We start from the raw sequence: 72,089 nt of genomic DNA, 5'->3' as shown, positions 1-72,089 counted from the left end.
CCATCTCCCAACCTTCTTTGACTAGGCTGAGGGGCCCGCGCACAGGGTGTCCATACAAGAGTTCGAACGGGCTGAAGCCGAGGGATTTCTGGGGGACTTCTCGATATGCGAAGAGGAGGCACGGCAGTAGCACATCCCACTGGCGACGGAGGGGCTCTTCCAACCCCCCAATCATCCCTTTGAGCGTGCGGTTGAACCGCTCGACTAGTCCGTTTCCTTGAGGGTGATAGGGGGTCGTGAATCGGTAGGTGACCCCGCACTGTTGCCAGAGGGACTTCATATATTTGGAAATAAAGTTCGTGCCTCTGTCGCTGACGACTTCTCGGGGGAAGCCCACCCAGGAGAAGATCCCCATTAAGGCCCGGCCAACCACCGGGGCTGTTACAGTTCGCAGGGGAATGGCCTCGGGGTAGCGGGTGGCGTGGTCCACCAGTACCAGGATGAACCGATGTCCTTGTGCTGTACGGGGGTCCAGGGGCCCCACAATGTCTATTCCCACCCTCTCGAACGGGGTGGTGACAACTGGGAAGGGTTGTAGAGGTGCTTTAAGTTTGCGGCCGCTCTTCCCGCTGGCCTGGCACGTGGGGCAGGACCGGCAGTGGTTGAGGACGTCGTTTCTCAACTTGGGCCAGAAGAAGTGGGTCACCAGGCAACTGTAGGTTTTGTCCTGACCCAGGTGTCCAGCCAGGGGGACATCGTGGGCCAAATTTAACAAGAAGTCTCTAAAACGGAGGGGCACCACCAACACTCGACTGGCCCCTAACTCCGCGATTCTCTGTTCACTGTGCAACAGGTCGTTGTCCCAGTAGATCCAATGGGCTCCGGTGGTGTCCCCTGCGCTCTGGGCGAGGGCTTGCTGGTGGAGTCCCTCGAGGGAGGGACAGGTCCTCTGCTCTTGACGGAACTGTTCCTGAGTGGGCCCCCCTTCTTGACGCCACTGAGCCAGGCCGGGAAGGTCCTGGGGCTGAGCGAGCCCTTCGGGAGTTTGCTCTGGGGGTTAGTATGGTCGGTGTCTTCTACTGGAGTGATCGGTGGAGGAGGTGCTGGCCATTCGGGTTCCTCTGGTCGGGGGATGGTACGGGCGGCCATGGACCGGGTGGTTACGCATGCCCAGTCCGGGAGGCCCAACATCCCCAGGTGCTCTCTTCTTTCCACGGCGGCCCACGGGGAGCTCTCAAGATCATTCCCCAGGAGACAGTCCACGGGGGCATCATCTCAGACCGTCACCTTCAACATGCCGGAGACCCCTCCCCATTCGAAGGGGACGCAGGCCATCCGACATAGGCTCTCCGAATTGTCGGCTGAACGGACGGGGCAGAGAATGTTCGGCAGGATCTGTTCCGGGGTCACCAGGTGACAGCGGACGGCCGTCACACTGGCCCCGGTGTCACGTAGGGCTTCGGCCCGGTGCCCATTAATGTTCACCCACTGACTATATTTTCTGGTGTTGGCGGGTAGGGGAGCCCGCGGGACCATGTCTCTTCCCCCTAAGCACGCTAGAACCATGGCGGCCGGTTCCCATTCTTGTGGCTCCTGTACGCCTTCTTCCTGTTCTTCGGAGATTTGTTCTCCCCCCAGGGCGGCGGCAGCTACCTGGCGGGGTCTCGGAGTTTGGTTCTGGGGACAGTTCGGGTCATTGGCGTAGTGGCCTACTCACTGGCATCTGTGACACGTGACATTGGCTCGGAACCCCGGGCGTACCGGGGGGTTGCCTCGGTTGGCCGGGGGCGGGGTGCTGGCAGCGGGAGCGGCCGGGACGGTGTCTCTTCCTCGCCCCTGGCCTCCTCCTCCTCCTCGGGGACGGTGCTGACCTTGGTTGTTCCGGTTCTGTTCGTGCGGCCCACTCCGGCCCACTCGGGTGCTTTCCCACCGGTCAGCCTCGGCGGCGAGCTGCCGTGGGTCAGTCAATTTACTGTCGAGGAGGTGCTGCCTGAGCTCGACGAAGCAGTTGTTAGAGAGATGCTCCCACACCATGAGATTAAAAAGTTGCTCGTAGGTCGTCACATGGCTGCCCTTGATCCAACCCTCGAAGGCTCGGCTGAAATAGTTTACATATTCCACCCAAGTGGTACCCGGGATCCGGGTGCAGTCTCGGAACCTCTGGCGGTACATTTCGGGTGTGAGCCCATACCGGGTGAGGAGGGCAGCCTTCATGTGGTCATAGGAGGTCATCAGATGGTCTGGGAGCTGTAGCAGGGCATCACGGCCTTCATTGACGAACCTCCCCCATAGACCGGCTCCCCAGTCACTTCGATCGATCCGGTGGGAGGTCATGGCGATCTCGTAGGCCTTGAACCACTGTTGTATGTCGTTATCTCGGAAATACTCTCGAACGACATCCTTGGGGATGTGTACTTTCTTTTCTGTCGCTCCTGGGGTGCGCGGTTGCTCAGGCACCCCCAGTTCTTTGTTCTGCTTCCGTAGGTCTATTTCTGCTAGTTTGCGCTCGTGTTCGTACGCCAATCTTTTTTCTTCGAGCTCTCTCTGCCTCTGTTTTTCTTCCCGTTCTTCTCGGAGCCGCAGATGTTCTAGGCTCAGTTTTTGTTCGGCTAATTTGAGTTCACCGTCCATTTTGAGCCGGGCCATTTCCAACTCATGTAGTCTGCTTTTTTCTCTCTCTCGGATCTCTTCCTGCGAGAGACCCATCCTTTGCTCCTCGGGAGCCGTGGTGTTCCTCTCTGATGCTGCAATGTTTTGGTCCGGGGGTCTGACGGCCCCGGTTTCCGCCCACGACTCAATGGCGTGCTTGAAATCGTCTTTAGTACTCAGACCGGTGGTAGCAATGCCTAGTTCCATGCAGAATTGTTTCAATTCACGATGGTTGTACTCTTCCAATTTCTCCATCTGGAATTTCTCGGTGGATCCGCTCTCTTTGGTTGTCATTGTGGTTTTGTCGTGGGGTGAGCTACTCTCTGTACGATTACGCGTTGATTCGGATCGCGCCGCTGGCCACCAATGTTAGACGGACCGGGAGGGTCGGCCGAGGACAAGAGGAGAGGTCTCCGGGGAGAGCTGTCTCCAGCGATCGTACAGACGAGTAACTTGCCCCCCACAGACGGACACCACACAAAGATAAGGTTTACGTTCTTTATAAGCAAACTTAAGGTACGGTAGAATGGTACAAGGAGGTCTGGACTCAGGGGTCCCCTCGATTCTAGTCTCTCGGATGGGAAGGGGGTAGCGGGACAGTCTTGTTACCAATCTGGCAGAGGTGATGATATGATGGATAGCTCACAATCCTCGAGCTCGGCGTTCTAGATGGACGGGCCGCGGCAGCACCGGCAGGTCCCGAGATGATCGTAGGTAGCGACGGTCCGCGGCGGCGCCAGCAGGTCCCGGTGAAGATGGTAGTTACAACGGCCCGCGGAAGCGCCAGCTGGTCCCGACGAGGATGAAGGATTCAGAAGGTTGCGGCAGCGCCGGCAGGCAAGACGATAGTTCTCAAGGCAGGGCTACGGCAGCGCCAGTAGTCCGTCAAGGATGAGTTCTTCACGGTGTCTCTCGACTACAGGATACAACTGCCTTCCTGCTCTGGAGCTGCCCCAGTTATAGGTTTGGCGCCCTTTGATGTCCGGACCCTCGCACTTGGAGGTCGGGAGGTCTGGGATGAGGGAGTCCAGACACCCAGCAGGGGGGTGGAGCCAGCGCCCGGGGGAGCTGGGGGGCGATCGGCACCTGGCGGGGGAGAGCCATCGACACTTCTTTCTCCCATCAACCTGCCAAGTGGTCCGTTCACCTCCTGGGTGGATGGTGGTGCCGGGATGTCGGGGCCTCGCCAGGCCCAGGGTTAGGGTCGAGCTGAGGCCACGCGGCCTCGTGGTGCAGTGTCCAAGATGGCGGCTGGGCCGGGCGAGGGAGCCGGTAGGGGTTCGGCCCCATGATACAGAGATGTCCGGGGGCAGGAGTCCCGTATGAGACGGGGTGCGGATTGCTTCTGTGGGTAATACCTGGTGGGCCGGGGCTCGGGCCCTGTCATGCGGGGAGGGAGCAAGCCCTTCATGTGGCCTGTCCAACAGAAATATTCTGTCTAGTCTTTGCACACAGTGATAAGATAGGTAGTGCTGACTTTTGTCCCCATTTTAACCCGTCATGCCTGTCTTCTCCCCACTGATTGGTAGCCTGTTTAGCCCGGACCGCTTATTAGAGATGAACCATCCGGCTCCACTGGAAGGCACCCCTAATAAGGACATGTTCACAAAGCATGGATTGATCGCTATAGCTTATAGCAAGCTGTGGCATAAATATACGAAAAAGGATCGAGAAAGTCAGTGGCCACTGATAGGATCCTTCGATGATGATAAAATAAGCGCGCTAGAAACAGCCTTAGGTAAAAACAAGACAACGCCCACTAGGCTTGATAGTTTCGGCATGTGGCGCAAAGAAACCGAACAGCGTAAGAAGAGAAATGAGAGTAGGTTGGGAAAAGAGCTGCGAAAAGCAGCCCACCTAGCTGCTCAGAAACTAGAAGAAGAGATAAAGGAAAGAGAGGAAGCCAAACAGAAACTAGAAATGGAAACATCAAACCAGTGCCCGGTTAGAACGCCCTCCACGCTCTATCCTAAATTGTCCTTGAAACAACGAGCTAACGATGATCTTTTGTTAGGACCTCCGGTCATCTATATGCCCCCTCCATACGCCCCTTCCCAACCCTTAGCACAGCACCCACCACCCCCAGGTACAAACGAGAGTAGCGCCACAGCTTTGGCCCCCATGGCCCCTGTGCCGGCCGAACTCCTTGTATTAGATACTACACAAACGACAACGTTAGGTGACCCTGAGACCCGAAGGGCCGGTTCCGCTAGAACAAACAGGTTAAGCAAGGATGAGCGAGCAGGGATTGACAAGATAGCAAGGACACTGGTAGAAAGAAAGATGAAGAGTATATCACGGATATGTTTAACTCGTATACAGGGAGTCACAGACGACATTTTACCGTACGACTGTGTTACCATGTCTTGAACGCATACGAGGACCGATATCGAGACAAAGGTCCCGAGAGCCTAACGACTCTGTACCGGAAGGTCGATATCGGGGATGAGGGCGAGTGTGATATGACGGACCTCCTCATGCGTACGCTTGAGGTTTTCCGCCACCTCACTGAACAAGAATCGGGAGCTAAAACCATGACATCCGTAGCGACCGAACCACGAACTGAGCAATTTAACGCTATGATGCCGATACGAGAGGCTGCCCCTTACTGGGTTCCTCCACGAGGTGAAGGGACTAACGATGATGCAAACCACAAAGATGCAAAAGGAAGGGTAGTGTACAACTGGGTCTACCAGCCATGGGACCGGCAAGAGATTCTGACATTCCGGAAATCTCTGCCTGACCTACATAAAAACCCCACTGCCTTCTATACTGAATTAGGTACAGCCCTAGGTTCAACGATTATGACCCTGGCTGACATCGACTTGTTTTTCGGGTTATGTCTACCAGCTGATGTGTGGAAGCAAATCCGGAAGGTCGACCACCTTGAGCTGTTTGGACATACCTGGTCACAACTCGATGGCATAGATAAACAACGAGAACCTGGACAAAAGCCTTTGAAATCCATTTTAGACCTCCCAGATAAAATCGTACAGAAATTAAAAACCCTGATTCCAGAAAAGAAAGTGGACTGGTCGATAGTAACGGCCTGTCGCCAGAAACCCCAGTAGGATGTATCGGACTACTTCTCCCGGTTTGAAACGGTGTTCTCCGATTACAGCGGCCAGGACATGACCACTGCAACCGGACACCATCTGTTTGTCCAGAATTATGTTAAGGGTTTGACACCAGAGGTCTCCCAGAAACTGCAGGCCAGCGAGAGTAGTTGGGCAGCCTCCAAACCCACGGCCATCCTCCAGATGGCCCAATATTATGAACATCAGAAAAATGAAAACGATAGAGCAACAGAGAAAAAGAAGAAAGACTTGAAAGAGAGGGTGATGATTGCACAACTGCAAGGGGTGACTATAGGACGAGACCAATACAGGGGAAACTATCAGACGAACGTCCCTAAGACTGCACCTCCCAAGGACCGTACTTTGACTCCCCACATTGGACGTACAGACATTAGAGAGGACCAGTGTACTTTCTGTAAAGGAACTGGCCATTGGAAATCCCAGTGCCCGGTTCTTTTGGAAATAATCAGAAACAAAGACCCCAAGGACAAAGCAAGTGGACCGAGAAATAAGGGACAGCAGCGAGGGCCCCCAAATGACACGACTAACGACAGATCAGGCAGACCAAATACATTTGATCGACCCAGACAGAACCAATGCCAGCAATCTGACTACGATGACGCCCACGACTTTGCATAGGACTGCCAAGGGCAAGGGAGGGATCCAGTCGAGCTCTATGTTGACCAGCAAGGCCCTTACGTCACTGCTAAGGTCTTGGGTACAAAGTCTCCATTTCTGGTAGACACTGGCGCAACACATAGTGCGTTATCTAAACGACTGATTCCAAGGGCACCCTTGTCTGGCTCACTTATAACATCGACAGGTTTCGATGGACCGCCCTCCACTAACCCTTTGTCCGCTCCGATCCTCTTCGACTTAGAAAACAACACCACTGACACCACGTTTTTGCTTTCCTCCAATAGCCCTGACGCCATTATGGGACTTGACTTATTGAAACACTTCCGAGCGACAATTAGATGTTCTCAAGACGGAGTTCGAGTTTTCCTTTACGACAACCCCGTTCTGCTTAGACATTGCCCTCCCCGACGCATGTTTTCTATCACCGACGCTGACACATCCCTGCTTGACACTCTGCCTCCGTATCTGTGGGCCAAGACGGATTCGGACGTAGGGCGCATGATGATTGACCCAGTGCACATTACTGTCCGACCAGACGCAACACTCCCAAACTTCCACAATATCGGATATCGCCCGAGGGCGAGAAGGCATTGGTAAAGATCATTCAGTCACTGATAGACGCAGGAGTGGTAGAGGAAGTGGTTAGCAACGTTTGCAACAGCCCTATCTTGCCCATCATCAAGAAACAAGGAGAGGGAGATGAGAAAGCATACCGCTTTATCATTGACCTTCGAGAGATCAACAAAGTGGTTGTACCCCAGTACCCCGTGGTCTCAGACATCACCACCATCCTGACTTTGATTCCTTCTACTGCCACCACCTTCACTGTCATTGACCTCAAAAACGCATTCTTTTCCATCCCCATCCACCCAGACAGCCGATATCTCTTCGGCTTCACCCTAAAAGCCCGCTCATATAGGTTCTGCCGAGCACCCCAGGGCTACACAGAAAGCCCTAGCATCTACAGCCAGGCCCTCAAGAGACAACTGGATCAAGTCCAGTTACCCGATGGAGTGGTGTTAGTGCAATATGTCGATGACATCCTTTTGGCAGCCGACACCACTCCATTAGCAGTTACAGCCACCATTCAACTCCTGCACTTCCTTGCGGAAAATGGCCACAAGGTCTCCAAGAAGAAGTTGCAATTCTGCCAACCCCAGGTCACTTACTTAGGCCACCTTTTGTCCAAAGACGGAAGGAAACTCACTCCCGACCGGATCCAAACCATTCTCGAAACTCCTGTCCCTAATACTCAGAAACAGGTTCGCTCCCTACTAGGCCTCACCTCCTTCTGCCGACAGTGGTTACCAAACTTTAGCCTCATTGTGAAACCGCTGCTTTCTCTGCTAGCTAAAGACGTCCCCTTCCCGCTCCCTTGGACCCCTGAATGCCAAACCTCCTTCACGGAACTACGAGATGCCCTTTGTTCGGCCCCTGTCCTAGGTACCCCCGATTACACAAAGCCCTTCTCCCTTTACACTCACGAAAGGGAGGGGTGCGCTTTATCTGTCCTGACCCAGTCCATTGGCCCAAAGCAACGACCGTGCGCTTACTTCTCTGCCACTCTTGACCCTGTAGCCAGAGCCTTGCCTGCCTGCCTTCGAGCTGTAGCTGCCGCTGCTATCTCTATCCGACAGAGTGAGGGGATCGTACTCTCGAATTCCCTCACGGTACTAGTACCCCATGCAGTTGACACCCTCCTGAACATAAACCAAGACGCAACACCTGACGAGTGCACGACTGACTGGATACGAGCTGACTTTGCTTGCACCCCATATCACCCTGTAAAGATGCACCACACTGAACCCAGCAACTCTGTTACCCTTACCAGAGAACGATCCCGATGTGCCCCCTGTACATGACTGTGTGACTCTTATGGACGAACAGACTAGAAGTAGGGTTGACCTCAGAGACACGGCTTTTCCTGACCCTGATGGAGAGCTGTGGGTGGACGGTTCTTGCATCAAACTCCCCGATGGCACCACTTCAGCTGCCTATGCAGTCACCACGGCTTGAACTGTGGTCGAGACAGCCCGCATCACGCAACGATCTGCCCAGGCAGCGGAACTGATTGCCCTGACACGAGCCTGCATTCTAGCAGCAGGAACCACAGCGAACATTTACACCGACAGCCAGTACGCCTTCGGGGTGGTTCACCATTTTGGGCTCCTTTGGAGGGAAAGGGGATTCTTGACCTCACACGGCACCCCCATTTTGCACGGAGACCTAGTCTCCGCCCTGATCGAAGCTGTCCTTCTCCCCAAAAAGCTCGCGGTCATCAAATGCCAGGCACACAGAAAGGTGACAGACATTATTGGACAAGGAAATGCGCTAGCCGACATCACTGCTCGAACGACAGCTGAAAATAGGACGACAACACGTATGTACGTGACCAGGTCACAGGCAGAAAAATGGACTGACGCTAGGGACACTATTTGAGACATTCAAATGGCTAGCACACAACACGAATTGACTGAATGGACACGGGTGGGATTAAAGGACGATGAAGGCTGCTGGCGGACAAAAGACACAAACAAATGGTTGCTACCTGACTCATACTTGATTCCCATACTGACTATGGCACATTCCCCTGCCCACATAGGATCAGCCCCCATGATTGAACTTGTCTCCAGAGTTTGGCACAATGATAAAATCACAGACTCCGCCAAACGTCTGGTCCAACAATGCTTGATATGCCTGCAACACAACCCCGGGAAAGGAACTGTAGTACCCCGGGGAGGGTTTGGGGTCCCAAACCACCCGTTTGAAGTCCTGCAGATGGACTACATCCAGCTAGACAGATGCCAAGGCCTGAAATATGTACTTGTTGTGGTATGCGCATTTAGCAAATGGGTGGAAGCATACCCAACCAGTGACAACACTGCTATGGCCACTGCGAAAGTACTGTTAAAATAATTTTTCCCCCGTTACGGCCTTTGTCGAATTTTGTGGAGTGACAATGGCCCCCACTTCATAGCCGAAGTCATCCAGCTCATCTTAAAGGGGCTGGGCATCAAGCAGAAGTTCCACGCAGTCTTCCACCCCCAGTCTGCTGGACTTGTTGAGCGACACAATGCCAGACTAAAGCTCAAACTGGCCAAGATAGTGGCTACCACGGGTCTGAAATGGCCAGACGCCCTCCCACTGGCATTGCTATCGATGCGTTCCACCCCCACCAAACATCACTTGACACCTTATGAAGTTGTTTTCGGTCGACCCATGAGCGTCTGGTCTGCACCGAAACCAACTTCCATTCATGACGTCCCGGACGTCCTAATGTCTGATAACCTGTATAAATTGACTGAAACTCTGTCTGCCATTCATCAGCAGGTGCAGCAGGCCATCCCCGATGCTTCCAGGGGTCCGGGTCACGCCATCCAACCTGGGGACTTCGTGCTGATCCGGAATTTTCAGCGGTCGAAGCGTCTGGAACCCCGGTGGACGGGCCCCTGGCAAGTGTTAATCACCACCCGGACGGCTCTTCGTGTGGAGGGGAAGCGGCACTGGCTGCACGCACACCACTGTAAGAAGGTCTCCTCGACCCTGGCCACGACAGAAAACATCGACAACCAAGAAGAGCTCCTGAACAAGGACTGACCGTCACTAACCTGCTATCCTGATACCGAAGCACTTGAACTTTCAAAATTCTCTGATCCCACTGTGCCATCCAGAGAAGGGTATTTCCTGCGTCGAAAGGAGGGAGCTTCGGCTAAGTAGACCACGGACTAAGTTAAATCTCAGAACGGTGACCCAAACACCACAAAGGGTCACCCGGAGAGAAGCTAAACGAAGTCTGTGGTTCTGCCTGCTACCGAGCACCTTGAAGATGATGGAAGCGCCAGATAAGAAGATGACGGAAGCACCAAATAAGAAGATGATGGAAGCAACAGGAAATACCCACTACAGAAACCCAAGAACGGACAGACTCCACAGCACAAAGACAATTGCACTCTTCATCACAATCCTTTTCTGCTTTCTCCTCATGACCACGCTCTGGATTGTGGAAGAAAATGCACCTGCTCACGAAACATTCCTGACCACTGCTCAGCCTACCACCATGAAGGAACATTATCTGATTTCGCTCTCTCCTCAACTCAGAGAGAGGCGAAAGGAGTTTTGGAATAACTCCTTTGTACAGTTGCTGCACCAGCACAATCTTGCCACCAACGCCACCAACTGTTGGATCTGTGGGTTGCTACCCCACGCCACTGGACATTCAATTCCTTTCATCCCTTCACCCTTCTCAGTTCATGGCTCCTGCCTTGCTTGGCTGATCCTCCTGCAAGAAAGCTATAAAGACAATGCCACCTCCAGCAAAACCATGACGCACTTCTATCATGGGGTCTGGCGAAACAAAACGAAGACACACTTCTGCCCGCAGACCTCCAACGACTCAATCCACATGGACATCCCTGCTAAAGAACGAATTGAAATGCAGGTGTTCAACAATCCAACCAGACCCACCTTCTCCTACCTGCGGAAACGAAAGGCTGCCACTCTGACTGTGGCCCTGTCAGTCATCAACGTCACAGGCCACATGTGCATAGAAGGGCTTGGGACACAGCTGGTAGGCCGCAGCGCCTGCCGTTTCACCAGAACTTTGGACTCCACCGATCCGCCTTCCTTTGTATCCTCTCCGAATATGTATTTCGTTTGTGGCACGAAGGCTTACACCTGGCTCCCCAAAGGCTGGGGGGGCACTTGTTTCATCTCCTTCATCCTTCCTCCGACTTATGTGGCTCCAGCGAATCATCATAGACAAAAACGAGCCAAGGACATTGAACAAGCCGACTCGACAGGAGCACAGTTCCTCAATGCGATGAAGGGACTCTTTCCACTCTGGGGCCCGATGGCAAACAGCCGTGCCATCCGACATCTGACTCAGGCAGTTGAGACAACAATGAACATCACAGCTGGTATCCTTGCTAACAACACCGCCGAGCTTCAAGCGGTCCGCTTGGTGACACTCCAGAACCGCCTTGTCCTAGATGTGGTTCTTGCGGACCGTGGTGGAGCATGCCACATTATTGGGTCCAGCTGCTGTACATACATACCGGACAATTCACCCTCAGTGTACAAAGCCATCGAACATCTTCACAGACTCTCTTCAGAAGTCCACCAGGAACAGGAAGAATGGTCGCTTGGTGGTTGGTTCTGGAACACCGTTAAGAACTGGGGCTGGAGACTGTTCACCATTATCCTGATTCCTGTAGTTGTAATATGCGGTCTATGCTTAGGAATTCAATGTCTGCCACCTCTGTGTTCATTATGTACAAATTGTATTTGCCCTAAGACTGTGGACTTTGGAAACAAACGCATGAGAGCATTATATGATGCCGAGGTTAGGAATTTGATGAAGATTGACATTGAGTAGGCAAGTTGGCTAGATATGTTGAAAAGGGAGGACTATTAAAAGTTAGGCCGCAAACGTCAACATTATCGGCGCTATCTTGCCCTTTTTGAGCCCATTTGTGCGCGTAAGCGGCAGCCATTTTGAGCACCATGGCCTCCCTGCCCCTCGCTGATAGCCAGCGCGTCTCTCTCTCTCTCTCTTAACCTCGCAAGCATCCCCCGCACGCTGACAACCCCCGCTCTCACATGCCTTTGGTCATAAACCCCTCTTCAGCGCAGCTCTGCCTCGGAATCCCATCCTGTTCCCAGCGCGACACCTCCCTTCATTCCTTTCCTGGTCCCGGGTCCTCTGATACAACCCCCCCTTTTCCTGTGTGCCCATTTGTCTTCCTCGTTCCCAGGCCGCCACCTGGCCCTGCGGATACTGTTTATTGCCTCCCGTACAGTAGGAAGCTTCCCCCATCAAAGGACCCTCGAGTTGATCAAAGCCCCCACCCTATGAGATCCGATCAACCCCACACATTCCGTGAATCGGTGGAATGTCCAGCTGCGCGATAATCATCACCTGTTGTGACCGGGGTGGGGACTTCAACTGTAAATGTGTGTGGGAACGGGCCTGAAGGGGAGATTCCGAGGATGTCCTTTCATACTTCAAAGCATTGCAAGAATGTGTTACATGCAATAAAGATCATAAACCTGTGTATAAGAGGCCAGGCCTCAGAGATGCGAGAGAGCACCTCGAGAGGATACCCTGTTGTCTGATATGATGTGTTCTGCTCCGTCGGAATAAAACTTCTGTTTCCTGCCTTCCAGTCTCCAGCGCCTGCCTCTTTGTTTGGTAACTTGAATGGGTATAGAGGCGGTTAACGCCGGGCAACTCTGAAAAAGGTCATCTACCCGTACCTTTTTCTACAGGTGTGTAGACAAACAGGCTCAGGGGACGGTTGTTTAGTAATAGATTGTCCCTCCCTTCGAGGTGTGCAGACACACTGGCTCAGGGGACGGTTGTTTAGTAAGAGATTGCCCCTGCTTCCGAGAAGTGCAGACACACTTGCTTAGGGGACGACTGTTTAGTAAGAGATTGTCCCTCCCTTCGAGTTGTGCAGACACACTGGCTCAGGGGGCGGTTGTTTAGTAGGAGATTGCCCCTGCCTCCGAGGTGTGCAGACACACTGGCTCAGGGGACGGTTGTTTAGTAAGAGATTGTCCGTGCCTCCGAGGTGTGCAGACACACTGGCTTAGGAGACGGTTGTTTAGTAATAGATTGTCCCTGCCTCTGAGGTGTGCAGTCACACTGGCTCAGGGGAAGGTTGTTTAGTAAGAGATTATCCCTGCCTCCAAGGTGTGCAGACACTCTGGCTAAGGGGACGGTTGTTTAGTAAGAGATTGCCCCTCCCTCCGAGGTGTGCATACACACTGGCTCAGGGGATCTTTGATTAGTAAGGACACCGTCCCTCCCTTCGAGTTGTGCAGACAAACTGGCTCAGGGGATGGTTGTTTAGTAAGAGATTTCCCCTGCCTCCGAGACGTGCAGACACACTGGCTCAGGGGACCGTTGTTTAGTAAGAGATTGTCCCTCCCTTCGAGGTGTGCAGACACACTGGCTCAGGGGACGGTTATTTAGTAAGAGATTGCCCCTGCCTCCGAGGTGTGCAGACACACTGGCTCAGGGGACGTTTGTTTGGTAAGAGAATGTCCCTCCCTCTGAGGTGTGCAGACACACTGGCTCAGGAGATGGTTGTTTAGTAAGAGATTGTCCCTCCCTTCAAGGTGTGCAGACACACCCGTCAGGGGACGGTTGTTTAGTAGGAGATTGCCCCTGCCTCTGAGGTGTGCAGACTGTCTCAGGGGATGGTTGTTTAGTAAGAGATTGTCCCTGCCTCCGAGGTGTGCAGACACACTGGCTCAGGGGACAGTTGTTTAGTAAGAGATTGCCCCTCCCTTCGAGGTGTGCAGGCACACTGGTTCAGGGGACGGTTGTTTAGTAAGAGATTGTCCCTGCCTCCGAGGTGTGCAGACGCACTGGCTCAGGGGACGGTTGTTTAGTAAGAGATTGCCCCTACCTTCGAGGTGTGCAGACACACTGGCTCAGGGGACGGTTGTTTAGTGCGAGACGCTCACTGCTTCCGAGGTGTGCAGACACACTGGCTCAGTTGATGGTTGGTTAGTGAGAGACACTCCCTGCTTCCGAGGTGTGCAGACACACTGGCTCACTTGATTGAGTGGAGAAGTGTGGCTCAATGGTTAGAGCGGCAGACCCTGATGCAGAGTTTTAGCCCGGGACCAGGGTTTAATTCCCCGCCTCGGCGGGTCTTGGGCTCAAAATTCCACGGACCTGATAATTCTTGCCTCGGTGCCTATTCTAATCATAGAATCCCACTCCGCAATCTGGGCAATAGCTTGCTTAATCTCCACAACGGCCCCCACAATGCTAAGGATGCCTGGTCCCCACCCTGGGGGTGCCCAGGAGTGGACGCCTCACAGGGAAAGCCAGGACGGGTTCCACAGCGGTATTCGTACAAGCGCCTTGAGACCCTTGCGGGTGAGTAGTGCGCTATACAAGTATCAATTTACATTGTTGTTTAGTGAGAGTCGCTCCCTGCTTCGAGGAGTGCAGACACACTGGCTCAGTAGAGGGTTGTTTAGTGAGAGTCGCTCCCTGCTTCCGAGGAATGCAGACACACTGGCTCAGGGGAGGGTTGTTTAGTGAGAGTCGCTCCCTGCTTCGAGGAGTGCAGACACACTGGCTCAGGAGAGGGTTGTTTAGTGGGAGTCGCTCCCTGCTTCCGAGGTGTGCAGACACACTGTCTCAGTAGAGGGTTGTTTAGTGAGAGTCGATCCCTGCTTCCGAGGTGTGCAGACACACAGGCTCGGGGGATGGTTGTTTACTGAGAGTCGCTCCCTGCTTCGAGGAGTGCAGACACACTGGCTCAAGAGAGGGTTGTTTAGTGAGAGTCGCTCCCTGCTTCCGAGGTTGCAGACACACTGGCTCAGTAGAGGGTTGTTTAGTGAGAGTCGATCCCTGCTTCCGAGGTGTGCAGACACACTGGCTCGGGGGATGGTTGTTTACTGAGAGTCGCTCCCTGCTTCGAGGAGTGCAGACACACTGGCTCAGGAGAGGGTTGTTTAGTGAGAGTCGCTCCCTGCTTCCGAGGTTGCAGACACACTGGCTCAGGAGAGGGTTGTTTAGTGAGAGTCGCTCCCTGCTTCTGAGGTGTGCAGACACACTGGCTCAGGAGCAGCCGCGGTGCATCCATTGGGGCGTAGGGGCGTAGCCCCACTAAGCCCTGGACATACCGTGGCACTGCAGCTAAGCTATATAAACATACCACTACCGGCACGAGTTCTTCAAATTAGCGCAGCACGAGAGGGACAGATCATGTCGATGCCTGGCTGTAATTGGTGCGGTCCGAGTGCGCAGCGGGTGGGGAAGGGGGGGGGGGGTCTGCTGGTCTGCTGCAGCTGCGCATGAGGACTCCGGGCTGAGACTTGCCCGCGCATGCGCCTTTGCGTGAAAAACACTTTCGCCATAGAGAAGGGGCCGGGGTGCGGCTTCAGCCGGGCCGGGTGTACAAGGCTGTCCAGGGCGATTGCACAGTGTGCCCCCCTAGCCAATCCTGGTGCTGCATGCAGCGCCAGGATTGGCTGGTCCACCGCGCATCCAATAATGGATGTTGCGCAGTGGACCAGCCAATCCTGGCGCGGCATGCAGCACCAGGATTGGCTAGGGGGACGCGGCATGGGTGGGGGCAGAGTGGCGCGACCCCGGGCAGGAGGAGAAGCAGACGGCGGCGAGAGCCCCTCATGTGCCATCGCCGGGACTTTTGACCATGTGCAGCGGGGTAATTCATGCAGGGACTATGTCGATGCTCCTGAGTATTCGATCCAACACCGGTCCAGCAGCGGTAACCTTCTGTGAATGTTACCTGACCTTCTAGTTCTAGGCGCTATATAGCGCTGACTTTGGAGCGGTAGCGTCCGATGCAGCACCGTTCTGGCAGACAGAAAGGAGTAGGTCACCTCTGGTGGAGGCATTGATGGCCCCGGCATGTAGCAGCACTCGGGCCACGACCCCCCCAGACTCCCCCACAGCCACCCCCCAGGAGCCACCATGAACGGCTGGCTGAACGTCACCCCAGAGGCGCTGACCCGCTTTCTCCTCGAGCACAATATGACCCTGCAGGAGTTCATCGCGGCGTACGGCATCAAGCCGCTGGTCTACATCCCCGAGCTGCCCCCTGGCGCCAAGGTGGTCTTTCTTGTTCTTTACATCTTCATCTTCACCCTGGCGCTCCTGGGCAACAGCCTGGTGCCGTCTTCATCATCGTGCGCAAGAAGGCCATGCGGACGGCTACCAACATGTTCATCTGCTCCCTGGCGGCCAGCGACCTGCTGGTCACCTTCTTCTGCATCCCCTTCACCCTGCTCCAGAACATCTCCTCCGAGTGGCTGGGAGGTGAGTGCGGGTTCGTCAAGCGCTGCGCGCTGGGCTTCGAGCTGTTTCTAAGCGCTCCTAACTCTGACAATAGAAAACGAGGGCATTGAGAGATTATGAGCCTGACTCCTCTAGCGCTTCGTGGGCTGTTTCTAAGTGGTCACTCACAACTCTAGCGGATACGAGAAGCTTCCCCAGAGTGATTAAGGAATTGGTTTATATAGTGCTTTCTGTTGGGCTTTGATCTGTTTCTAAGCGCTCGCAATTCTGACAGATGAGTGAAAGGAGCCACTGAGAGACTGAGGGACGGGTTTATAATTATATAGTGCGTCAGGCTGGGCTTGGGTCCGCATCTAAGCGCTCCGAATTCTTGCAGTAAAGGAATATGTCTTGGAGAGGTTATGGACCTAACTCTTAAAGCGCTTTATGAAGTGTTTCGGTCTGTTCTTAAGTGCCCAAAACTGGAACAGACAAGAGAACAGTGCCATAAAGAAAGTAAGGGTCTGGCTTATATAGTGCTTTATTTTGGGCTTTGCTCTGTTTCTAAGCTCTTGCAATTCTGACGGATGAGAAAAACGAGCTACTGAGAGATTATGGGTTTGGTTTATATAGTGCTTCATGCTGGGCTTCGGTCCGTTTCTAAGCGCTCCTAATTCTGGCAGTAAAAGAAGCATGGCATGGAGAGAGTATGGACCTAACTCTTCTAGCTCTTTATGAAGTGCTTCGGTCTGTTTTTAAGAGAACGTTAGGGTCTGGCTTTTATAGTGCTTTATGTTGGGCTTTGATCTGTTTCTAAGCGCTGGCAGGTAAGTGATACTAGCCACTGAGAGACTAAGGACTGGGTTTATATAATGCTTCACTAAGTGCTTCGACCTGTTTCTAAGCGCTGCTAACGCTGGCAATAAAATCATTATGACGTTGCGAGGTTATGGACCTGATCTTATAGCGCTTTTATGCTGTGTTTCCGCCTGTTCCTAAGTGCTCACAACTGTGACAGATAAGAGGACAGTGTCACAGAGAACTGAAGGATCTGGTTTATATAGTGTTTGTGCTGGGCTTTGATCTCTTTCTAAGTCCTCCCAACTCTGGCAGATAAGGGAAATCTGCTTCTTGGGAATTAGTTTCAATAGTGCTTTGTGCTGAATTTTCGTCTGTTTTTCTCGCTCCCAGCTCTGTCCGATAAGAAAACATTATGATAAGAGAAGAGTCACAGAGAGCTGAGGGGCCTGATCTATAGTAGGGTGGTAATAGAAACTTGCTCGGCAGGTTGTGTTTGCTCGGATGTCATCACTGCTGTCGGATGTCATCACTGCTGGCGATATTTGAAGCTACGAAAGCCAAGGTCTACCACTGAGCGGACATTCCGACACTCTAACTACTGGTCTTCACGAGGAAGAGGGGATGGGAGTGGGCATGGGGATGCCGTTGAGGTTGGCTGTGCTGTGCTGTGCCTAGGAGCTGGAATCTGTTACCCAAAATGTGAGCTGGGCCTAACAAGGATGGAACAGTGAACAGGAGGAAGAGTGGAGGGGAGTGGGCATGGGGATGCCGTTGAGGTTGGCTGTGGCTGTGGTTGTGCATGTAGTGTGAGTACATGACAAACGCCTGTAGGTAAACTATGTTTCCCAACTGCTGTGCAACTTCTTTTACTCTTAGAGCTGAGATTTCCATGAAAGTCTTATAGTCTGAATTCAGCACCTGAGCAAAATAGGACGGAATGTATGAAGCTCTGTGGTTATACTGAATAAGCAGCTACCTATGTTATGCCATCTATTAATTTAATACCTGCACTTTCACAATTGCTTTAATAACCTTCCTGCTTTCTCGAATTTGCTTGAAAATGCACGATTTTTCTTCTCTTTTTTCAAAATGTCTCGGGGGTTCGGCTCGCTCGCTGCGCTCGCTCGCCACAGTGCTGTATGCAAATCACTTTGCGCCACACCACTTTCAAATGTCACCCACCGCCCCTGCTCAGGAGAGGGTTGTTTAGTGAGAGTCGCTCCCTGCCTCCGAGGTGTGAAGACACACTGGCTCAGGGGATGGTTGTTTAGTAAGAGATTGCCCCTCCCTTCGAGGAGTGCAGACACACTGGCTCAGGAGTGGGTTTTTTAGTGAGAGTCGCTCCCTGCTTCAAAGAGTGCAGACACACTGGCTCAGGAGAGGGTTGTTTAGTGAGAGTCGCTCCCTGCTTCCGAGGTGTGCAGACACACTGGCTCAGGAGAGGGTTGTTTAGTGAGAGTCGCTTCCTGCTTCCAAGGTGTGCACACTTGCTCAGGAGAGGGTTGTTTAGTGAGAGTCGCTCCCTGCTTCCGAGGTGTGCAGACACACTGGCTCAGGGGACGGTTGTTTAGTGAGAGTCGCTCCCTGCTTCGAGGAGTGCAGACACACTGGCTCAGGAGAGGGTTGTTTAGTGAGAGTCGCTCCCTGCTTCGAGGAGTGCAGACACACTGGCTTAGGAGAGGGTTGTTTAGTTAGAGTCGCTCCCTGCTTCGAGGAGTGCAGACACACTGGCTCAGGAGAGGGTTGTTTAGTGAGAGTCGCTCCCTGCTTCCGAGGTGTGCGGACACACTGGCTCAAAAGAGCGTTGTATAGTGAGAGTCGCTCCCTGCTTCCGAGGTGTGCAGATACACTGGCTCAGGGGACGGTTGTTTAGTGAGAGTCGCTCCCTGCTTCAAGGAGTGCAGACACACTGGCTCAGGAGAGGGTTGTTTAATGAGAGTCGCTGCCTGCTTCCGAGGTGTGCAGACACACTGGCTCAGGAGAGGGTTTTTTAGTGAGAGTCGCTCCCTGCTTCGAGGAGTGCAGACACACTGGCTCAGGAGAGGGTTGTTTAGTGAGAGTCGCTCCCTGCTTCCGAGGTGTGCAGACACACTGGCTCAGGAGAGGGTTGTTTAGTGAGAGTCGCTCCCTGCTTCCGAGGTGTGCAGACACACTGGCTTAGGAGAGGGTTGTTTAGTGAGAGTCGCTTCCTGCTTCCGAGGTGTGCAGACACACTGGTTTAGGAGAGTGTTGTTTAGTGAGAGTCGCTACCTTCTTCCGAGGTGTGCAGACACACTGGCTCAAGAGAGGGTTGTTTAGTGAGAGTCGCTCCCTGCTTCCGAGGTGTGCACCCTGGCTCAGGAGAGGGTTGTTTAGTGAGAGTCGCTCCCTGCTTCCGAGGTGTGCACACTGGCTCAGGAGAGGGTTGTTTAGTGAGAGTCGCTCCCTGCTTCCGAGGTGTGCAGACACACTGGCTTAGGAGAGGGTTGTATGTAATATCCGTGAGCGGTCTAGTCTACTCATGCACACGCACCCCTACATCCACAGGCCAGGCGTGGCCTGCGGCGTACAATAAAAGAAGGGCGCGCGCTCAGGCACGTCACTTCCGACCAGGACACTGGTGTCATTGTTTGTCCTTGCCGCTGCGCTGCCAGCCCCCACGCAAGAGCGTGTGTCCTGCCAGGCCTCTGGCGATCCCCAACGCTGGACAGTACATTGGCGACGAGCGGAGGGGGCCCAACCCTCGCTCGCACACCTGCGCCATTTCGGGGCGTCCTGCTCCGCCCCGCGGTGCCTACCACGCATCTGCTGCTGGGTGCTCCTGCTTTTCTCTGGGGCCTGCATGCCTATCTGGGCCCCTGCCTTTGGGCCATACCACTCCCTGGAGCATTGCGGAGGGTCCGCCTGGGCCACGGAATCATCCTTGAGGCGGGGTGCAGCAAGCAGCGCAGACGGGCGTGAAGCCGGCCCGTCTTCTGCAACTCCCCGGCTATTCCTCACCCATCACGCGTGAGTCGTGGATCGACGCGGAACCCCGCATTGTCTCACGCATTGCGCGTGAGACGCTGGAAAAACGCCCAGAAAGACTTCCACAGTGCTTGGGTGCTGTGGGCTTCAGGGGAGGACTTGCAGACTGCGCCCCAGAGTGCTTTCTCACAGTGACCGGCAGCAGAGTGGACTCCAGCCGGCGCGCTACGTCCACATGCCGCCTGGGTCTGTCATTGCCCGGGAGGGAACACGTCCTGCAGCGTGCCTACCACGAGGCGCCCTGAGGCCTACGGATATCGCGACGGACCTGAGGTGAGCTACACAGCTGCCACGAGGCGTCGCGGAGCCTACGCAGGAAGGGGAAATAGTCAGGAGGGACCCACTGTTACCGCCCAGTTATACTACCGCCATGGCGGATGAAGACGCGCCGGCGCCAGTCATCAACATCCCATTCCAGCATACCGCTACAGGGGTGCTACCACCGTTCAGCGAAGCGGCAGACCCGTCTACGGCCTCCCCCAGATGGAAAATATGGCTGGAAAGGTTGGAGAATTATTTTGTCGTAACGAGGGAGACTGACAAAGCTGTGAAACGGTCACTTCTGCTACACTATGCGGGAAGATGAAATATTTAGACTGTTTAAACACCTGCCCAATACAGGAGACGATTATGACGCAGCGGTCGCTGCTTTGAACGGCCATTTTGACCCCCAACTGAACGTAGACTTTGAGGTCTTCAAACTGGGACAACCACGTCAAAGGGAAGGTGAGACGATGGACCAGTTCCATGCCCGTGTCAGGGAGCTGGCTAGCTCCACCGACGAAGACCAACAAACAGCCATAAGACAGCAGATCATCCAAGGATGCTGAGACAAAACGCTGAGAGGGGCGATCCTACGCAAACCGGGTATAACGCTGGAAGACATCTTAATTCTTGCAAGATCTCATGAACTATCGAGCGTCAGAGCCTCCGCCATGGAACAGGCACTACACCAGCCACATGTCAAGACAGAGACCATCAAAGTGGAGCGGGCGGATGCAGTACGACCCCAACCACGGGGACCACCGCAAAAAGAATATCGGAGGGATCCACCTCGAACGCGATGTGGGTATTGTGGGCATGAACCCCACGAGGCCAAGGACTACCCGGCCCAGGGGAAGACATGCGCAAACTGCGGAATACCAAATCATTTTGCTTCAGTGTGCCGCAAAAGAAACACGTCAAAACCATTCCGAAAGTCACAGACGCCCACGAAAGGCGTCCGCCAACTATCATTGAATGAGACAACACCAGCCAGAGCAGAGAAACACCTACCCACAGTATACGACGACTCAGAGTCGGAGGATGAGGAGGCATATATCGTCTCATTCGCACGAGAGCTTAAACAACGACAACGGCCACATCCCATGTGCATCGTGCAGATGGCGGGAAATGAGGTCCAGGCCATAATTGATACTGGCGCCACCGTAAATGTGATGGGCCTGCAACAGTTCAACAAACTACGCCCACGGCCCGAGATAGTGCCATCCAAGACCAGAATTTTTGCTTATGGAGCGGACACTCCCTTACCCCTAAAGGGTAAAATAACAATACCAATTCAGGCTGATGAGTCACAGGTAATGGCAACGATCCATATTATCAACCGAGAGGTCGATACATTGATCAGCAGTCACACAGCAGAAGATTTGAAACTTATAACCTTTGCTAATCGGATAAGAGTGCATCAGGTGGATGAACGGTTGGCACGATTCCCTGAACTGTTCAAGGGCCTGGGCTGCATCAAATGCGAGCCTGTCAAGCTGCACATTGATAAATCAGTCACTCCTATCGCCTTGCGAAACCGTCGGATACCTTTCCACCTACGCCCACTGGTGGAGAAGGAACTGGAAAAACTAGAAACCCTGGGTGTCATCGAAAAGGTCACGGGGCCCACCCCATGGGTATCACCCATGGTGATTGTAGAAAAACCCAAGCAACCAGGCGCTGTCCGCTTGTGTATCGACATGTGGCTACCAAACGCCGCGATCCGAAGAGAGAGACATCTAACTCCAACCATGGATGACATCGTCGCTGACGTAAATGGGTCGAAGTGGTTCTCGAAGATAGACCTAAACGCCGGATACCATCAATTGCCCCTAGCGGAGGAAAGTCGCTTCATTACCACCTTTAGCACCCACCTGGGGCTCCGAAGTTATAAATGGCTGAACTTCGGCATTTTGTCAGCAGCGGAGGTGTTCCAAAACATCATCCGTAAACTCCTCTCAGGACTACTGGGGGTCATCAATGTCAGCGATGACATTCTGATACACTCTGCCACTGCATCGGAACACTACAAGCACCTGAGGGATGTCCTAAAGAGACTAAGCACCCACGGAGCAACACTCCACAAAGAGAAATGCCAGTTCTTTCAACCCTAAATAGAATTCTTTGGTTATATGTTCAATCAGGAGGGCATTCAGATTGACCCGAAGAAATCCAAGGCCATCAAAGACGCTCTCGCGCCGAAGTCCCCGACGGAGGTGAGAAGCTTCCTCGGTATGGCCACTTACTGTGGCCGATTCATACCGGGCCTGGCCACTCGGAGTGAGCCACTATGAGCGCTAACCAAGACAGATGCCCAGTGGCAGTGGGGCCCGAGAGAAGACGAAGATTTCCGGGGGATCAAGGACGCGCTCCTGGAGAAGGCCACACTCTCCTACTTCGACCCCAAGAAGCGTACGGAGGTGATCGTGGATGCCAGCCCGGTGGGTCTCGGCGCTGTCCTGACCCAAGAACATGAGCCCGGCCAGTGGACGGCGCTAGCTTTTGCCAGCAAGGCCTTAACCCCGACGGAGACCAGGTATGCCCAAATCGAGAGGGAGGCTCTCGCTATCAAGTGGGCCTGAGGCCATTTCCACCTATACTTACAAGGCCACCCGTTTGTAATGGTCACGGACCACCAACCACTAGTATCCTTCTTCAAAGGAACTGTCCCCCATCCGCCACCTCGCATTGAACGTTGGGTGATACAACTACAATCGTATGAGATGGAAGTCACCTACCGCCCGGGGGCCAAAAATCCCGCGGACTATCTGTCACGCCACCCCTCGCCACAGGAACCTGAACCAACGGAGGACGACTGTGAGGAGTATGCTCAGTGGGTAGCCCTCACATCATGCCCGAACAGTATGACCATAGAAGACATAAAAGAAGCCGCGAACACCGATAACGTATACCGGAGAACGATTCAGGCAGTCCAAGATGGATCGTGGACTGAATATCTACGCCCGCCCACTTCCTGGGTCGCAGAAGACAAAGAATCACTCACCAAATTCTGGCGGATACGGCACGAGCTGAGTACCAAGGACGATGGAGTATTGCTGAGAGGGTCACGACTGGTCATACCACACTGCCTGAGACACCGGGCAATACAACTGGCCCATGGAGGGCATCAAGGGTCGACGAAAATGAAGGCGCGCATGAGAGAAAAGGTATGGTTTCCAGATCTGGAAACCAGGGTGGAAGAATATGTAAAAAGCTGCATGGCCTGTCAGCTGGCGAGCGACCTGGAGAGACCAGTGCCAATAATCACAGAAGATGCCTACACATCCCCCTGGACCAAGGTTAGCATAGATTTTGGAAGTTTCCCGGGAGAAGGACACACCTTGGTAGCCATTGACTCATACTCCAAGTATCCAGTAGTGGAGAGGGTCATCTCCACGGCGTTTGCTCATGTAGGACCAGCGCTGGAAAAGATCTTCTCTATGTTTGGGTACCCTTCGGAGATATGGAGCGACAATGGACCGCCCTTCCAAGGGGCGGAATTCGCCACGTTCCTTACGACCAGAGGGATTCAACATCGCCGCATTACACCTCAGTGGCCACAGGCAAACGGAGACGTGGAGAGGTTTATGCGGACCCTTAATAAAGTGTTCCGAATCGCCTTAGTGGAACAAGCTGATCCTGAGCAAAGGCTACATGAATTCCTGCGGGAGTACAGGGGCACACCCCACTGCGCAACGCAAAGGAGCCCATGGACCCTTATGTTCCAAGGACAACGGAGAGACCTCCTCCCAACTGCCCGGGGGTGGACACCACCCCCGGCCGACACTGAAGAAGTTCAGTCACGGAGACGACAAGGGAACCAACGTGTCAGCATGCACAGGAGGGCCCATCCTAGGAGCCTAAGCCCGGGGACCCGAGTGATTATCCGGAACAGACGTCCCGGAGGGAAGTTCCAAACCCGCTATGAACCAGACAAGTGGACAGTCACATCCACAAAAGGCACCATGGTCACGGCCAAAAGAGGAGAAGAGGAAGTATCGCGAAACACTTTGTGGTTCAAGGCCCTCCCGCAGGAGTCCAGACAGCGATCGGAGGCAGCAGGAGAGGATATCCGACCAAACGGGATGGCGACAGCTAGCGAACAAAACACCAATTCCCCAGAATGTCAAGCGGAGGAATATGATTCCGCGGCAGCGCCCCAAACACCGGCGGCTGCAACCAGAGACACTTATCAGACTAGTGAAGGTGGCAGGGGCAACGCCCGAAGATACAACCTGAGGCCCAACCCTCCACCGAGCCAGAAGCTGAAGGACTATGCCTGCCTGCTGAGACCCTGAGTCTGTCATCAAGGGACATGCAAGTACCCAGGCGTTTCGTCTAACATGATTATAAGACTGAATCTGTTTTTTTCTTATCTGTTAAACAAAAAACAATAAAAAAAAAAACAATAAAAAAAAAAACAATTGTATAGTTGGATAGGGATGTAATATCCGTGAGCGGTCTAGTCTACTCACGCACCCCTACATCTGCAGGCCAGGCGTGGCCTGCGGCGTACAATAAAAGAAGGGCGCGCGCTCGGACACGTCACTTCCGACCAGGACACTGGTGTCATCGGGTGTCCTTGCCGCTGCGCAGCCAGCCCCCGCGCAAGAGCGTGTGTCCTGCCAGGCCTCTGGCGATCCCCAACGCAGGACAGTACATTGTATAGTGAGAGTCGCTCACTGCTTCGGAGGTGTGCAGACACACTGGCTCAGGGGACGGTTGTTTAGTGAGAGACGCTCACTGCTTCCGAGGTGTGCAGACACACTGGCTCAGGAGAGGGTTGTTTAGTGAGAGTCGCTCCCTGCTTCGAGGAGTGCAGACACACTGGCTCAGGAGAGGGTTGTTTAGTGAGAGTCGCTCCCTGCTTCCGAGGTGTGCAGTCACACTGGCTTAGGAGAGGGTTGTATAGTGAGAGTCGCTCCCTGCTTCGAGGAGTGTAGACACACTGGCTTAGGAGAGGGTTGTTTAGTTAGAGTCGCTCTCTGCTTCGAGGAGTGCAGACACACTGGCTTAGGAGAGGGTTGTATAGTGAGAGTCGCTCCCTGCTTCGAGGAGTGCAGACACACTGGCTTAGGAGAGGGTTGTTTAGTGAGAGTCGCTCTCTGCTTCGAGGAGTGCAGACACACTGGCTTAGGAGAGGGTTGTTTAGTGAGAGTCGCTCTCTGCTTCGAGGAGTGCAGACACACTGGCTTAGGAGAGGGTTGTTTAGTGAGAGTCGCTCCCTGCTTCGAGGAGTGCAGACACACTGGCTCAGGAGAGGGTTGTTTAGTGAGAGTCGCTCTCTGCTTCGAGGAGTGCAGACACACTGGCTCAGGAGAGGGTTGTTTAGTGAGAGTCGCTCCCTGCTTCGAGGAGTGCAGACACACTGGCTCAGGAGAGGGTTGTATAGTGAGAGTCGCTCCCTGCTTCCGAGGTGTGCATACACACTGGCTCAGGGGACGGTTGTTTAGTGAGAGTCGCTCCCTGCTTCGAGGAGTGCAGACACACTGGCTCAGGAGAGGGTTGTTTAGTGAGAGTCGCTCTCTGCTTCGAGGAGTGCAGACACACTGGCTTAGGAGAGGGTTGTTTAGTGAGAGTCGCTCCCTGCTTCGAGGAGTGCAGACACACTGGCTCAGGAGAGGGTTGTTTAGTGAGAGTCGCTCCCTGCTTCCGAGGCGTGCAGACACTGCACAAGGCTCTCGTGCAGCTTCTATAAGAGATAAGCCTCAGGACGGAAGTGGTAGCCGGGGCGCACTCCAGAAGCAGACTTTAACACAAACACGCCTGCTCTGTGTCTCCCACGAGAAGCTGTAAATGCGAAGGTGACAGAATGTTCACTCCTCTGCCAGGGATCGCTTTGCAGCTTTCGCAGAAAGGCTCGCTTGTCTCTCGATAGCTCCATCCCAGATGGGGCTCGTAAACCATCCCGTAGGCTCCAGCCTCAGGTTTTACGAGGCCGCGTCACCATGGAGACGGGCCTAGGGGGAGGGGAGTCTGTGAACGCAGGGCCTGCAGCCTACCTGCAGCCCCCCTCTTCACTTTTGCAGGAGGGGTGCACGGGACAAAGCTCAGGCTGTGTGAACTGACAGAGTCTAAAAGCAGAGTCAGGGGTAGGTAGGTGGAACCGGCCCTAGAGTACGAGTGTCATTGGGTGAGAATGTGCAGCCTCTGTGCAGAAGGTGACGTGTATAGTACAGACACTGTGCAGGCCTAGCTACATCTCTTCCTTACATGGGTTTTTCTGGCTCCTAAGCACGACCCTTCTGGTTCCTGCAGTGGCAATGTTATGCCTGCAGTACTACTGCGCAAGCAGCAAGTGTGTACAACCGTGTCCCCTGGTCTGTTTTTGTTATTAACGGCTTCGATGCGTCGGACGGCCCCTGACGTCGCGGTGTCGTGCACGTCAGACTGCCGGCCGTTCATCCGAACTGCGCACGCGTCATTTTTTCCCGATCCGCGGCAAAACGGTTAATCTCACAGACCACACCTTCCCGCATTGAGGGGCTTGTTTGAGGCCTGTGTCGCCACAGCGTCGGCGCAGGTCTCTCAAATATATTTATGGGGCGACACAAAGCCACCCAGCGTGGCTCTACATGCCTCATAGATATGGAGTAAGGCAAGGCCTTACTCTGTGCCAAGGAGGCATTCTATGAGCGTTGCAGTCAGTGTTCCCACGCAACACCTACAGATTTTGACTCTACCTCAAATTTACAAAATCATGTAAACCTAGGACAGCGCCAAAACATTACGTCTCCCCAGAGCAGGCATATCAAGGAGAAATGTTTTAATTTCTCTTAATTTTTTTTTTCATTCACATAGAGCGGGGCAAACGCTTGTTTTGTGCAGGAAGGTGCCCCTTCCTGTTTTTGTGCAGGAAGGTGGCCCTTCCTACATAAAAGCAATCCTTCCAACAATGCAGACACCCTTGCACAATGGTGCAAGGTGCCTGCATTGGCTCTAGGCACCAAATTGTTCGCTGACGCCGGCTGAAAAGGGAATGCGCCGTATCTTGTACACACGTTGCATTCCTGCCCTTTCAAACTGGAGCCGGGCAGCGCAGCAAAAAGGCTTGTGGTGCCCTACGTCAATTTTTTGTAAATAAAGCCCTAAGTTCCTTGCATTGCATGTTATGGTGATACCATTGTGATGGGCACTGTTAGATTGACTGCTGGAAAACAACTTATGTTAATGACATATCATGTTATGCTATGCTACACTATGCTATGCTATTCTATATTATGTTATTAAGAACGTGTAAAGCGCAGTGTTCACCCATAGGTCTCTTGGCACTATCATGCTCCAGAGAATCACAGAGAAGTCCATATTATGCAAAATCATCAAAAGCTGGCTTAAAAAGCAAGGTTAAATCTTTCCTAACCGTATCCAGTTCTGTGATTAAGCGGATTTTGGTTGAGAGAGCATTCCATTCCTTTTGAGAAAGGGTCAAAAACCTTCGGCCTCCAATCCTCAGCTTCCGAAATCTAGGTACCACCAGTAAGTTAGAAGTGGCCGAGCGGAGTCCTCTCCTGGGAACGTATATCAACAAACGATTGGCTAGAAAGTCCAGGGCAAACCATGCTAGGCCGTTAAAGTTGAGCAGTTTTAAATTTAATGCACTATCTAACTGTTATCCAATGAAGGTTCTACAGATGTGGTGTCATTTGTGTTCTGAGGGAGATTCCCAAGGCCAATCTCGCTGTGGCGTTCTGGGTCATTGGAAGCTTATAAAGTCACATTAGAGAGGCCAAGGTAAATGCTATTAGCGTAGTCCAGCTTAGCGCCAATAGCCGCTGCTGATAACTTGTTGAGGATCTGAATTCATTCATACGATTACAACCAAACTTAATTGAAAAACAGGGGCCCTATTACGTATATGGTGCACTTTCTGTTTGCACCACATTGCACCTTCAAACAGGTGCGCCGTGTGCAAACAGAGAAAGTGTGCCCTAATAGGTTGAATGCGCTGCCTTCAGAGCAGCCGCAAGCTCATGCTTCCTTGGGGGCAGCTCATTCAAGTGAAATATGAAGCGGTTGCATCAAAGAGGCTCTGTGTTTCACTGTGCAGGGTTACCTACGTACACTTTTAAGAGGGGAGAGAGATCCCCTTGCAGGCGTGTGCAGTGAATGACATCACCCACCTGCAAGGGAATGTCTCAAGGGGTCCAAAAGACCTCCTTGACCTCCTCCAGAGGGGTGCCATCAGAGGACAAACTGGCAGTGCACCACTTTTTTGTGGCACACTCTCAGTGTGCTTCCTGACAGTTTCTTTACCTCTGCCCCTGCATCCAAAATATGGCACAGGTGCAGAGGTACCCTCTCGAAATAGTGAGGGCACAACATGTACTCTGTCTGTATGCACAAGCGTCTGCTGTCCCTTCTATAATACCAAAGTGCCCCGGGGACACACCGAGTGGGTGCAAATGCCTGTTGCTCCCCCGGGGCACTTCTGTAATACAGGCCCAGGGAGACAAACTTATAATCTGGGGCAAATGTTGCACCAAGACATGCATGAACAGCTAAAACAAAATCACTTGCGTATCGTACCTCTCAACTCATCCGCCAATGAGTGACAGCCAGCCTATCCTCCATTACCCACCCTGCATTCGGAACAACTGGCTCCAATATGTGCTTTACACTGTAAATAACGTATGTCACAACTTCCTAGCATACAGTGCTTAATTTACAACCTTTGGAAGGACAGAAAGAGAAGGTGAACTGTACTTTTCTGGGATTCCAACTTTTTTTTTTTTTTTGTCCTCATTCACGCCCTTGGTATCTGAGTAGTAGTGCGTAGAGATAAGTGTACTGTCACAGATAAACTGGTATAGGCATTGGATGTTATGAGGTGGTACGCCCATCAGTACTTCTATATGCTCCCACAGCACCACGTCAAGATAGCCATCAGGGTAGTATGCTGCAGTCAAGTACCCAATCCTATATCGAATCGCCCTATTGGGTATACAGACGTAAAAGAAAATGATTTCCAAACAGCGTAATCATTGGACTTCGGGGAAAAAAAAAAAAAAAAAAAAAAAAAAAAAACCCCGATCACATACTCAACTATGGCCAATGTAGTAAAGACCAAAAGTTTCTCTTATCTGGATTACCCGATCTTTGTAGGTCCATTTTTGATGTTTGTAGAACTGAAATTCGCCAGTCCTGCAGGGAGGGGGGTAACGGATCTTTCCACTTCTTGCAGATTTCCCGTCTGGCTAACAAGATTCCAAAAAAGAGTAAGTTCTTTGCTGAACCCTGGAATTCTGGTGCAAACCCAAAGATTATAAGAGCGGGGCATGGCCGGACTTGGGAACCTAAGGCGGTAGTGAGCGTAAGACAGACCGCATTCCAAAAAGAAAGTAGCAAAGGGCAATCATAAAACATGTGTAGATCAGAAGCCGCCACCAGACCACATTTAGGGCATGCCACTGCTGAATTGTTAGGGAACTTTGAGAGCCTCTCGGGCGAGTAATACGCCCTATGTAGGGTAAAAAGGTGGTTTCGGCGTAACCAAGATGGTTTCACTATATTCCACAAGATCTTAAGGGACTCAAACCACAGGTTCTCCACATTTTGATTTGGGACGTGTGCGGCCCACAATGTGTTGGGCAAATGAAACTCACCATCAACCTCCTCCAGTAGTAGGTTGTACCAGAATGACACCTCTTTCTTTGTTATAGGCTTGTCAATTAAGAGGGAGACCATGTTGCTATTACCCCCTAACTGAAATCTACCCTTAGCAGAAACCTGTGAGTGTGCCCAGCTACGTATTTGCAGGTATTTAAACCTGGAGAGCCCTGGCCCTATCCTAGAGAATAACACCTCCCATGGGAGTAATCTACCCTCCACAAAGAGGTCCCCCCACTCCTGCAATCCTGCCTCTCTCAGAGGTGCTGCGAGACCATCCAAAAGCCAACTCGGGGACCCGGGTGAGTTCCAGAGTGGAGATCTACCAGAGAAATAATCAAGTTTTATGGAGCGCCTAAGTTTCGACCATGTTTTAGATATATCTCGCAAAACCTTCAATTTTATTTTCTTAAAAAACTTGGGGTCTCCAAACTTAAACAAGAATGCATGCTCAGCTATTTTTTCCCCTCTAAGCAATGCTGCAAACATATACCCACAGGCAGAGTTAATGGGTGATTTTAACAACATCCTGGCGTGTGAGAATTGAAAAGCCCACGCATATAGCTGGATATCAGGGGCCGCCAAACCACCCTTTTCCCTACGGCGCCTTAGTTTCTTCCAAGCTATTCTAGGGATGTGATCATTCCAAATAAAAGAACTTATATCACTTTGAAGTTTGGCTATCATAGAGGGTTCAAAAAAAAGAGGGATGGTATTAAACAAAAAAGTAACTTTAGGGAGAATAGACATTTTAATTAAGTTGACTCTGCCCAATAGAGATAAAGGAAGCGAAGACCATGATTTCATCAATCTGCGACACTCCTTAGCAGTAGACGAAAAATTTGATGGAACTATTTCGTTTATATCATTATATATATTTAGGCCCAGGTAGCGTAAAACAGAACTTAACTGAACCCCTGCCACAGGCTCAGGGTCGTTCCAGACCATGATGTCCGTCTTCGAGGCATTGATTTCATAACCAGACACGTTACCATAATCCTGGGCCAAAGCAATTATAGCTGGAAAAGCCGAGCGGAGTTCAGAGGTAAAAACAAGGACATCATCCGCATACAGGGATACCTTCTTCTCCCATCCCTCGAAGCTAAAGGGCTTGATGTTACAGTCGTCACGTAGCCGCTGAGCGAAAGGCTCAATATATAGGTCGAATAGGAGGGGAGAAAGAGGGCAACCCTGGCGGGTCCCCCGCGTGATGTTAAATGGGTTAGTTAATTCACCATTGACTAACAAAGAGGCAGATGGATTTTGATACAAAAGTCTCACTGCACGCCTAAATTTTTCGCCGATATTAAATTTTCCCAAGACTTCCGATAGGTATATCCAGTTGACCCTATCGAAAGCCTTGGTGGCGTCTAGAGTGAGAACAGCCAGTGGAAGGGATTTTGCAGAAGCCATATCAATTGCTCCTATGAGATCATAGGTCAACTCATAGAGCTGGCGTCCCTTTACAAACCCCTTTTGATCTGAGTGCAGGATACTTGCAGCAACTGCCCCCAACCTATTTGCTAACACTGATGCAAAGATTTTGTAATCAGAGTTCAGGATAGAGATTGGTCTATATGACCCACTACAAGTTGCCGGTTTTCCAGGTTTCAGTATCAATGTTATTGAAGCACTGTTCCAAGAAATAGGAGGGAGCATTCCATCTTGGAGGATATCATTAAACAACTCGGTAAGGAAAGGGAGGATTGTTAAATTCAAAACCTTATAAATTTCTGATGGCAAGCCGTCTGGGCCGGATGCCCTTCCCTTTTTACTATTAATAATTGCCAGTCTCACTTCTTCCTGGGAGATTGGATCATCTAAAACAACACGTTGTTCTAATGTGAGTGTAGGAAGAGAGACTCCCGTCAACCAACCTTCAACTTGTTCGATTTCAATTTTTTTGTCCTCACGGTATATTTCACTAAAAAATTCCCAGAGAACCCCCCTGATTTCTTCATCAGTAGAGTATGTTATGCCATTGGAGATAATTGAATAGATATTATTTCTGACCTGCTCGGTCTTTGTTTTCCAGGCTAGTAACTTTCCAGCCCCCTCACCATACTCAAAATGAGCCAACTTACCTGCCTCCCATCTCTCTAGAACCCGAGCGTTCAGAACTGAGCCCAATTCCCCTTTAAGAGTAACTACTTTATTTTGCCACTCCTGTACTTTGGTCATAGGGGCATCCGGGTGCATGACTATTTCTGTCTGGACTCTGGCCATTTCCATTTCTAAGGAAGTCACAGCTTCAATATAGATCTTATTCTTATGTGTAACTTTATTTATTATAAGGCCCCTTAAGAAGGCCTTTAGTGAATCCCATACACTTCCGGGAGAAGCTGTTCCAACATTAACCTCCAGGTAATGCTGCACCTCCACATTGAGGGCATTGATAACATCCAACGAGGAGAGCAATGAACGATCAAATGACCAGTTTCTCATACGACTCTTAGGAAACCCCTCCAGTTCTAAATAGATGGCTGCGTGATCTGATAAATGAAAAGGTAGGTGAGAAACTGATGTCACCAAATTAACCAAAGATTGACTTATCAAAATAAAATCAATTCTTGACTGGTGGTGGTATCTATAATTACGAAAAGTAACACCTCTTTGTTGTCCATGCAAAGATCTCCAAATATCATTGTACCCTAGTTGCTTCATGCTATCCTGCAAAAAAGACCTGGTTTTAGATAGAGGCCTAGCTCGGTTAGAAGGGGACTTATCCAATAGATGATCTAAAACTATGTTAAAATCTCCTGCAAGAATAACCGGCTCAGGGAATGTATACAGGTGGGAAAAAAGGGTCTTCAAGACTGACGGGTCGTCCTGATTTGGACCATAATATCCTATAATAGTGATTGGGGACCCTGCTATGATCACTGATACAATTACCCACCTTCCACAAGGATCAACCAGTTTAGAAATCAACCTAGCTTTTATAGATTTTTTAAAGATTATTGCCACACCTCTAATATGTACAGACTGCGACGTCGTTATATATAGATCGATCCACCTATTCTTTTTGACCAGGGATTCCAACTTTTTTAATTTAAAAAAATACTTTATTGATTTTCAGGAGGGAAGACAGAAAAAACTGTAACAGGGTTAAGATATCTAAGGCAAAATTATCACTGACCTGCCGATCCACACTTTCTTCCAGGAGCAAAGGTTCTTTTCGCTTAGCTGTTTCTTCTGCACATAACTCTTTTCCCAGCAAGAAGAGTGAACCACGAAAGAGTTCACATATAACATTAAAGCTACTCTGTTAAACATGCCATGCACGTGAATCGTTTATCCAGTGAGTACTAAGTATGCAGAATGAAATAGAGGGCTGAGAGTAGAGTCTCCCACTAAAATTGAGAGTCACACCTGCCAATCTGCTACAAAAGGTTGAGAGACATGCACATTTACACTGAAACCTGGGCCCTTGCTGATTGGCTCTGAAACAATATGTCCGCTGCATGAGGCGGATCAAGTTGTCCAAGCACCCACCTAAAGTAGGTGTCTGTATTGTATTGAAGTATTTATATTGCGTTTATTCCCTCTGTTTAGGGCACTTAAGCAATTGCTTACATGAGTAGCATGCTACCCTGTGTAGGGTGTGGTTGTAAGGATGCTGTCTTTATTGTGATCATCATGCGTAATGATAACACAGGTGCAGTTTTCGAGTTATGAGACGCAGTGCGTAGCAGTGTGTTGAATGGTGAAGTGTGAAAGACAGACCCAGCATTTTATGGTGTTCACTTCAGTATGCCCAAACCCACGGACAAATAACCAAGTGCAAAGCTGGACACACACACAGGCAACTATGCACACAGATAACACATCCTCAGCTACACTTGCAAGCAGCCAATGCACATACAGGTGCCATGTAGATAGAGAATGGAAAGGGATAAGCACACACACACACAAGTACACATGACATCCAGAAAGGTATGCATACACAACTATAAGGTTGCCATGTGCCCCATGTCATGTACAAGCCCTTCTTCCAGGACTACATTTTTTGGCCTGGATCATTGTGCTTAGTGGGGGGGTTTGACCCATATCATATGCACAAAAATAGAAATATGAATGCAAGAATCTAAGTTCTGGCAGATAAAAATCCAGAATGGGCCAAATGTGTTATGATAGAATGAAAAGAAACAAATATATTTTTTATGCAACTACCAGGTTCAATTTTACTTTCGATTCATGAACGTAGATGAAACGGGAAAGAGGCGCATTTTGACCATTCCTGCTTCAGGGTAACAATTTTCAGTCTCCATTAAATACATGTCTCCCAGATTATGTGACCCAGAAAACTCTTGGGTTCGGCCCATGAGAATAAAGTTCCCCTTCCACAGTTCTAAAGTTGATAACGTGAGGGCTATGTCTGTTGTGGAGTAGTTGCTCTGACACAAACAATGAAAGCTGTGCCCAGGGGTTGTACTTTGTACTATGTAAGAAATGTTGTTATTAACTTATCATAGCTCTCTCTCTCCTCATTCCTTCCATATCTTCCCGGCATCCATCCATCCTTGAATCCGCTGTCAGACTGCTTCTGTGTCCCTGGGCTGTCCTCCTCTATCAGAATCTCGCTTTCACTCTTGTCCCACTTTGTGTTCATGGTCACGTGACGCAACTCATCTTTCTTCCCTGCTTTCTAGGCGAGCTTTGGGAATTGGCTCCGGACCTTTTTTTATGTCATTGATTTTTTTTTCTCCATTTGGTTTTTACACTCGAATTCTGTCCACACCTTGACGAACACCTGGCTCGCAATAACGACAGGGTGCCAAGGCAGTCTAACTTCGTTGCCTTTCTCTTTCTGCTCCCACACTATTCCTTCCTCTTTTTCTGTCCCGCATTTATCTTTTCTTCTCCGCCTCATCTCTTTCCCACCTTGGAATACTATTCTCTTTTTTATTACAATGCCTGTCCCTTCTCTTTGTCTCTTTCTCTTTTGTCCTTGCCTTTATCTGGTTTCTCCCTCTGGCCTATTTATAAATATTCTAACCTCTTATTCCTTTGTCTTTCCTTTCGTTGCCCTTCCCTCTCGATCTACTTCTTTTGATTTTCTGTTGTGCTCTATCCCCTCTTTCACAATTCTATCTTCCCCTCTTTCTCTCACCGTCCCTCTCTTCTTCCCTTCTCTGCACCTTCTCTCTCACTCATTCCCCTGTTCTTTATACTTTCTCACCTCTCTCGCGCACCTATTGTTACACTCTTTCTTTTTTCTCTCCCTCTCTTTGGTCGGAATGCTCCAACTCCCCCCAACACACACATACAGCCCCTCCCCCCTTACTCTTTTTCCTGACTTCCCTAATGCTTTATTTTCATGATTTATGGGGTTTTCAAAAGCAGCCGCAGCATTATGGTTTCTCTTCATACTTTGGAGAAGTGTGCAAGAAGTGTCTTCCATCTCTGCTCTGGCAGCGCCACCTTCTGGCGACCTCCTTTTGGCAGTCACTATAAAGGTTGAGGAATGCACCGTGGGGCCGTACTTGGATAGGACATACTACCTCTCACAGTGAAAATTAAATGGGACCATGCATGCTACACTTTGTAAAATTACGTAAGTGGCGTTGGTATACAGGTTGCTTACTGATTTAAACATTCAATTAGTACTATTCGCTCACCATTGTGATTACACTGACCTAGAATATGATTTACCCGTACACGATTGCAAACCATAATGAAAATTTTATGTCAAGAACGGAGGCTCCTATTATTATGCCTTCTTTTCTTGCTTTATTCTGAATAGCAGCAAGATAAGTAACAACTACAAATACCCAGAAGGCACAGGAGAAGAATTAGATAAGATTAGATTAGAGAAAACAAACAATGGACCAATCGTAACCAGGATAGAATATATGGCCAGCTCTGACCACACGTAGTCCTCTTTTCTTGCTGCTACGCAGTCAGATAAGTCGCATTCACTATTACTCCTTCATATTTATTGTGTTTTGCGCGTTTATTGCATTTATATTGCTTATTTACTGCTTGTTTGTTGCCATATTTGTTATTGTGCCTTCAGCGCGTTCGCGCTCGTTTTCAGCTGTCGGACTTTGTCCGCATTTCCTCCGGTCCCGTTTCAGGCCCGCCCCCACTCGCGCACTGCAGCGTTACCGCTGCGAACGTTTCACGCTCCCTGCTCCTCACCGGCTGTCTCCGACTGTGCCCTGTGGCTTCCTGCGGCTCGTCTGCCTCCCGCTTCCTGAGCAACGCGGTGCCCGCCCCCAGGTGAGTGTCTCCCTGCCATTCCGACCCATTTACGCCCCCTTTGTTCCCTGGTGCTATTAACCCCTTCCACACTGTTTTTTCCTGTCATGGAGATTCCAAGCTCTCCAGAGTTGGACAATGAGGAAAGCGAAGCTTTCAAAACAGACCTCAGTCAATTTATAAATAATTCTGTGGAGACTGCTGTCGAGGCTTCAATGACTCGTGTTTCCAAACACATGGAGAATTCCCTTTTGAGCCCCATGACCAAAGCTTTGGCCCCTTCTGCGGGGGATAGCAGAAAACGTAAACTGGTTCCTTCCACTTCTCTTTCCAAAAATGTGTCACTGTTGGGTCGCGAGTCCTCCTCGCATTTGACTGAGGACGTGGTTCCTCCCAGGCCTCCTACCAAGGAGTGGATAAAGATTGCTATGTCCAAAAGTAAAACTAAGACTAAAAATGTGGAGGTTCCTAAGAAGCTGGTCATTAATACCATTCCTGACACGGATGATGACGATGATATGGGTGACACAGATGACTTAGCAGATTTCTTTCAATTGGTTGATCCTCCTTCCCCCAAGAAAGCGAGATTGGATGCTTTTGCGTCTCAGCCTGTGTTGGATACGGAAGGCAATCCTATGTTTGACCCCTCTTCTATCAGACACCCTAATTCTACAGAGTAGTTTCCCACTCCTCATGTGGGAGAGTACATCTCCTCCAAGCTCCGTCTGCCTTTGGATAAGTCTGTTCGGGCAAAACTCAAATCTGAATGTCCCAAACCTTCCCTTCCCTGTCATGTTACCGTTACTCCTTCTATAGATCAGCCTCTCCTTACTTTCTTTTTGAAATTTGGCAAAGATCCACACAAGGGTGTGGATAAAGCTTGGTCCACTTGCCAGGACAAGCTTTTGGACGTTGTGGGTCCTTTGGCCCGGGTTTTGGACATGGCGGAGACAGCCCGCTTGAAAGGTTCGGACCTTAATCCTGAAGAAATTTCTTTGTGGCTCCAGAGGTCCTTTTGCCTTTTAGGTAATGCAAATGCAGCTATCATTCATGAGCGCCGTAAGGGCCTGTTAATCAAATTGGACCCAAAGTTTGCCAACTCGGCTTCCCAGGATCCTGGTGTCAAAGCTGACGGCCTTTTGTTTGGTGATTCCTTGGTCAAGGATCTCAGCCGTTATGTGTCCATTTTTGCTTCCTTGGACAAGGCCCAATTTTCCATCAAAAAAGTGTTTGCCCCTCGGGTTTTTGGCAGGGCCGGCAGAGGCAGGAACCGCTCTTCCGGCCGCAGTTATCCGAACCAAGGTCCCAGAGGCGCAGCCAACTCCGGCTATCAAGAGTTCAAGCCACAGTTTTACCCCCAACGTGGACGTGGTTTCCGGGGCCGAAGACAGAAAGACTTCCGTTCCAACAACAACAACGTCAACAACCAAGGTGAGCCCTTCCCCTCTAATCGGAGGTCGTCTTGCTCTCTTTCTTCACAGGTGGCGCACGCTCACAGCAGACCCCTGGGTCCTCAATTCTGTCCAAGGCTATCTCATAGAGTTTTACGCTCAACCTTTCCAGTCTATTTTTCTTCTTTCTTTGGTTTTTTGCGCAGACGTCGCTCTGCTCGTGTCTCAGGAGATTTAAAATCTTCTTCAAAAACAAGCCATCCTTGTCGCTCCCTTCGACCCTTCAGGTTTCCTAAGCTCCCTCTTTTTGGTTCGCAAAAAGAACAAGAAAGTTCGCCCAGTAATCAATCTCAAGTGGTTCAACCAGTTCGTAGTTTATCGCCACTTCAAGATGGAGACCATTCTCCATCTCAGAGATACCTTGCGCCAATCAGATTGAATGGTCAGACTCGATCTTCAAGATGCCTATCTCTCAATTCCTATTCACGAATCTCACACAAAATATCTGCAATTTCAGTGGTCCGGTGTCACCTACCGGTTCTGTTCGCTTCCTTTCGGACTTTCTTCCGCTCCTTGGTGCTTCACCAAGGTGATGAAGCCTGTGGTATCTCACCTACGCTCCCTAGGTATTCGTCTCATCATTTATCTGGACGATATCTTGATCATGCATTCAGACAAACAGACTCTTCTTTCCCATCTCGATGTCGCTCAGTCTCTCCTTCTCGATCTGGGTTTCCCCATCAATTCCGAGAAATCTATGTTAGTCCCTTCGCAGAGTGTGGAGTTTCTAGGCTTCCACGTGGACTCTTCCACTGCATCTCTTTATCTTCCAAAATCCAAGGTTTCAGCCATTCGGTCAGAGTTATGTCAAATTCATCGACTTTCCCAAGTGTCTTTACGTTCTCTGGCAAGAGTCGTGGGCCTTCTGTCGGCTTCCATTCAAGCCATATTTCCCGGGCCTCTTCACTATCGAGCCCTGCAACGCTTAAAGATACGTCATCTTCGCCAAGGCTTGGCGTATTCAGATCTCATCCTGTTAGACCTAGAGTCCCGTCTCGAACTACAATGGTGGATAGACCATTTAGATGCGTGGAACGGGAGAACGATCTTCACGACGGCCCCAGATTTTGTATTAGAATCAGATGCCAGTCTGTCGGGTTGGGGCGCCCGATGTGGTTCAATCTCGACTGGAGGTACATTGTCTCCAGAGGAGTCGTCATTGCACATCAATTGTTTAGAGATGCTGGCAGGCTCCTTTGCAATCCGCAGTCTGGCAAAGAACAAAGCAAGTTGTTCTATTCTCCTTCGGATGGACAATGTTTTTGCGGTCCGCTACATAAACCATCTATGTGGCACAAAGTCGAAACCTCTCGCAGAACTAGCAAAGAGTCTTTGGGAATTCTGTCTTCAGCACAAACTGTCTCTTCAAGCAGAATATCTTCCAGGCAGTCTCAATGCCATAGCAGATTGGCACTCTCGCTACCTTTGGGATTCAAGCGACTGGAAGCTGCTTCACTCCGTCTTTCTTTCTCTCTCCCAGAAATGGGGTCCCTTTTCTATCGATCTCTTTGCTTCCCGCCTCAATTTCCAACTTCCCGTTTTCTTCAGCTGGAGATCAGATCCACTTGCTCGGGCAACGGATGCCTTTCTTCAGGACTGGTCCCTGCATCTCAACTATGCATTTCCTCCGTTCCTGATGATCAACAGGGTTCTGGCCCAGGTACGTCGCCAGTCGACATCCTTGGTTCTCCTGGCACCCTTCTGGCAGGCTCAAATCTGGTTTCCTTCACTCCTGGAGCTGGCAGTGGACTTTCCGGTTCTTCTTTCCTTCAGCGAAGACCTCCTGCTGGACCCTCAGGGTCTTCCCCACGCCATGAACCTAGAACGGTCTCTGGTTCTGTCAGCTTGGAAGATTTCCGGGCTTCCTCGTCTGATGTCATCATTTCACAGGAGGCTTCACTCTTTATCAGCAGAGCTTGGGCCCCTGGTACTTCCAGAGCCTACAAGTCTGCTTGGTCTTTATGTGCAAGCTGGTGTGTGGAACGGTCTGTCGATCCCTTTTCAGCTCCTTTAAGTTTCGTGATGAATTTCCTGGCTTCAGAAGCCAGTGCGGGTAAATCTTACCGCACTGTCGATTTGTACAGATCTGCTATCTCTTTGAACCATTGTCCCATCGACAATAAGCCAGTAGGTTCCCATCCTTTGGTGTGTCGTCTGCTTCGTGGAGTTCGATTCTCAACACCTCCGTTGGCTAAGTATTCCTTTTTATGGGATGTTAATTTGGTGTTCAATTGTTTATCTCATGGCCTGACAATGATGCTCTTTCTCTCAAGATGCTTTCAGCCAAACTTACCATGTTATTGTGTTTAATTTCAATCAAACGTGTCTCTGATGTCAAAGCTTTGGATTTGTCTTCCAGACAATTTTCACCTTCTGGTGTTTTGTTTCAGGTTCACAGGCGTACCAAAACTAATTTGCAATCTATGTTTTATCCCTATTTTCCTTCGCAACCTCAGCTTTGTGTTGGACAATGTTTAAAAAGTTACGAGCTTAAAACTGCTGATCTCCGGTCTTCCTCTCATTCGCAATTGCTCATTTCTTTTCGCAAACCCCATCATCCTGTGTCCTCTGCCACTTTAGCCCGTTGGGTGAGGTGGATCATGTCCCTTGCGGGCATTGATGTTACTGCTTTTGGTGCTCACACCGCTAGGGGTGCTATGGCCTCTAAAGCCTTTTGGGCAGGCTCTCGTTTGGAGGATATCCTGAAATCAGCAGATTGGTCTAATGATACTGTTTTCAAAACGTTTTATTGCAAACCTGTTGTTACTGCTTCTTCTGTAGTTGTTGATATGCTTTGAACAAGCATAATAGGAGCCTCCGTTCTTGACATAAAATGTAGATTTTCCTAGTTATTATGACGGAAAGTCTTAATTTTATTAAAGACACGGAGGCGAGTATTATCCCTCCTCTACTTTACTAATTTTGTCTGTTTTCCCACCCTTAGGAACTCCGGCTTTACCACCAGCCTCCAATTAATTCTGCGTCTGCTCCTGTGGATGGACTTCCTTCATTTGGTTCTTCACCTCGTTGCAAGGAGAGTCTCCTCCAGTGGTATCCTGCACTCCTGGGTTTCCTTCAGGATTTTCTGACTTGGATTATGACTTTTTGCATTTTATTGTCTATATTTCCATTGTTTATGCATTCTATTTGACTTCTCGCACAAGAAAAGAGGACTACGTGTGGTCAGAGCTGGCCATATATTCTATCCCGGTTACGATTGGTCCATTGTTTGTTTTCTCTAATCCCATTGGCCAGTAGTTCTTCTCCTGTGCCTTCTGGGTATTTGTAGTTGTTACTTATCTTGCTGCTATTCAGAATAAAGCAAGAAAAGAAGGCATAATAATACTCGCCTCCGTGTCTTTAATAAAATTAAGACTTTCCGTCATGATAACTAGGAAAATCTACATTTCCGCTGACCAGTTACTAATGCCCAGTTACTTATCGGTAATTTTCATTACTCCGAGTCCATGTCTTTCTCGTCACAGTCCTTACATATGAGTTCATCTCCTTACATGCAGAAGAACATTATGACTAAACTTGACTTCTCCTTCCCAATCTAATATGGCGTCCGTCCAATGGCGTACAAATACATCATATCCTAGGAAGGACTTTCTGAAATAAGTAAGTCTATAAAGAAATCAGTTGTACAACAGAGATATGGATGGGTACTCAAGACTGTGACAAGGAAGACATGGACTCAGAGTAATGAAAATGACCTGTAAGTAACCGGGCATTACCTCCTTGTCCATCTTCCTCTCACAGTCCTTAAGTTTGAGTATGTACCCAAGCCAACAAACTGATTTTGAAAATAAACACACCACCAGTATAGCAAAAACAAGTGTATTTAATACAATGACCCAAAGAAAGCACACTGAAAGAGGACCCACAGAACTCAAACCAGCAAAACCAAAATTAGGGGATACATCTCCACCCAACTGTAATCAGTAATAGGTCATAAACGTGTGAGGCAAAGTCCAAGTGGCAGCAAAGCAAATCTCATGAACAGAAGTCCCCTTTAATGCTGCCCAGGAGGCAGAACCACCCCTAGTACACCGCCCAGGGATAGACGCCAGAACAGGTTGACCAGCCAAAGAATAGAAATGAGAAATGGCCAACTTGATCCAAAGGAACAAGGTAGAAAGAGAAGACCTAAGACCCCTTTTCGCAAGACCCTGGGAGACAAACTAAGGCATCAGACCTGCGAAACAAAGCAGTGAGTTGCAAATATGTGGTAAGTTGCACAATGGACATCAAAAGAATGCAAGTGCCCTTCCTCAAATGACATAGAAGACAGACAAAAGGAAGGTGAAACAAGATTTGAAAACCAAATGAGAAGAGGAAACCACCTTCAGGAGAAAAGACAGACTAGTATGTAGAGCCACCTTGTCCAGAAAAAACAAAGGAATGGAGGTGAGGACATCAAAGCCCCAATCTCCCCCACCCATCTCCATGAAAAAATGGCTAGCAGAAACACAACCTTTACTGAAAGAAACTTGAAGTCAGTGGACTCCAACTGCTCAGACGGACCCTTCTGTAATCTCAGAAGACCCAGAGGCAAGTCATAAATTGGTACAGCAGAATGAACAGCAGCATGTCTGAGAAAACAACTCTGCGGCAAGTGAGCCACTAGAGGGGCAACAGACAGAACACTAGTCCCACGAAATGCCTGACCAGCTGAACACTGACTGCGGAGTGTAAATACTGCCAACCCCAGTTGAAAACCATCCCAAAGGAACTCCAACACTGCAGCTGGATCACAGGAGGAAGAAGATAAACCCTCGTCCTGACACCAGAAAGAAAAATTCCTCCAGTGACAGCAATAAGCCTTGAAAGTAGATAGCCACTAGGACTGCTGGATCAGCTCAGCGACATCCAAAGAACATCCTTGTCCCAAGAGGGACTGCCTCTCACGTGCCAAACCGCAAGCCTCAACCTGCGAAGCATGTCCAGTGGAGGAAACTGCTGACACAGCGGGGATGGGTGAAAACCCTATAGTGTCGTACCAACAAATTGAGAAAAGCTAACGGATCCAAGGGCACCTTTTCCAGGCTGGGGTAATCAACAGAATCTCTGACTTGTCCTGCACCATCTTCTGAACCACCCAAGGAAGATGAGGGATGGGGGGAAATAAAGAAAAAACACCGGGCCAGGGGACACCCAGAACATCCACCACCCCAGCTCTCTAAGATGGGACCAGACTCCAAAATTGGGGAAGATGACCAGCGTGATGACGCTTCGGCTTGCAAGAGACCCTCTACACATACCTTGGCGATCTTCGAGACTGTTATTCTTATTTTGAGCTACTATTGGTAGGTCCTGTCTTGTTCTAGTATGGCCTCAACAAGTAAACAGGCAATAGTAGTGAGATATGAGCACTCTTTCAGAGGAAGCGCACAACTTCTGCCCAATCAAACAATGTACTCTTGACTCCCAACATGTGGGCAGAGCCAAAGCCCATTTCCTGGTGATCACGTCATTACAGTTGCCTGAAGACAGCTGCGCCTTCAAGCTAGACCATAAAAAACAGACAAACTACGAAATAGGCGCAGCTCTGTTGGGACAGGACTATAAACAGATGCTCTTTACAGAATATACAAACCTCTAGTGGACAAGTCTAAAAATTGACTCAATATGAAATCTGTGCATCCTTACAAGGACTGGCACATAGTGATACTCTGTGAAACAGGTTCCTCTTCTGGAGTAACTCGGAGAAGAGAAGTATACAGAGGGAAGGTAATACAGTACAGAGACTAGAAGAATCAGCGTCTGCCTCTGCAGGTGTAAAAAAAAATGTAAATCCGTATTTGTAAAGCCCAAACTACTCACCTTCACGGGTCTCCAGAGTCACATGGTGCTGAGCATGGGGATTGAACCGTGAATCCTGTGCTCCGAAGTCATCTGCCCTGGCCGCTGCACCACACCCATCCACTGAGCACTGTCCCACCAGCGCACAAGATCCTCAATTATAGTTACTTTCGTAGTAGCATATCTCCTCTTGCACCCTCCAGACATGCGAGGACTGACCTATTTCGACGCCTCATCAGGGTTAGTAAGCGCTATATAAATACAATTACATTATAGACATTGAGACTGATGTGTCCTACATGAGGATTGATAGGTGGGTTGACCTGCAGGGACACTGGGAGATAGGCCTGGCCTCTGGGGACACTAAGGGGCAGATTTACAAGCCCCTTGTGCCTCATTTACGCTGCCGTTGCGTCACTTTTGTGACGCAGTGGCGGCACAAATCCTGCTCCATGGTGCGGGGGTACTTACAACGTGACGCATCTCCTGCGTCACATTGTAATGCCCTGCGCCACATGTAGGCGATCCTGTGCAGGCGGGGGCGTTCTAGCGCAGGAACGCCTCCTAAAAGTGGCTGAGTGAAATCTACAAGATTTCACTCAGTCACTTTTAGGCCCATGCTGCGTCAAAACCCTGCGCCTGCCTGAAGCAGGCGTAAGGATTGATGCAGCATTAACTAGATAGGGCCCCCAGAGCATTGCTGGAGCTGCGTCCCGCTTGCGACGCAACTCCAGCAATACATCACTTTTACGGCACAGATGCGTCACGCATCTGTGCCGTTGTTGCCCCATGGTGCACCGCATTGTAAATGCGGCGCATCCTTGATGGCGGAGCTGTGGCACACAATAACTGGTGCATCCCTGCTGATTTGCAGGGATGCGCCAGTTATTGTAAATATGCCCCTTGGAGACAGGACTGCAAACACATTTACAGTTTGCAGAAGTTGTTAGTTGCATGAAAAGCTTGACATGTACCCAAGCAGAGGCAGCAGCAGCCTGTCAGAACAACAACTGGTTTCCTCCTAGGACAGTCCACCTTTAATTCGACCTTTTTCGGGTTTTACCAGTGCCCATCAGTGAATTAACTGGTTTCAGTGATTGAAGTAGGAGCGCATTGGACAACTTGGACAGTTTAGTCGTAAATAAACCCCCACAAGTTCTCCAGCCTTTAAAACCCTCCTCCCCCCCCCCCCCCCCCCCCCCCTCAACCTTCCCAGAAGCTTGGCCTAATGTGCTCATTTTGGCTTTGCAGATGAAAAGCTCTCGCCTGGAATTGTTTCATTGCCGCCTTCCCAGCTGAGCATTGAAAACACTTCCCAATCAGCGGGACACGTGTCTCCACAGTGCCGCCTGCGAGAGGCAGCCATTTCCTTCAATTACTTGTGCTTTCCATGATTGTTTTTCAATTTTATGGGGCATTTTTGGCTCTAATTGCTGCGTTTTATTGAATTGCCTCTCTGTGTGTCTTGCTTTTGAAGTGGGTGTCTCTGCCCTAGGATGTCTCGTCAAGATCCTTGTTTGAACGCTAAAGCGGCGGGGTTGTGCGTGCTTGGCATGTGTAAGTACACGTGTGTCTGTGTGTGGTTTATATACAGCAGGGTGGAGCTGAAAATGGGCGATTGGGAAGATTGTACTACTGAATATTGACACCAACAACATCTTAGCATATTAATATCGAGGACAGAATATTGAGGGACTATAAAACCTAAAGGTAAGTATGCGTAAAATGTGTAGAGTTACTACTGCTAACTCCACAGCTAGATATCTTGAAGATATTTGCACTGTTTACGGACGTAGCTGTGGGGTTAGGTAAAGAAAATGCAGACTTACTTACATGTCAATATTTAATTTTCAATTTTCTGCCCTTGATATTCCGTCCCATTGATACTGTTGATCCAATATTCAAGGGACATACCGATTGGGAAGCCTCACTCCCTCTTAGCCTCACCGGTGTCTCACTCACTGTCAGCCTCAGGGGAGTCTCACAACCAGTCAGGCTTAGGACAGTTTTTTCACTGATGAAACAAGACAATCTCAGTTCACTGATGGCATATTGTCTCCTTAATCCAAGCTCCTCACATGGCCAATATCCCCACAAACCTCACACTCTCTGCCTGTAATCCATGGGTACTCACAAACATTTTCCCGGGGGCCGCAAAGTTTGATCTTTGGTGTGACCGAGGGCCGCACTGATGCCAGCTGGGTGAGGGGGGGGTATAAAGTGAGTGTAGTGGAAGCAAAGCATGTATATCTAGTGGCTGATCTCAGTTCTGCAATTTGAAGCCAGAAAACCTAGGATGAATCCCGGCTTTTCCACTTGACCAACTTGTGTAATCCTGGGCAATTGTTTTATTTAAATTTCCCTTCTTTTTCTTCATTCTCACATATAAGAGGACTGAGAAATACATGACTTCAGGATGCGTGCTGGACAAAAACATTTTGTGTGCTTGGATGCAGCCGCGGTCGGTAGGGGAGTACCTGCCGGGGTGGTGACGTAGGGAGGGGGAGGGGCAGGTTGGGGGGTTGTAATCTATGGATAATGGAGGTTTACAGGTAAGTAAACATTTAAATAAAGCAAACAAATTTCGTTGTGTGCACTGCATCCCCACATGCAATGCAGTGCGCGCAACAAAATTCGTTTGATTAATTTAAATGTTTACTTACCTGTAAACCTCCATTATCCATAGATTACAACCCCCCAACCTGCCCCTCCACCTACCTACGTCACCGCCCCGGCAGGTACTCCCCTACCGACCGCGGCTGCTTGGATGTAATCACTAATGGCATTGTTGTCAGGGTGGGGGGGGGGGAGCATGAACTTTTCTAAATTCATGTTTGAAAACCATCACTTTAAAAAAAATACTTCTGAATGCACTGCTATAATTTGATTTACTAAGATTAAATGGTTCTACAGGTCAATGAAAAACACTTTTGGAAGTTTGTAAGGGTGATCGTATTTCACGTTTACCGTCTTTAAAAATGATGGTGTTCCTAAAGTTAAGGGCCTAGTTACATCCTTTCGCTAACTGTTATTAACCTTTAAATAAGTGCTTGCAGTATATATATTTTTTTAATGTTATTGCTGAGTCGGGTAAACATCAGCCCAGTGCTGCTGCCCAGGGGGCCGCAGGTAAAGGTCAGGCCCTACTTTGGGTATTGAGGTTCTGTAAATTCTGAACCTGGGTCATTAAGGTCGTGGTTCTGTTACGAATTTGGTAACAGCGAACCGTAAACAGTGAGTTCAGCAAGTATGAGTGTTTTCGTCATGTTACACCGATGGATTCCCTGTGTATTTGAAGATTTTGTTCTGTACCCTCGGGTTCCATTTTATGCATGGCAGCCATTTTGTGGTTGCCCTCACATAGGCTGATGACTGTGGCCAAACAGTCTTTAGAATGTATGTGCGTGGGTGCTGCACTCAGTGTTTTATTTTTATAAAAATTAATCCGATACGAGTGCTACCTTCGATTGGTGCCTGCTAACACCTATAGAAACATGTATTAAGCCTGGCACCTGGGTGGCTGCCAGGACTCTTGGGTGCACTCTTGAATGAGTAAACTCTTAATCAGCTTTTAACATTTCATATCTTATTTAATCTGTTATTCATACGATATATTTCATCGACATATTAATCATATTCAAACATTGCTTACATATTTCACCATAACGAAAAATAAATTTCAACACATTCAATTAAACAACCAAACAATGTACAATATAATATACATCAACCCAATGCATTTCGGGACCTTGTGGCCCCTTCTTCAGGGGTCTGACAAAAGAAAACATGATGAAAACAAATTAGTAGGGAGAAATAGAAAAAGGAAAGAGAAAAGAGAACAAGAAAATTCATTACTCTCGATGTTTAGAGGTTTCACAGTTACCTTATACTCATCATTATTATCATTTGAATAAGTTAAGCTCACATGTCATGAGATGTTATCTCTAGCTATATTATAGTGAAAATTGTAAACAGGGACAAATTGTGTTTACACTAGTTTGTTTAAAAAGAGTTTCTAGTTGAGCGTTAGGCTTTCACTCAGCCTGCCTACCGTTGTTATGAGGTTGTTCACGATGAAGAGTCAATTGTCTATAAAAAGAATGATATAAAGTGGCTTACTACGTTGTGCACAAAATCCAAATATTAACTGGCGGTCGGTTTTCGACCTTTGCGATTACCTGCGAGTCTAATGGTGTTGTTTCTCGCTCGCTTTCGTGCTCCGGGGACAACTGATAAATTCTGATGAAAAAGAGAACCTAATTAAATTCTAGGTATGTAAAAACATACCTAGTTTGCATATCTGCGTTATATATCTTAATTTACCTCTTTACGAAGTTTTAAGCTGCACCATAATATTCAGTGTCTTGGCCAGTCTGCAACAACCTGTTTAAAAAGTTGAAGACACTAATTTAATTCGGTATTACTAATAATCCAAAACGCTACCGATAATCATGCGGGCTAACTGATCTGAAATTGATGGTATCATGCATCTGTGGGTTTTTACCTGCGTTCCTAGGCAACAAGGCTTCGGTTCCGCAGAGTTGAAATTCGTGGCCTGTAGAAATACAACCATGTGTTACAAGGTTGTGATTAAAAAACTCAAAAATAGAATGTCCGAAGACATCTACACGTTTACAGGCGGCGTTCTCGCGTCTTACCGGATTGCGTGCTGCAAGCTCCGTCTTACGGGATTCTCTGCTCGAAGGCTTCGCGTCCTCGCCGGGCTGTTAGTCCTACCTCTATGATAAAGCCGATCAAATCGTAGAAACGATAGAAGGACTTTCGAACGCTACACAGTGTCCCTCTTTGAATGCCTGGACTATGTTACGGTCGATCCGGTTATGGAAATAATTAAAGGACTTCTACTTGATACGTGGTGGCCATCTTTAAATGACTGAACAGAATGGTTTTAGGTTAGCTTTTGAAGTCGATAAGAATTTTGTTTCTATAAGATTTAAAAGTTTTAGCGATATGCGTTTTAATTAAAAGAAGAAAGAATTTAGAAAAAGTAACGTGTTAGTGCAGTAGTTCACTTAAATAAACAAAATTTTAAGATCTTACTAACAATCTACCTCATACTCGACCATAAACATAACTAAAGTAACTTTGTACCTGCCTATTTACACACTTGAGCTCAATATATGATGATTTTATGTGAATTGTTTTAGTGTAGATAAAGTATTATTATATGTTATTCATCGAACCTTATGTGTATTTTGCAATCTTCAATATAACGCGGTCAGAATTCACAGGGTGTCAGAGCTAGCCTTATGTTATAACTGCTTAAAGAAAACAAACCATCTCCATTTTATCATTGAGTCCGAAAGGGACAAGTGTCTGCAGTCTCCGTATCCAGTAAGCTTCTCTCTGGAGAAGGATCTTTGCATTGTCAAAACCAAGTCTTTGTGGAACTTGTTCCACGATTTGAAATCTTAATTGAGCGATTGTGTGTCTGAATTCTATCCAATGTTGTGCCAATGGTGACGTGGTATTCCTGAGTCTTATCCGGCTCTTGTGCTCGGTTAACCTCACTTTTAATTTCCTATCAGTTTTTCCTACGTATAGGAGTCCACATGGACATTTGATAGAGTAAATCACATGTTCAGAATTACAGGTTGCGTTATGTCTTAGTTGTATTTTCTCACCAGTTCTTGGGTGTAGAATCACACTCCCTGATATCACATTGTTACAATTCTTACAAACAGTCTTTAGGACACATACACCTTAGCTTGAGTTTGTGCTGACTTCTGTTTGACCTGAGTGAACTGACCCTGTTGCCTGAAGCTGACCTTGCCAAACCAGTTCTTGCCCTTTAGCTGATCAAAATTAAGGATCAGAGCACAGGACATCGTAAAGTTTTACCACACACAAACACGCCTTATCTGTTTCTGTTTCCTTTTTTATGGTCTATTTATGATGTGGGCTGCGGGCCTTTTTATTATGGGTTTGTCCGGCTTGTCTAAAGAAGAATGTTTATCTTGGGTTTGTTTGATGATTAATTATGGGCTGGACAAACTGAAAAATGGGTTTGTCATCATGCAATGCTTTTTGTAGTGGAAACATGTGAGTGGTCAAACTGTAAATAAGGAATGTTTGCCTGAAGCACAATTTTTTGTATAAAAAGGGATGGCTTGCTTTGTAAAGTTGAGCAGTCTCCTGAGAACATACACCGTCTTGTACTTCTAGGACCTCTGTTACTGGCTGCAGCTAATAAATCTTATCTTTGACGCCACCAAGAAGAATCCCCTGTCTCTGTATTCTAAGACAGGTGAACCCGAAGACTTTGGGCGTGCCCCTGGCGCCGCTGGGTTTAAATCCCGGTTCTTCAGTATCACTGCAGTAATCCAAGTTCCTGACAGTGCCAGACTTCACACACGGTGCATGTGCCCCAGGCAGCTCTTTCCATGTGCCCAATCCCCTCACAATGTCCTTGCGGCCCGCGTTCTTCACACTGCTAGTCCTTAAACACTGTTCATGTACCCTAGGCTCTTCACGCCCTTTTCATGTGCCAGAGCTCCTTACACTGACTTTCACAAGCTCTGGTCAGTCCGACCAAGAAACCCCCCCTCCCCCCAAGCTCCTCTCAAGAACTATCTGCCTCAAACGCCTCGCACTGGCTAACTTACCCCAGGACCTCACTCAGTCTATGTGCTGCATGCTCCTCCCACTGCCAAATCATAAAACAGTAGGCAGACACCCTGCAGGGATCGGGAGTAACCTTCAAGGGGTTGTATGACAGAATAGCAAAGACTACAATGTCAAATGATATGTATACTGTGTCAAAAATATAGTCTACAAGAATATCGAGCTTACACATTTTGTAGGGTAAACTACCAAAATACTGTGTCAAAAATATCCTAGAACTGATTTAATAAATATAATTTTATAAGTTGTTTATTGAAAATATTATACTACAGAATAATAATACAGGTAAAAATAAATAGCTTCATAAAGTAATGTAAATGAGATATTTGTACATATATTGATTGATTGATTGATTTTAGCTTTTATATAGCGCATACTGTCACCCTACGGGCATCCTGGCGCTTAAGAACAGAGAACAAGCCGTGACCAGAGTAGAACAGGTTGCCACAGAAGGGAAGAGCACAGACTAGATCGTGGGATAGAGCCAGGTCTATATATATAGATATAGATTATTTGTCTTACTTAGTAAAACGACTTTTTAATTGTTTTATCACTTTGTAGTATGATATTTTCATAAAATAACTTATACTATATATATATATATATCTGTCTAGCCGTGGAAGCTGCAACGTCCCCAAGAGAAAGGGAACCTCTGAGCCTGGAATCTACCAAGCGCAGCCTTGGAACAGCAGCCTCAAGCCGACAATGGCCAGCGAACCGTGTGTTGAAAACCCACTGGAGGGTAATAAACAATGTCAATAATTGGTTGAAGTGCGGAGCCTACTAAGGCACCAAGAATATGAATAGACACTACTGTGTTGAGGCCCACTAGAGGGAAGTACTATAAAGAAGCATGCTGATTAACACAGTGATTTCATCATTACTGCACCGAGACTTGACTGCCTGTGACAAGGTGGGAGCGGACTGAAACGCGTAAGGCAAAAGGAAAATATTCAAAACGGAAAGCTGGAGTGCTTTTAATTTCTGCTGTTGTGTGCGCTTCCGAACAAGAGACCTTTGGGTACAAACAAAAAAAAAAAAAAATATATATATATATATATATATATATATATATATATATATATATATATATATATATATATATATATATATATATATATATATATATATATATATTAAATGTCAACATTCTTACCTTTTTCTGGTTGATATCTATCTATCTATCTATCTATCTATCTATCTATCTATCTATCTATCTATCTGTAAAACAAAAAACTATTTTGAACACATTAAATTACAAATAATTTACAAGTAAAAAATAACAATCTTAAATATTACCAAAACATATCTCTAACCTAATTTACATATTAACATTAATATAAAAATTGCTTTAATCAATATTGTAAACTTTTGCCCCATCCCAGTTTCCCATTCCCCCTGAACATACCTACTTCGCACTGTGTCCCCGCCAACAAGCCGCTGAGCAGCTGCGCTGACGTCCTAGTAGTGCGGGCATTGGGGGAATGAGTTAGAGCTCGGGACTTCCGGGGGAGCCCACTCTCCCATCCTGCCCTATATACCTTATGCATGCACCGATGGCACACACTGGCAACACCGCCATCCTTACACTGAATGTGCGCGGTATGCACACCACGTGCAAGAGATACTTAATATACGCTTACATCAAACGCCACCATGCAAAAATCACATTCCTACAAGAGACGCACCTAACAGCAGGACAGGTGGCGAAGATGCGCAGGCGGTGGAGGGGTATCATGTGTCACAACATATTCAGCCTTCGCTCGGGGCACCCTCATATGGGTACGTCTGGTGTTCCGTTTCAGGAGCAGTCTCATACCATTGATCCAGCCAGCTGATACGTTCTATTGCAGGGACGGTTGGACGGTCAAGCAGTACTGTTGGGGAGTATATATGGGCCCACTGTAGACCAAAATTAATTCTGGGACAAGCTTTCCACCCCCTTAAGCACATACACACAAATACCCTGGATCCTGGGTGGGGACTACAACTGCGTGCAAAACATTACACCTGATAGATCCAATCCTCCCCATCCGGTGTCCCCCATTGCAGTGCAGGCAAAACAATTTGTAGCATGGGCACAACACTGGTCCCTCACAGATGCCTGGCAAACCCGTAATCCCACTACCAGACTCTAACCTTTCCATTCGAGGCCTCATGACCTTAGGGGGCACCTGGATTGTTTCCCCTGCTCCCCCCTATCCTGCCTATTATTTCAGACACGGACTATCTAGGCAGAACCATGTCAGATCACGATGCCCACACAATCTTGATCCGATGGCGCCCGCCAAACCCCCCTGTCCATTCTTGGCGCCTTTCTAGAGACTGTCTTGACGACCTGGTTTTTACACAAACTCAAACGGACCACATACGCCATTACTTCCAAGAAAACACAAACACGGCCACTACACGTCTGCAGGAGTGAGATGCCTTTAAAGTTGTGATGCGTGGTGCCTGCATTCATCACATTACGGGAGTCCGACGGGTCCCGGAGCGTGACATCCAAAGTGCAGAACAAGTGCTGGCCGCCCTTACCAAAGAGGCCAACCCGGATAACGCCACGCCGGCCCAGATTGCTGGCGCCAAACTGCCTATCAGGAGGCGTTGGCAAGTACGCGCCAATATAACTTTGTGGCGTACGCGGCCCGTGTCCATAAAGAGGGAGACAGGGCGGGCACACTATTGGCGTGGCTCGTTAAGCAGGACTCGAACCTTCCGCCTATCACGGCCATCCGTAATGCTCAAGACGTTCTGTTATGCTCACAGGACTTGATCCGAAAAGCCTTTCAAGAGCACTACACACTATTATATGTCAGTCCCATCCAGGCACCTGAGGAAACCCTTTCCTATTTTCTAGATAGATTCCAGCTACCCCACATAGACCGCGACACCCGCCAAGAACTCGACGGGCCCATCAAGGCGACAGAAATCAGATATGCAATGAAGGCGTTAGCTACCCGCAAGGCCCCTGGTTTAGTCGGCCTTCCACTAAAATGTTAACAAAACAGGTGATGGACAGAATGTGGATCAATGTCACACATTTACCCCAGTCCAAAGATCTGGGCCCAAATCCATCGTTTTTTTGCACTCCACACCACCCTGGGTTAGACAATGGCGATATGCAAATCAGCTCTGACCCTGTGCCCCATGGGTACAGTCCAGTCCGAACTACAAAAGCCATGTCCTTCCCAGAACGGAATCAAGCATCCGAGGACCGGACCGGTTTCGAGGTAACACCTCTCATCAGCCCGGCTAGCTTGACTCCAGTGGTGTGGAGTGCCTGGGACCCACGTCTGAGCATCCCCAGCGCACTTATGGCGGCAATTGCAAACAAAACAGGTATTGGACAGAATGTGGATCAATGTCACACATTCACCCCAGTCCAAAGATCTGGGCCCAAATCCATCGTTTTTTTGCACTCCACACCACCCTGGGTTAGACAATGGCGATATGCAAATCAGCTCTGACCCTGTGCCCCATGGGAACAGTCCAGTCCGAACTACAAAAGCCATGTCCTTCCCAGAACGGAATCAAGCATCCGAGGACCGGACCGGTTTCGAGGTAACACCTCTCATCAGCCCGGCTAGCTTGACTCCAGTGGTGTGGAGTGCCTGGGACCCACGTCTGAGCATCCCCAGCGCACTTATGGCGGCAATTGCAAACAAAACAGGTGATGGACCGAATGTGGATCAATGTCACACATTCACCCCAGTCCAAAGATCTGGGCCCAAATCCATCGTTTTTTTGCACTCCACACCACCCTGGGTTAGACAATGACCATATGCAAATCAGCTCTGACCCTGTGCCCCATGGGAACAGTCCAGTCCGAACTACAAAAGCCATGTCCTTCCCAGAACGGAATCAAGCATCCGAGGACCGGACCGGTTTCGAGGTAACACCTCTCATCAGCCCGGCTAGCTTGACTCCAGTGGTGTGGAGTGCCTGGGACCCACGTCTGAGCATCCCCAGCGCACTTATGGCGGCAATTGCAAACAAAACAGGTGATGGACAGAATGTGGATCAATGTCACACATTCACCCCAGTCCAAAGATCTGGGCCCAAATCCATCGTTTTTTTGCACTCCACACCACCCTGGGTTAGACAATGGCGATATGCAAATCAGCTCTGACCCTGTGCCCCATGGGAACAGTCCAGTCCGAACTACAAAAGCCATGCCCTTCCCAGAACGGAATCAAGCATCCGAGGACCGGACCGGTTTCGAGGTAACACCTCTCATCAGCCCGGCTAGCTTGACTCCAGTGGTGTGGAGTGCCTGGGACCCACGTCTGAGCATCCCCAGCGCACTTATGGCGGCAATTGCAAACAAAACAGGTGATGGACAGAATGTGGATCAATGTCACACATTCACCCCAGTCCAAAGATCTGGGCCCAAATCCATCGTTTTTTTGCACTCCACACCACCCTGGGTTAGACAATGGCGATATGCAAATCAGCTCTGACCCTGTGCCCCATGGGAACAGTCCAGTCCGAACTACAAAAGCCATGTCCTTCCCAGAACGGAATCAAGCATCCGAGGACCGGACCGGTTTCGAGGTAACACCTCTCATCAGCCCGGCTAGCTTGACTCCAGTGGCGTGGAGTGCCTGGGACCCACGTCTGAGCATCCCCAGCGCACTTATGGCGGCAATTGCAAACAAAACAGGTGATGGACAGAATGTGGATCAATGTCACACATTCACCCCAGTCCAAAGATCTGGGCCCAAATCCATCGTTTTTTTGCACTCCACACCACCCTGGGTTAGACAATGGCGATATGCAAATCAGCTCTGACCCATTCTGTCCATCAAATTGTTTTTTGTAATTTTCTCCCTGAGTGTACTGGGGTAGCTCAGACGTGGGTCCCAGAGCCTCCACACCACTGGAGTCAAGCTAGCCGGGCTGATGAGAGGTGTTACCTCGAAACCGGTCCGGTCCTCGGATGCTTGATTCCGGTCTGGGAAAGATATGGCTGTTGTAGTTCGGACTGGACTGTTCCCATGGGGCACAGGGTCAGAGCTGATTTGCATAAAGCCATTATCTGACCCAGGGTGGTGTGGAGTGCAAAAAACGATGGATTTAGGCCCAGATCCTTGTACTGGGGTGAATGTAAGACATTGATCTACATTCTGTCCATCAAATTGTTTTTTGTAATTTTCTCCCTGAGTGTACTGGGGTAGCTCAGACGTGGGTCCCAGAGCCTCCACACCACTGGAGTCAAGCTAGCCGGGCTGATGAGAGGTGTTACCTCGAAACCGGTCCGGTCCTTGGATGCTTGATTCCGGTCTGGGAAAGATATGGCTGTTGTAGTTCGGACTGGACTGTTCCCATGGGGCACAGGGTCAGAGCTGATTTGCATAAAGCCATTATCTGACCCAGGGTGGTGTGGAGTGCAAAAAACGATGGATTTAGGCCCAGATCCTTGTACTGGGGTGAATGTAAGACATTGATCTACATTCTGTCCATCAAATTGTTTTTTGTAATTTTCTCCCTGAGTGTACTGGGGTAGCTCAGACGTGGGTCCCAGAGCCTCCACACCACTGGAGTCAAGCTAGCCGGGCTGATGAGAGGTGTTACCTCGAAACCGGTCCGGTCCTCGGATGCTTGATTCCGGTCTGGGAAAGATATGGCTGTTGTAGTTCGGACTGGACTGTTCCCATGGGGCACAGGGTCAGAGCTGATTTGCATAAAGCCATTATCTGACCCAGGGTGGTGTGGAGTGCAAAAAACGATGGATTTAGGCCCAGATCCTTGTACTGGGGTGAATATAAGACAATGATCTACATTCTGTCCATTAAATTGTTTTTTGTAATTTTCTCCCTGAGTGTACTGGGGTAGCTCAGACGTGGGTCCCAGAGCCTCCACACCACTGGAGTCAAGCTAGCCGGGCTGATGAGAGGTGTTACCTCGAAACCGGTCCGGTCCTCGGATGCTTGATTCCGGTCTGGGAAAGATATGGCTGTTGTAGTTCGGACTGGATTGTTCCCATGGGGCACAGGGTCAGAGCTGATTTGCATAAAGCCATTATCTGACCCAGGGTGGTGTGGAGTGCAAAAAATGATGGATTTAGGCCCAGATCCTTGTACTGGGGTGAATGTAAGACATTGATCTACATTCTGTCCATCAAATTGTTTTTTGTAATTTTCTCCCTGAGTGTACTGGGGTAGCTCAGACGTGGGTCCCAGAGCCTCCACACCACTGGAGTCAAGCTAGCCGGGCTGATGAGAGGTGTTACCTTGAAACCGGTCCGGTCCTCGGATGCTTGATTCCGGTCTGGGAAAGATATGGCTGTTGTAGTTCGGACTGGACTGTTCCCATGGGGCACAGGGTCAGAGCTGATTTGCATAAAGCCATTATCTGACCCAGGGTGGTGTGGAGTGCAAAAAACGATGGATTTAGGCCCAGATCCTTGTACTGGGGTGAATGTAAGACATTGATCTACATTCTGTCCATCAAATTGTTTTTTGTAATTTTTTTCCACTAAAATGTTAGCACGCCTTTGCGTCCCAATTGGTCCCCCAGCTGGAGTTGCAATTCCAGTCGGCCCTAGATGGGGGTGCTTTACCCCAATCCATGTGCGAATCAGTTATAGTGTCCCTTCTTAAGCCAGGTAGGGACCCCCACCGACTGGGCTCCTATCGGCCCATAGCCTTACTGCCCGCTGACTATAACATTTATGGAAAAATCCTGGCGGATAGGTGGATGTATGATGTTACAACGCGTACTTTTAGCACGTATACCATTACCACGGATTTTTTACAACGCAGGTCATTTTACAACGGATACCCTTACAACGCAATACACTACAACGCAGATACTATTACAACGCATACCATTACAACGTAAGTATAATTATAGGTAAGTATATAATATTAATATATAATGTAAAAAATTAATTTTGAATTATTACATTTAATTATTTATTATTTAATTAATAAAAAAAATTAAAAAAGTATTGTAATTTTTAAATTTGTAAATATATATTAAAAATACCCCTGTACCCTAAAACCCAAACCCAGCCCTAAAACCTAAAAATACCCCTGTACCCCAAAACCCAAACCCAGCCCTAAAACCTAAAAATACCCCTGTACCCCAACACCCAAACCCAGCCCTAAAAATACCCCTGTACCCCATAACAAAATACCATTAATAAATGTTTTTAAAACAAGATTAACTTACCTATAATTATACCCCTATACCCCCAAAACCAAACCCAACCCTAAAACCTAAAAATACACCTGTACCCCAAAACCCAAACCCAGCCCTAAAACCTAAAAATACCCCTGTACCCCAAAACCCAAACCCAGCCCTAAAACCTAAAAATACCCCTGTACCCCAAAACCCAAACCCAGCCCTAAAACCTAAAAATACCCCTGTGCCTCAAAACCCAAACCTAGCCCTAAAACCTAAAAATACCCCTGTACCCCAAAACACAAACCCAGCCCTAAAACCTAAAAATACCCCTGTACCCCAAAACCCAAACCCAGCCCTAAAACCTAAAAATACCCCTGTACCCCAAAACCCAAACCCAGCCCTAAAACTTAAAAATACCCCTGTACCCCAAAACCCAAACCCAGCCCTAAAACCTAAAAATACCCCTGTACCCCAAAACCCAAACACAGCCATAAAACCTAAAAATACCCCTGTACCCCAAAACCCAAACCCAGCCCTAAAACCTAAAAATACCCCTGTACCCCAAAACCCAAACCCAGCCCTAAAACCTGAAAATACCCCTGTACCCCAAAACCCAAACACAGCCCTAAAACCTAAAAATACCCCTGTACCCCAAAACCCAAACCCAGCCCTAAAACCTAAAACTACCCCTGTACCCCAAACCCAAACCCAGCCCTAAAACCTAAAAATACCCCTCTACCCCAAAACCCAAACCCAGCCCTAAAAACTAAAAATACCCCTGTACCCCAAAACCCAAACCCAGCCCTAAAACCTAAAAATACCCCTGTACCCCAACACCCAAACCCAGCCCTAAAACCTAAAAATACCCCTGTACCCCAAAACAAAATACCATTAATAAATGTTTTTAAAACAAGATTTACTTACCTATAATTATACTTACGATGTAATGGTAAGCGTTGTAATAGTATCTGCGTTGTAGTGTATTGCGTTGTAAAGGTATCCGTTGTAAAATGACCTGCGTTGTAAAAAATCCGTGGTAATGGAATCCGTTGTAAAAAATCCGTGGTAACAGTTACATACCGGATAGGTACGCCACGATCCTTCCTCAGCTGATACACCTTGATCAGAATGGATTTGTTCTGGGCAGAAATACCTCTTAAGACATCCGGCGGCTGTTCCACGTGCAGGACCAGATACATGATCGATTCCCCCAGGCAGCTTGTCTGGTGTTGGACCTTGAAAAAGATTTTGACACCCTCTCGTGGGCTTACTTATTTCGGGTCCTGCAATGCATGGGCGTAGGACCCAGTCTCCTAGCCTACACTAAGCTCATCTACTTTGCACCCAGCTTCAGAGTGAGACTAGGCCCCCTTATTTCTGCCTCCTTTCCAGTCCGCCGGGGCACCAGTCAAGGCTGTCCACTCTCCCCCGTACTTTTCGCCATGGCAATGGAGCCTTTGGCAATCCACCTCCGTGCCGCGGGCGAGAAGTGGGGTATCCCAATCACCAACTCCACCCATGCAGTGTCACTATACGCTGATGATGTGCTCATTTATGTCCGGATATTACAGCAGACCTATCCCCTATACTACGCATTTTACAGGACTTCGAAGAAGTGGGGGGACTCAAAGTCAACTGGCCCAAATCTACTGTGTATCCCTTGGTACAGGCCCTGCCCCAATGTCAGTTACGACTGGGTAACGTGGACATCTCCTGGAGCCCCCAATCAGTCAGATACCTAGGAGTTCGGCTATATCATACGCCGCAGGACATATACGAGGGCAATTACCGCAAACTGATGGCTGGCATTAGATCCTCTGTCTACTTTTGGAAAGATCTCCCACTGGCAATCACAGGGAAGATATCGGTCACAAACATGATCCTCGTTCCGCCACTGCTATATTTCTTTTCCAATCTCCCGGTGGTTCCCCCACGATCCCTTTTTCGTCATCTCGACACCCTGTTGGGGAACCTCATCTGGGGCTCCGGTCGCCGGCGTATTGCCCTTGCAAAACTGCAACTGCCCCTTGACCAAGGAGGACTGGCGGCCCCGTCCTTTGAAGCGTACTTCTTGGCCGCCCAGTTGCAATGGGTGTTCCGATGGACGGTGGGCACAAAGGAAACTGATCACCATGACCGGGCACATTCAAACTCCTACTATCCACCGCATGCTGCTACAGGGGGCTGCGCCACTGCCGACTAAGCCACTCCAGGTGATGACTGTGCACGACTGTCTAACACGTATTCACAGAATGCATCGGGCTGCACCTCCGTACTCCCCCTTCTGCCGCTAGTAGGGTTCACCAAAGGCCGCGTTCACTACACAGAGAGAATGCTACACATATGGACTGACTATGCCTTGACAGACATAGGGCGCTGTATTTTAATTGACAATTGCAGACATTTGAGGCGCTTGTGAACGACTTCGAATTCCCCAGGGGACAGTTCCTATTGCATAGACATCTCCTAGAAGACTGCCGCAAGCAGTGGCACACGATTGACACAGAACCCCCCACACATCCAGTAATCCATGCGATCCTGCAGATGGGTCCAGGGCGACACTTAGTCACCTGGATATATAAAGCCGTATGAACCCTTAAACAACCCACACTTGCACCCCTCTGAGAAAAATTGGAAACTGACTTTCGCAGACCACTGCATGATAGGGAATACACTAGGGCACTTGAACATACCAAAAAAGTATACCGCAAGTACCGATTCAAGAACATACAATTGCACATTCTGCATAGGGCTTACCTCACTCCAGAAAAACTACAGAAGTATTTCCCGGATGGCTCCTTCGCCTGTCCTAAATGCCTGGAGCCCAATGCTTCATTTTTACACATCTTATGGGATTGTCCATCACTTCACAGTTACTGGCACATGATCCACACTGCCCTTTGAACGGTCACCGGGCTACGGGATCTATAAACATGAGATGCTAGAGTCCTGGGTATTCATAAGCGACACAAACACATAAAAGTAGAGAGGCGATTTGCCTCCTTGGTGCTCCTCCTGGCCAAACAGTGCATCACTATGCACTGGAAGGCACCGGAGGGTCCTCCCCTGGGCCCTGTTACTTCAATCCTTTGCGCAAGAAACAATAACAGTGGCGGGACCACGGATGATCGGTTCCCCCGGGGCTCACGAGGCCCATGAGACTACCCAAGGGGGACGTACAAAGGGCCCAGACACCCACAGGTCGCATCTGCCGGCCACGACTGTCTCATCACCACACCCTCACGTAGCGATCAGTGATCCCATTGTCTTATTTTTATTTTATTTGTGGAGTTTTATATAGCGCTGACCTGACCCGGGGGTATCAGAGCACTTTACAACAGTGTTTCATAAAATTTACATAGTAGAGCAGTCTTAAAAGCATAAAGATTGGCAGTCCAAGAGTGCAGAGGCTTCTTGGGGCATAGGTTACTTGAGGTAGTGATTGAGTCCTGAGGTAGCCTCATTGAATGCTTTATTGAGGTAGTCCGAGGTCTTGAGGCAGCTCAATTGTTTGCACATTTGCCTAGAAGCGGGCTGAGGTGGATCTGAGTGATGTAGAGTCAGAGAGCATCGGCATCAGGGATAGCGTGCTGGCGGCAGCTATACATTCGGGAGATAACGGTTGAGGAGGATGGCTTTTAGGTGTTTGTTAAATTTTGTGAACGACGGGATAGTTCTGATATCTGTTGGGATGGAGTTCCAGATTTTTGGTGCGTTTCCGGCAACCCTTCTCCCCCGCACCTGCGTAACTCCAGTATGAAACCCCGCAATCGTACAGCTCCCAGGCGAAATACTACACGTAACATTGAATGCGACACAGTGCACCCCAGTTTTATATATACCCAGTTTTTTTAAGGATAACACACTGCTGACATCCCATAACTCCTATGATAATGTGCAAAGGGGGGACAGACACACCCCACAACAACAGCAAGGCGCAGCAACCACCCTGCTAGTTTGTTACCTAAAATTAGACACAGACCTCTTGGGACTGTTACCAGCTAAAAGACTGAGTGGGAGTTTTCATACTCTAGGAATATACACTCTAATGTCAACGCAAGGTACGATTGTGCGATCTTGTTTGTAAGTCAATATCAACTGCATTGACAGATGTATTGTATGTACTATTAAATAATGCCAATAACAATGTTTTACAAAAAAAAATGTTGTATTGAATAGAGTGTATTTATGTGGCTTGTAATTATGTGGTACTGAATGGTATGTGGGGTGTATTTGTTGCATTGAGTAGTGTGTAATTATGTGGCACTGAGTGGTATTATGTGGCATGTATTTATGTTGCATTAAATAGAGTGTAATTGTGACATGTGATTTCTCTGTTCTCTACGCCGAGTCCTGTTGCTGCTGTCCCGTGGTTGTCTGGCTCCAGTGGCGGTGCGTCCATTGGGGGCGTTGGGGCGTTGCCCCACTAGCCATGGACGCACCTGCCAACAAGAACATGTCTAATTTATTTTAAAAAGTCAGCCGGGATTAATTTGCAGCGCGCTATCGTCCCCGGCCGGGAGAAGCCCGACAGAATCGGGCAGAATCGGGCAGCGCGTAAGGCAGTGGCCGTGCGGGGGCGGAGCAATCAGAATAGCGTTGGCCAGTAGCTGCGCGCTGCGCCGGCCTGTCAAAATATTGAGGACTCGTGGGTTTCACATGCGCAGTGTGTACTACAGTAACTGTACACACTGCGCATATGAACTCCAGGAGGCCTCGATATTTTGACTGGCCTGCGCATGCGTACTGTTGTCCGTCCACCACCCCCCCACCTTAGCAGTGGAGACTAGACAGGCATGAAGTCCCGGCCCCGGTCTCATTAGGGGCAAATAGCAGTCTGCTCGTAAGCCAATCCTGGCGCAGTGGCGCTGTTAACGCTGCGCCAGGATTGGCTGCTGCAGCAGGATGGTGCCGCCAAACGTGGGTGTTGGCTGCTCTGCTGCGGCCCGCACTGCTTGGCCAATCACCTGTAGCTATTATCAAGCAAATTCGAGGTGATTGGCCATTAGCACGCGTGGCGCTGGTGGCGCACCAAAACAACTGCTAATAGTGAAGTTTCGGTCTAGTAAGTGAAAGTAGAAGTCGTAGACTCATAGACTGGTCACTAGTGCAGCCAGTGACCACTACCAGAGTCACTCACAACTCGGTCGTCGCTCGTGACTCGTCGTCGTCGTCCTGCTGCTGGCTGCTGCCCTGGGCCTGGCTTGGTTAACTTACTTAAGTGTGTGTGCGACGTCGTGCGTACCCCTACTGTCCGGACCTCACCACCACCGCAACACGGCACCGCGTCCACCGTCCACCGGTCCACGTAAGTTTTTTACTGTGCACTGCACAGCACACTGTGACTGTTTGAAAATAGAGGCTTCCTTCACCCAAACGAGCAGTAATACTGTACTGCATAGCCGCCCTGGCCTGGCCTGCGCTTGCCTACAGTTAGCATTAGCATCAGCAGGGCAGCATGTGTTGTTGTGCAATCAGTGTATGTATGTATTGCCCGAGATCACACCAATAGTGTATGCTAGCCTAGGCATCAGTCCTGGTTTCTGGTCAATCCGCCTGCCATTCACACAGGAGTTGCCTTCTAGCCTCCCCCCTCCCTCACCTGAGAGGGGCTCCCGGGAGGTCGGGGGGGGGGGGGCAGGGGTAAAGCCTTTCCGAGAATCGCTCGCACCAATCGGACCGACTAAGCAGGATTTAAAACCTAAAGGAATAGTAGACCGCGATGGGACTTTGCGCAGGCCTTGGGACATTGTGACGTCACCAGGCAACTATCACCCCCCTCGACGTCACACTTAAGAGCTAGCTGTCTCCATCCGCAGCAGTGCGGGAACAGGCAGCGAGTGAAGGACACCCCACAGGATAGGACTGTCTGCCTTCATTTTCCGGTAGTGAGCATCACAGCCCCCAAACCTTCTTAAACACACTCAGCAGGGACAAGCACCGTGGCAGTGCACAACAGGCCTGCTTCCAAGGACATTCTTCCCAGGAGAACCCCCTTTATAAATGTGGTGCTGGTGAGTCATTCTCAAAAGATTTTCTGCCCGTCAAAAGTCTGTTTCTGGGATGTAAGCTGCCAGCTACAGGCCGGGTACCCGGTCATTTGCCTGGGATAGGCCGGCTGCTGTTTTATTGTGAATCGCCGGTTTGTGACAGCTTCCAGGCCTGCAAACAGGCATATCAGTCCCAGGTTTGCTTCCTGGAATTATAAACCCGTTCGTGGGCATTATCAGCCTCGCTCTCAGGGCATTAACTTTATTTGAAGTGTCGGCTCCTGTACTATTACATATCAAAGGTGTACTTCAGAGGTGTGATGGGTCCAATCGGGTGCATTATCTACCTACTAGAGAGTGGCTAATTTGCAAAAATAATACGTGCCGGCCACCTTTGATTCTGGGCAAATCACTTAATCTCCCAGCAAATAAATATGTCCTTAAATGGTGCTGGTGCTCATGAAAAGCGGTGTTCGTGTATGTTTAAGTGCGGGTGCTAAGCACTGAAAACTACCTGCTTCAATTAGACCTGCCTGTAATAGAACTTCTGGGGTATTCTCTACCATATGATAGGAAAGCTCACCTTTACTAGCAAAATCTCAGAGTTATTTGTTATTCTTTGTAGTCTGTGGAGTGTTAATAAACCGAAACCGACGGGCCGGCAGTACTAGTAAGGTCACCGTCTGGGTCTGGGTCGTGATCTGTTGAGCAGTCAGTGCGCCGTGACTGGTGGCTGCCAGTCTTAAGTTCTGCTCACAAAGTCGGACTCGGACGCGCAGCTGTGAGCGCTTCTCACTCAGCCTGGTCACAGGCTGGAGGTTTCTACAGGTAATGATGAATTAGGGCACGAGGCTGCTAAATCTGGCGTCATCTGAGTCAGGGGGGCGATTACTGTTAAACTGGAGGCGGCTGCTGTTTATTGAAAAACAAACACATGAACTAATTAGCGATCAGTGCTAAATGGGAGACTGTGCTCACTGTGACAATGAATGAAGGGGTTGCACTCACTACATATTGGTAACTGTGGTCCTCTAATGTGTACGTACACATTACTTCACATAAAATGAGAAAAGGTTAGAAATTATGCTTTTACTCAAGCTTGATGCATTTGTTGCCTTTGCAACATTTTCATAAAAGTATACCCCGTGAACATTTTATTAGTGCAACTGCTCCATGTCATAAACATTCCACTACATTCTATGCATGCGAAAAGACAAACAGTGCTGTCAGTCCATAATGTTTTGTATGTCACTTCTGTTGTGTGGCACTTTAGCCCTGTAGCTTGGAACACCATGTTCTGCCGCAGCATTCAGTACTTGCTAATTGTGTAAATATTTTCACCTATTATATTGAGAAGGAAACATTTTTGTTTTTTAAATTCACATTTCAGTTGCTGTGCAAATTAACATGACAATGACTAGTATGTACATTACGTTTACGTTAAATGTGATTGCAGTGCATATGACAGTTGGGTTTTTAGAAGTATTCTGTTTCACCAGTCTTTCCTTTGCATAACGGTGAAATTAAAGGGTAGTATTCATATGTTTGTGCATCAGTTAATTCCATAGCTTTCTTAAATGCTGGATCCTAAAGGTGCCTACCTAATTTGAATATCATTGATCCATGAGGGGAACCCAGTACTGAGCGTTGCCAGATATCTGGGGTATTTTCCTATGTTAACTTTATCTTGTTTTGCCCGGAAGTAGCCTTGTAAAAGTCCTGCAATTTCCCATCTGCCTTTCTACCTGAAGTTGCCTTGGAATAAAGATCTATTTATTTTATGTTTGGCAACATTTGCAAAATATCCTACTTCCGTTTTTTCTGCTCCTTCTTTTTCATGTTTCAAACTGTCTTTTGTGATTAGAGATCAGATCCCTTTTGCATCTAAGGTGTATGTCTCAGACATTTGTGAATCTGCCATGCAGACCCTCAGTGCTTGACCATTGCTCTTCTCTTTCTCAGTAGTTTACTCAGCCTGCTGCTTGACCTCAGCTGGAAAATTCATAAAACTACAATTCCTGTCACATTGGAGAGTGCTTCAGAGCAGTTAACAGCTGCATACTATCTAAACGCCTACAGTTAAATACGTTGACAAACAAGATACATTTATATGTTCATCCTCACCCATCTCTCCACAAGAAGTAGGCTGCCACTAGTCCACTAGTGTTGCTCAATTTCTCCCTCCCTTGTACCAAGATTTCAAAGAAAGCTTCTACCTCATAAGAGGCCAGTGTCCACATTTCCCTACCTAGGTCTCCTTAGAGAAGTTCCAGCCAATATCACTGTAGCACTTTCCTGTGCTGATTTTGCCACTAAGCCCCCCCACCCCATCGTCCTACTTCACAGGTTATAGAGAATTTTAAATGTGGCTCCTCAGCCTACCCATTTGGACTCCCATCAGCCATCAAATTCTTACACTGGCTGCAGATAGCTAGATATAACGCCTTTAAAGCAATGTGCATCATATATCGAGCAATCCGCTGCAGTGGACCACTCGGTTTTCACCATAATGTGTACCTTTACCCCTAACAAAGTCACTTTATTTAGGTTGATTCGCACTCGTATACAAAAACATAAAGTTGAGAACTGGCTGAAGCTTCTTCTCTGGGCCGAAGGCCATGGTCTGGTACTGGATTCCTGCAAAAATGAGAATTTACAGTGGCCTATGATGTCAGAGCGAAACAAAAGGGGATGATGGACGTAGCGTTTGAGCAAATCAAACACTCACCCCCAGTCAACTGATCTGGGTTTAATCCATCACCATTCTTTAGCTCACTCAGCCACCCCAGTTCAGACATGGCCTTTTGCATATGGCCATGTCTGAACAGGGGTGGCAGAGTGGGCTAAAGAACGGTGATGGATTAAACCCAGATCAGTTAACTGGGGGCGAGTGCTTGTATTGTCAACTCTCCGTCCATCATTTCCTTTGGTTTTTCTTTGTTCGCCATAAGTTGGCAGGGTATGCTCAGACGTGAGTCCCTTGCTCACTTTGCCACTGGATTCAAGCAAGCTGGGCTGAAGAAGGCTGAAATGCCAGAAACCGGTCCTCGGTAGCTTGTTTCCGGCCCAGGGAAGGCATGGCTTGGCAGTTTGGGCTGGACTGTTCCCATGAGGCACAGGGTCAGACTGATTTGTTTATGTTTTATATGTTTTCATACATTGCAATAAAGCACTTCTGCTGAGGTATTTACAGGCCATTGAGTGCCTTTTCTTTATTATTGTAGCCCCCCCCCCCCCCCACTTGTGCTGCAGGCCTTTAATTAAGATAGAGATAATTTAACTGCGATAGTTCAATGCAGTGGGCTCTGAGAGGATTTCTGTAAAGGTTACGAGCTTTGTATGGTTGTAAACAATCACCATAAAAAGTTGCTGCCATTTTAGATAAAACTCTGTCATATTTTGAATGCAACAGCTAGACTGTTTGTTTTATCATTCGTGAGTGCTTTGTAGGTTTAGCTAACTGTATTGCATTCTGTCACTACTGACAGACACCTTCTTGTGTTTGATTTAACCATGTTTAGCTACTATAATATCAACTTTTTTGGGTTGTTGTTCGCTAAGTAGAGGTTTTATGAGAGTGGAATTCAGAAGAATGCAAGACCAGCTGTTGAAATCTTCATGAATCTTTTTGCGTAGTGACCGCTCCTGAAATGTGTACTGTTTAGGGATAGCAGTTGTTGTAGCACCACTGGGCAGGTTTACTTTTTCTCACCTTGTCTACTAACACTACACTTCAGGTTTCATATACCTGGTTTTCCAATGGATCTTGATTGTGCTGAGAGGAGTCAGATATAGGGGACCCAATGTAGTTATCCAGTGAGGACCAGGAATTGGAAAATTGACCTACAAACTAGTAATTAGATTCATATATATATAACCCTCAACACTATGCAATACAGATACAGAATTATCACATCTAGACCAAATCTCTTTGGGAAAGTCAGTCGGTCTAAAATCATACAAACCAATAACTCAGTTAGAGCTATGCAGAATATTTAACATTAGAATTTGCTATTCAGAGATCTCTCTATTCAGATTCCTGGCTCTCATTAATACTCAGTTGGAATGCACAATTAATAATTGAAGATGAGACATGGAAAGGCAGAAACATGATTTGAGGATGGTTTAGTTTTATCAGTACATTTTAAAATAGTAAATACATCAATATCAGGCCTTTATTTCTCCTAGGAGTGCAGAGTAATCAAATTTAGTCTTTTCCTGTTGTCCAAAGGGGAGCGTTATGTAGGAGAGTAGGGTCTGCTTTCCTATGGTCACCCCATTTTTTTGCTTTTTGCTTTACTGGTTTACAACTTAGAAAGGCTGTGGTCCTTCTAATCAGACCCACAGCCCAGATGTTCTCTCTCTAAATTCACACAATGTACTTTAGGTGCATTGCCAATTGGGTATTGGGTCACTCTTGTGAGTCCATGTATAGTGTACCATAGGTGCACCCAAGGCCTACCAGGGGCTGCAGCATGTATTATGCCACCCATGCCTGGCCATTCAAATGAGCTGTTGCAGCTATATTGCTGTCCTGCATAAGATATATGTATTTGTACTGAAATTTGATATTATTGCACCAAATCTTATGCGTTGTACTTTGACTATTGACAGGCTTCTTTCATATTGTGATGAAGCTCTGTTGTTATACTGAATAAGCAGCTACCTAGTATGTTATATGACAGCTCTTTAATAATGTAATCCCTGCACTTTCACAATTGCTTTATTAACCTTCCTGCTTTCTCAGATTTGCTTGGAAATGCACCATTTTTCCACTATTTTTTCAAAATTTTCTCGGGGGGAATTCCCCCCGAACCCTCCTTAGGGGGTCCGGGCTCGCTCGCTACGCTCGCTCGCTACGGTGCAGTATGAATGTCATTTTCCGCCCCACCACTTTCAAATGTCACCAGCCGCCACTGTCTGGCTCCCTACCTGCTCTTGGCTCCTCACTCCCCCTGCCGCCACAGCCTTTTCCATCTCGGTGCGGCCGCACAGACGGGGGAGACTTCTAGTCCCAGGGTGCTTTGCGGCAGGAGCCACCGCAGCTGAATCGCGTGCCTGGAGGCGCTTTAAAAATCAGGCCAGCCCTCGGGGAGCGGGTTTCTCTGTTCTCTACACCGAGTCCTGTTGCTGCTGTCCCATGGTTATCTGGCTCCCTACCTGCTCCTGCACCTCACTCCCCCTGCCGCCGCAGCCTTTTCCATCTCAGCGCGGCCGCAGAGATGGGGGAGACTTCCAGTCCCAGGGTGCTTTGCCGCAGGAGCAGCCGCAGCTGAATCGCGCACCTGGAGGTGCTTTAAAAATAAGGCCAGCCCTCGGGGAGCGGGTTTCTCTGTTCTCTACACCGAGTCCTGTTGCTGCTGTCCCATAGTTGTCTGGCTCCCTACCTGCTCCTGGCTCCTCACTCCCCCTGCTGCCGCAGCCTTTTCCATCTCGGCGCGGCGGCAGAGACGGGGGAGACTTCCAGTCCCAGGGTGCTTTGCGGCAGGAGCCACCACAGCTGAATCGCGCACCTGGAGGCGCTTTAAAAATCAGGCCAGCCCTCGGGGAGCGGGTTTCTCTGTTCTTTATTCCGAGTCCTGTTGATGCTGTTCCGTGGTTGTCTGGCTCCCTACCTGCTCTGGCTCCTCACTCCCCCTGCCGCCGCAGCCTTTTCCATCTCGGCGCAGCCGCAGAGATGGGGGAGACTTCCAGTCCCAGGGTGCTTTGCGGCAGGAGCCGCCGCAGCTGAATCGCACGCCTGGAGGCGCTTTAAAAATCAGGCCAGCCCTCGGGGAGCGGGTTTCTCTGTTCTCTACACCGAGTCCTGTTGCTGCTGTCCCATGGTTATCTGGCTCCCTACCTGCTCCTGCACCTCACTCCCTTAGCCGCCGCAGCCTTTTCCATCTCGGCGCGGCCGCAGAGATGGGGGAGACTTCCAGTCCCAGGGTGCTTTGCGGCAGGAGCAGCCGCAGCTGAATCGCGCACCTGGAGGCGCTTTAAAAATCAGGCCAGCCCTCGGGGAGCGGGACGCGCGCGGGACGTGCCCGGGCTAAGCCCGGGCAAAGGGCGGGCCTTCTGTGGCCGTCCGGAACCGGACGAGGCCGGCCTGGGCCAACACTCTGACATTTTCGTTTGGACTGGGACTAAAGCAGAGATAAGTGCATTGCATGGTTAGCCTATTATTGCTTGATACCGTAATACTTATTTTTTCTTGATTTAGTATAAAGGTTTTGTTTGTGTTTTCTATTTGTTTCTTCCTTTAACATGAGTAAAACTAGCCGCAAAGGGGGGTTAGGGGTTGGGGGAGTGGGGACTCGCCTATCTCCGACGGGCAGAAACAACAGTGGCTAAGGTGATTGAGCTTATTGAAAGGAGGCTTTCAATTGATCCCCTCTGCTCGATTTTAAATCCAGCAGTGAACCCTGAAATGGGAAGCAGTTGTCTATCTCAAGGTTCCCCGCAGGCTCAAATTCCGTCCTCTGACGATGACTTAGTGCCAGTAATCAACTCGACAAATACTATTTGTCCATCCACTGTGAGCTTTCCATCTTCCCCTCCCACTACCCGCACTAGACAGCAAAGGGCTCTGTCAGGCGTTAAAAGTAGAGATCCTCCAGGGAAAAGAAAGGCTACCAGTGCCCCCAAAGGTACTAGACATAATGCTAAATTGGCTAAAAAAAAGAATTCCACATCTGGGTTGGGCAACCATAATGTGACAGTAATTATTCAAGAACCTCCTCCCAAATTCAAGGAGGGAATGAATTTACCATTGCAGCACAAGATGCCACTAGGGGGGATCTCTCTTCTGAGCTCTTTAGACACATGGAGGATAGGTTGAAAGCACTAATTTTTCCCGTTATGGAAAAGTTGTATTCAATTGACCGTAGACTCGGTGCTCTTGAAAAGTCTATACCTAAGGACACACTTCCTTTTAAAGGAACTAAAACTCCCAATGAATGACCTAATCATGCTCCCATACCGTCAGGTTTAGGCCGGAGTGAGGCACCTGCAGTCCCAGCTATTCGAATAATCAACACTCTGGTACCAGCTATAGTTAATCAAGCAGGAGCGAAGCTCGGCCCTAGGGGACCAGTTGGGAGATTAGATCTCCCGGCTAATGGTCCCCCCAAAGAAATATTTCTTCACCTCCCACCTGAGGCATGCTCTTACACTGTTATTCTGGCAAACGTTCCAAAAATCTCCAATGGTGGGGAAGAACACTGGACGGCACTTAAAAACAAAGCTCTCCATTTTCTGAACACTAAAACAGGTCTGGGGGATCATCCTTTTAGGAACTTTAAGATGGTGAGATGGGTGGCTTGGGTGGGAAAGACCAGGAAAGGCATGGAGGGGGACTGTGTTGTGAGTTTTTCTTCCCCTCAACTGGTGCACCATATTTTGAGACAGGCAGGTTCTTTTAGGATCCATAATGACTCCATCAACATTTTACCTTTTGGTTTCTTCTATCCCTCTACCGCTGCAGTTGACTTACATAGAAGAGAGATTAATTCTCAGGTAGTCCCCGCCAGCAATTTGGTTCCATTGATTAATAGATTTGAGGTCTTTAGCTTACTCAATGCCAATGATTGACTTCAAGGTGCCGAAATACGGGAACAGCGGGTAGGACACACAGCAAATATGCACACTGCGGGACTCCCTATAGTTACTGAGTTGCAAGGAGCTATTACTCCTGCCCTGGGAGCCAGTGCAATACTCAGCAGCTCTACCAATGTTAATGCTGTTAGTATACCGCAGGAGGATATAGAAAGTGGTTCAAATAGTTCTGGAAGGTGGGCGGAAGGAGTGACCCCCAGTACACAACTATTGGACGATGAATCCAATGTGTTATCATCAGTTTCTTGGAATGTGGCTGGGCTCAGAAGTAAAGTAACATCATTGGACTGGCTGTCCTTTATAGACAGTCAGGATTTAATCCTTTTACAGGAAACCTGGTTGAATGTTCCTGAGTTTAGACCCGGTTATCTTTCCTTTTATGTCCCTGCTGTCCCCAGTTCTCGAGGTCGATCAAAGGGGGGCCTCTTGACAAAGGTCAAACAAGATAGCCGATTCATTATCAACCAGGTTGATACAAATAGCAGCGATATTTTATTAATACGAATCCAGTGTCCCGGATACAAACTGTTATTAATTTTTTTTGAAAACCTTTATATTGGAAAGGAAGATACAGTTACAGGCCTACAACCACGGAGGCTGGTCAGTTACACAAATCAGTATCTAACACAAGAATACACAGCTCTTCAGCCGACAACCCGGAGGTCCGGCAGCGAGATGATCCTGTAAAAGCATGTGGTATAAATAGGATTAGTGAAAGGTTTCTCGTTTTATATTTTATAAATAAAAACCAACAAACAAAACACAAAAAAGGTCGAGGCATTACTGTAGAGTAGATTGGCTGTCCCTTATGGCAGTGGGAGACGGGTGGAGAATGTGTAACAATATGAAGGAGGAGAAATACTGGAGAGGGGAAGGGGGGCCCAGGGGCAAAATAATACAACACAGTCAGCAAAAGCTAAGAATCGGAAACGCACAGTCAAGGGAGGTGAAGCGGATCGGGAGCGTCGGTGAATGGGGGGGGTGCAAATCTCTCCACTGTACGAATTCCATTGACCCCAGACCCTACCCCATTTCTTAGGTCTGCCACGGGAGACATACACAGTTTTTTCCCTAAACATGGACCAGTCCATGTTTTCTTTCCATGCTAGGAGTGATGGTGGCCTTTGAGAACCCCACAGCCGGGCAATATCTTGCTTAGCAACCATATTACCTAATGTAACCCATTGAGTTTGAGCAACAGTGCAGTCATTCGGCTCCCAAACATTCAGCAAGCAGCGTCTGGCCTCAGGCAATAACACAACACCCGTCACCTCACCCATAACCACATGCACTCGGTGCCAGAACACCGCCACTTCCGGACATTCCCAGAGGATATGTAGCATTGTAGCCAGCACACCACATCCACGCCTACACAACCCATCCACAGAGTAACCCATATGCACCAGTTGTGGGCCCGTGACATATACCCGGTGTAATATCTTAAGTTGCACCAGCCTGAGACGTGCCGGAATCGCGACCTCTTTGGGGGAGGATATCGCCGCCTGCCAGTCTTCGTCAT

At 48.8% G+C, this 72,089-nt stretch overlaps 1 pseudogene; it reads left to right on the top strand.

The window, feature by feature from the left end:
* The first annotated feature begins 36,059 nt into the window (after positions 1-36,059).
* LOC147748404 (uncharacterized) lies at positions 36,060-38,683 on the top strand (annotated as a pseudogene).
* Positions 38,684-72,089: the final 33,406 nt, after the last annotated feature.

The sequence above is a fragment of the Lissotriton vulgaris genome, chromosome 1_1 (assembly GCF_964263255.1).
Source record: "Lissotriton vulgaris chromosome 1_1, aLisVul1.2, whole genome shotgun sequence".
In the NCBI taxonomy this organism is placed as follows: domain Eukaryota; kingdom Metazoa; phylum Chordata; class Amphibia; order Caudata; family Salamandridae; genus Lissotriton; species Lissotriton vulgaris.
Note: the sequence above shows the minus strand (reverse complement) of the source record. Positions and strands in the feature narration are given on the sequence as shown.